We start from the raw sequence: 72,089 nt of genomic DNA, 5'->3' as shown, positions 1-72,089 counted from the left end.
TTGACATGAGTGGGTGACCTAGGAATAACCCTGTGCCAGCAAGGTCACAAGGTTACTGAAAAAGTATGCCAATAGGTGATTTTATGGAAAAATGGATTGCAACAGATCACAATATATTGTCCAAGACAGGAGACACCTGATTGTAATAGCTTTGAATGTCTGTCTTGACCACAGGTTACATGTTATGCATATATGCTAATGAAAATAAGAGGAACTATGAACAGCCTATGAAAAACGGAGTACCCCGATATTCATGGGGTATGGAAGTACAGATAAGGAAAAGAAGGTTCCCTGGTTGGGTAAAAATGGGAAGACCCAAGGAACGACCCCACAAGAAACCCCAACAGGAACCATCCCTCTAATGATGATCATCTATTGAAAGGTCCATTGTACCCTAGAATATCTTTGAGGATGTGATTATGACTACAGTTATAATTATTGCATGTGGGTTTTGTAGGATTTCTATATACATGGGTAATTGTAATTTTACTTATTGCTTTAATAAAACTTGTAGTGCAGATAAGACTTTATACTTGTGATTTGTATCCGTGATCACTAGCCGTAGGCTTTGTGTGTTCCTAAAGTCTCCAAATTTGAGAAAAGCATCAGAGGCAATTTCAGTCTCTTGGGCTTGGAAATCCACATTGGTTTATTACAAACTCACTAAATTCACTCTAAACAAAATAAAAGCCTATAAAGTACATTTTTCCTAAGTTTCATGGGTGACAGGTTCCACATGTCACCCTTTACAAATTGTATGACACAAGTTTGGGATCCTTCACAGCCTTGAATCGTTTGATATACAACTCATAAATCATACTGTACTTGCTCTCACACAATTTAAAAAATAGAATACTCAGCTTACTTATGCATGCAAGAGGAGATGCAATAGAATATTTAAATCATCTGTTGAATAACATTTCCACTTATTTTACATGTACATGCCTGCAAAGTGCCATTATGACATTGATATTGGACAGCCCTGGACTGAATGTTGTCCATGCTTAGCCGCAGGAAGGTGAAAATATTTGGGAGGGGGAAAATTTCACATTTGGGTGCAGGAAAAAACATTTATCTGATTTTTTTTAAAAATGCATCTGTTTGTAGCTGCTCAGAGTAGCAGAATAATAGATTACATCTTGGGAAGGTAGATTAATGGGCAGAAGGCAGGAGATAAGTTCAAAGACGAGCATTAAATACATTTATCACGTCTTATTCAATATATCACATATATATATATATATATATATATATATATATATAGTTGATCTCCATGAGATAAGTTGCACAGAGTATGTGTGCATGTGTGTTTATAAACATGTATTATTCCCTATGTGTGTATATGGCTGTATTCCCACAGATAAACATACAAGTTCTATGACAGTAACTAAACATGACCTATAATGGAATTTAAATAAATGGTATTTTTATATTTTATAGCCAAATAGCAGTAGTAAAAGCAATGATTATGATTTTCACAGTTCATTTCACTTTTTTGCCCTGCAGACCTCATATAAAAGGAAAATGAGATCCAAAATGAAGTCTACAAAGTCACTGACTCTGAAGGACTTGGAGATCCATTGGTGTTTAATGATCCTCATTGTCCTGTATGATAGGAACTGTAATGTTCTACTAAAGTAGACATGTAGTCCCTTAGAAATATATCCTTTTAAATCATATTCTATATTATTGTGTTAGCCATGTATTCTAATGTACAAGCTACTCTTAAACTGTCAACTTTTTAGAGAGGCAAAAAAATCACCTTGTAGCAAAAAATCACTAAGATTTACATATCAAATCCTGAACATTTATTTTAACTTATTACAGTTTACTCAATCTCCTTCTCCACAAAACTCAGGTGCATAAACAATTCAATTATATAAACAAGTTCTTACAAAAGCAACACTGATACAATATCAGAACTAAAGGAGTCTCTGGCCTGCACAAGCTAAATCCTTCCCCATTTGTACCACACCCCCAATTCCATGCTAAAAACCTGGATAAATAAAACAGAATTTGCAACATGTTTGGAAGGTCAACAAATATTGGGTCTGATGGACCACTCAGAAATCCATTACCCTACCTTTGAGAGAAACACTAACTGGTGTTTTCTGGCTGATTTCAGCTACTTGCATAAAGCAAGAAGAGAAAGACAGTCTCTAATGGTAGGTCTACATGGCAAAAAATAAACATGGCAGTGAGTGTCAGAACTTGGGTCAACAGACTGGGGCTCATGCTACAGTGCTAAAAATAGCTATTTAGCCTTCAGGTTCAGGCTGGAGCTCAGGCACAGAGGGCCCAAATCATAAAGGGCTTTTTCTCTTTCTTAGTCAATGATATTATTTCAGGTCCTCTGGATGCCAAGGAGGTTGTAACCAATTAGTTCTTGTGGAGGATTGACCACTTAAAAGTGGTGGGATATATAGATTCATATGTGGCATTTATCTCTGGAAACAAACTCCTTAGGATAAAACAAGGATTAACACCACATTTTTACCAAAAGCTAGAGCCAAACCCCTGTAGAGATTAGTAAAGTTTGGAGATTACTTTTCACCATTGTTTTGTATTTTTTTTCATAATTCTGAAATTTCTGGGTTCTGTCTTTGAGTGGAAGCCAGTACAAATACTATGAGATTTTTATAATATTTCTGACTTAACTGGAAGCCTTCTGAACACTACTAGAGATTTAGCAAGACCTCTTCTTTTGAGAGTTATAGCTTTATTTTTCTGATCCAAGACTTTTGGAGTAGCTTTGGCTATGAATCCAATCTCTGTCCACCACTTGGACATTTACACTGAATTTATCTGCCTTTCTCCATTGAACAATTTAAAAATCTGTAATCCCAAAAATAGCACTAAGCACAGGAAATATTACATTAAATGCAGATCTTTGTGGACTTTTTATGCATTCAGGACCTTTTACCCTTGTTTCCAACTCTGCTATTTTGGGGGGGATCCTAGAAGCAGAGATGGAAAATTAACTTCCTTGTAGGAAAATGGAATTATGAAATCCATTATCAAATGTAAAGATTATCCTAACAAAAAAGTATAAGTGAAGTTCAATCAGTTTCATTGTCTAAATGTTATGCATAGCTGCCAAAGAATAACCAGAAAAAGCTATCAACTTTTTGTCACTTTCTGCATTGACTGACAGTCACAAAACCCTTTGTGTATGATGGCTTTATTTTTCACACTCCATTGTTTATTCAGTTGTGAAGGGATCATCAAGCTTTAAACCCCTTCAGTTTCATAAGCAAAAAAATGCATGCATGTTCAGCCACTTGATATCAAATTCAAGGAATGTTGTAAGACTCTAGGGGAATGTCTTGAAGGGCACAAAGGGTGTGTTTCTCAAACATGTTAGCTTAATATGATTGAAGGTCTTTGGTTTCATCCTGGACAGCTAACATATCTTCAAATGTGTTAGTGTGTATCTTAATGGGGCTTTTCAATCATGCCACACCCTTCCCCCCACACACACACACACCCTCCACAAGACAGGGCCTAGGAGTCATCAAGCAAGTCATTGTGATCATGTTTAGTCAGTTTTGTTTTGAAACATAACACCTGCTTTCAGACTGCTTGTAAGCTCTTCCCAATACTCATTAAATCCTGGAAAGCTCAAACCACTACTTTGTGGTTTTTAAAGTCATGTTAACTAGATATTATTTCTGATCAATAACCTACCATTTGTTGTTATACCCATGTGCCCTGTTACAGACATGGGTATTTTCTCCTATCCACTCACCTTGTTTTCAGTATGTGTAGAACAGATAAAGTGGGATGAGATCATCCTTTGTTTGCCATTTGTGACTTCATGAAATTGTATTTCAGTTAAACAGATTTGGTATTATTTCTTCGGACAACCATTAGTCATTTTATGCCAAGAAAAAATAGAAACAAACAAACAAAAGATTTCGAACAGAAATTTCTCTTAAGTGAGTTCAGTAGGAGTCGCTACTATCAAAAATTTGTCAGTAGATTTTCAACAATTATGATTTTACGAGGCAATTTTTAGAACAAAAAATGCCATAATGAAGGCTAGCTTGCTGCTTTGAGGTGATACTATATACTATTATCTACCTGTTCTTTTTGTGAATGAAAGAAGTTAATTTGATTTATTTATATGATTATATATTTTAAGTTTTCTCAAAAAAGATTAGAAATCTTCCATATTTGTTATTTATCCATTTTCTACATGTAATATTTCCAGTGTCAATTTATCCATAAGTACAGTACTTCACAAAAGACAGTGTACAGGAATCACTTTCACAAACCACTAAAATACAACCACCTCCGGAGGCAAAAATGGCAACAGTGCACCATAAAAGTTCACAATAATCTCAAAGATGGACTACCTTATCCAAATTTAACCACAGAGGTTTTTTTAGCTAGGAAGAACAACTAATTACCCAAATTAGAATTCAGCCAAGACACTGAAATTACCACTTCTATTGTTAAGACAAATGTCAAGGAAACTTTCAAAAACGGAGAAGTCAGGACCTGAGTTTTACACCTTATATGAAGGCTGTCACTATCAGCAGCAAGATGTCACACCCAACACCATGCTGGGACATTAGTTCAGCATTGTCTTTGACAGAATTGGGTCACCTGTCAAATCATCAAAGCTGTAGTAATTCATCTGCTTTGCAGCTTCTGCCCAAATTCAAATTTTGAAGATTTGGTAAACTAAGTCTTTGGGTATGTCTACATATCAATTAAGCACCCATGACTAGTCTGGGTCAGCTGACTTGAGCTTACAGGGCTCAAGCTGTGGGGCTGTAAAATTGCAGTGTGGACATTCAGGATCTGTCTGGAACCCAAGCTCTGGAACCTCAAGAGATTGCAGGGTTCCCGAGCCCAGGCTCCACCCCAAGCCCAAACTGCTACTCCACAATTTTATAGCCCAAGTCCTGCAAGCTCGAGTGAACTGACATGGGTGTTTAATTGCTGAATAGGCATACCCTTTGTTCCTGTTCAGGACCTAATATATTGTTACATTTCTTCAATTACATTTTTAGTGTCTGTGTGTGAAATGGGAGTTTTGAAATAGATCAGGATATTAGGTATGCTAATTTGCAGGCTCATATACAGAATGTTTTCTCCCTCTCTCTATATTATACTACAAACAACAACATGACATAAAAAGAACATTATTATGGTTGCCAAGTCAAGCACTCAAAAGGTAGGAAATGCCAGAATTAAGGTTGCCATCCACCATGTGAACTGAATGAGGCAGAGGTCCTATGGAAAAAATAGTATATATAACGAGCTAATGAAGGACTTTATCCTAATTCATACACACAAGGTAGGGACGGGGAGGAATTAAGATTCACAGGCAACATTAATTCTGACCTTTCCTCATTTTTGTGTGTGTGATTTGGCAACCTTAATAATGTTCTTTTAACATCATTGTGCATGTGTGTAATTTCCTAGATTTTTTTTTAAAGTAACCTGAAAAAGACAGAAATTCCATAATGTGAAGTATATCAACATTTACATGGGGCATCAGCAGATCTCAAACATTTAAATCCACCACACAGATCTCTGCCACTTCAACTAATTGAATTTCTGATACCAATAGTAGGTTGTCATCCTCTTTATCAGTGGCTCACGCAATGTCAGCGTAAACAAACTGTGTTGCAACCCCCAGCGGATTACCCTGATGGGCCGCGTGTGGCCCACGGGCTGCAGGTTGCCCACCGCTGCTCTATATGATCCAAAACTAGAGGGGAATGAGCACAACACTTTGACCATGAGGAGTGGTTAGATTCAGGAATCTTGAATTCCGTTCCAGGCTCTGGAGGGAAGTGTGCCTTAGTGAGCACAAACTTCTCTCCACTCATCTTAAGCTTGAACCTTTCTGCCCTGTCTCTTCCAACCTGTTTCTGTTCCAGTTCTGTCTCTTCCCCACACCTGGCTCCTTGTCCAAATCTCATTCACCTTATCTAGCCAGTCCCAGTCTCCATAGCTTCTCATCCCAACCCTCAATCTTCTTGCCTAGCATATCCCAGTCACACCATCCAGATTCCCAGTCCATGTCTCTCCACACTCTCAGTCCCACTGTCCTTGCGTCATTCCACATTTCCTGCCAAGCCATTCTCATTAATTCACAACTGATTAACTCCTTCCCCATTTATCTTTGTCCAGCCAGTGACAGTTCTACCGCATAATTGTGTTCTTCATCTGATCTCAGTCTCCCCTCTTGCTGGTTCCCCATCATTGCCTCATCAGCTTCCAGTTCCAGTCTCCTTGACCATCCAGTCCCATACTCCCCTCCACAGTTCCCAGTCCCAGGACCCTTGTCCAGCCAATCCCATTCTCCCCCAACTCCTAGGAGATTTCTATATCCATGCTGCCTGAGCCCAGCAAGGGATCCCTGAGACCAAAGGAGATCTCCTCGCTCTCATCTGCAGTGTCTGGCCCTGATCTGGCCTGAAGTAGCCCAGAGCTGTAATTTCAGGGATAGTCTGCTCAGCCCTGGACTTCAGGATGACTGGTGAGGACAAAATCTTCAGGGAATTCAGCTGAGAAACTCTACCAAGTCTCCACCGATCACATGTGAACTGCAATTTGTGAAAGATTATAACTTGGCCAAATTTGGATGGATTTTCACAGGGATGATAAAAGGCAGATCTCTGGCATAAAGACCAACCCAAATTTGCCAAATTTCAAGTCTATGCTCCAAAGCAAGGGGGCACTAGAGCTTGTCAAAAGGAAAAGGTTGCCAATTTTCTTTTTAAAATAGTAAAACAGCATATTGTTATGAACTGTGTGAAACCTTGTTATGGGATTGAAGTTGACTGGTGTGAACTCACCCTTCAGTTAACATAAATGTAAGCATAAGCCCCAGCTAAAACAAAAGGAGTATGTGACCCTGCCCAGGAGCATTTGGCTGAGTATTATTTTGGGTAGGTGTGTGAATGTGTGGAAGGCAGAACATAAAGAAACTGAGAACAGACAAGAAAGACAGAGAGAGAGAGAGCATGAAGGAGCAGCTGAAAACCTGGTGACTGAGTGTGGAAGAAACTTGAGTAGCGTTTTTGGGTCAGTGTGCAGACTAAAAAGAGTGTTCTTCGGGCTGTGAGCAAAAGAAGCTGTTCCCTGGTATTTGATTCCTTCTGCATTCAGAAATATCTGACTACCACTAATTTCTACTCCCAACTGCAACATCCACAGGGCCCCAAATTTTGACTAGCTATTCATGTCAAAAGGGACAACAATAGTTTACCCTAGCGTTAGAGCAGATGCCCCAATGTGGACAATTTCAGCCCAAACAGTTAAAGTTTTGTAAAATTATAAGCAATTGAAACCAGAGCCTTATAATGGAAAGTGTTTGACAACCTTAATCATACGTGGTGCAACCAGCCCTGCTTTATATATACAAACATAGAACCAACTAGTAAGCGTACATTACAGACCTGTGTCCAATCTGCAGAGGATACATTGTTACAGTCTGTTGTGATAAGTGGACATACAAATGTACCCTAATTGTGAACTCAACTGTAAAAAGATTATGAAAGATCTCAATAACCTATAATAAAAATGTTGATGGGGAAAGGTATGAAAAGGAGATGATTAATACAAACAAAAAAGTTCAGTGATATAATTCAAGGATTGTGTTAAGATCGTGCTTGGTAAACAAATGCGGAATCAGAAATCAGTGAACCAAAATTAGTGTGTTAGAACAAGGCCTAACTGATGGACAAAATAATGAGGGGATGGGATATTCCACCCACCATTCGCTTTGTGGATCCTAAAAGAAAGAGACTTGGTGGGAGAGGGGAGAAATTGGGTATTGGAGTGAGCTTCGCCATCATGGCGCTACCCCCACCATCTCCGGGGACCCCAGACCTTCTTCATTGAAATCCTGAAAGATGTCCTGACCAGACCAGAGAGAGGACCAAGATGGCAATCACCTCTACGGGCTCCATCTGAATCCCAAACCACCTGGGATGAAATGAGATCAAACTTTAACAGCAACAACAACCGCTCAAGCCCACCTCAGCTATCTTAGCTTTTACCAAAAAGGACAGTTATTACTATCTGGAATACCATCTAAGAGACTGTCAAACACAAGGGAGTTTTTCCTTCAAAACCTGTCTTTCTCTAAAGGGAAGAGAACAAAGGATACTGCTAAAATGACAGTCTCATACAATACTTTACATTTCAAATGCTTTAACTGTTTTTCCTTCTTTTCTAGATCTTTAATAAAAGGTTAAAAGGACGTTTAATGGTGTTTGCCATGGTGCTAAGCAGGCTGAGATCTTTGTATATCAAATCCCAGACCTTGTTTAACACTGTTTAATGTTGGACAGTGATGCTTTTAGCTCTGAAAGTTCTCAGTTCAAGACAGCGGCCATCAGATATACACAGACAGACACACACTGTCTGTATAAATCATAAACAACATTTAATATTATTAAACCCACCTTCATTTATTGAGCTCCACAGGTGTCTGTTCCACAGTTATAGAAATCCATTCCATGAGATTACAATGACCAGAAGCCTGTAGGTTAAAAAAATGCAAGCCTGCTGTGGCTGCCCAGTCATGCACGTGTCCCTCCATGCCTGCTCCCAGAGAGTCAGCAGCAGGGGTGATCGCAGCCACTGAGCCATGGGGGACTGTAGCAGGGTGGAACCCTGCTCCTGCCCTGAAGGGGTTAAAAATAGCCCATGGAAGGGGCTGTGGCTGGAGAAAGCAGCCTTTAGGCTGGGCTGATTGGGGAAGTGGCTGCAGCTGGGGCTACGCCCCAAACTGAGCCACAGGGCCTTATAAGAAGGCCAGGGAAGCCAGAGCAGACAGTCTCTCTCTCTGTTTCTAGAGGGAGATGGGCCTGGCTGCAGGAAGTTAAACAAGGCACCTGAGTGAAGCAGGGCTGGGGAAAAGGCAGAGAAGCTGGGGAGCTCCTGCCTGGAAAGCCCCAGACTGCAGCCTAGTTTTAGGCCAAAAGGTACTGGGGGTTGCAGAGGGCAGTAGCCAACACTGAGGCAAAGTGGGGATAGTGGAGTGGGGGATTCCCCTGGGAGGGGGAGACCCAGTTAAAGGCGCACCGGGGTCCAGGGAGGGACACGGGGGGCCAGTAGCTGGAAGGCAGATCACCGGCCTGGAGAGGGCGCTCCAGAGCTGGAATGGAGCTAATTCCCAGGAGTCACCAGCAGGAGGCGCCGCAGGAGTGAGTCCGCCCATCTACAGGGAACCTAACTGGGAAGCCGAAGCCACTGGACAAATTTCTTACCCACACCAGCTCTCCCTTCAGAGATGGAATTTACAGAGCAGCTTCCTGCTCTGGCTGTGAGCTCCAGGTCCAGACTTGGCCAGCAGGGGATGGGTAGGTGGGTGCTGTCTGCTGCAGGCAGTCCAGGGCTGGGGTGGATACAGGGAGCACTGCAGACCAGAGCATGCTCATCCCCCAGACAGGGTGGGGAGTGCTCCAGCAGGGCCCCGTATTGCTGTCTCCCCCTCAGTTGGCCCCGGCCCTGCCCCTGCCAGGACCCAGGAGTGAGGCAATCCGCACAGCAGTCTTTACATTTTTTTAGCAAGATGGCACATAGGCCGCACCTATGTGTTGATTGGGCTGCAAGTGGCCTGCAAGCCGTGGGATGGGAACTACTGATATAGATAGATTTACTGTACTTTTATTCAACTAAATATTTAACTGTTTTGAAAACAGAATACTAAGTGTCATATTTTTCAGCAGCAATATTCTCTTTATTTTGGTGTGTGCAATTAGCTGCATGCACATTTTGTTACCCCATTTAATTCCAGGCACAGCTTAACAATTAGATCGCTACACTTGAAAATTATTTTGCATTAACATAGAGTGAGAATTTAAAATGTTATGGCTATTCTGGAATACTTCTCCATATAGGCATTCTTATTCCAGAATACCGTTTTTTAAATCCATTTTCAATGGATTAGGCTAAATCAGAAAAAGGCTGTCCAGATGGGGATCTATTCTGAAATAGTTATTCTGGTTAATTTTCCTGTGTAGACAACCCCTTAAAGTGACTTCTTTACAGGTACACTTGATACTTAGATACCTAAATAATATGACTGGTGCTTGTCACATTAAAAAAAAAAGTTTGTATCAAGGCCTCTTTAAAAATCAAGCTTTGAGCATGAAAGAAAGGATCTATATACATTTTTTTATTTATTCAACATAGTACCAATCCTACTCACAGCTTTTGTATGCCACAATATTGTTCCAACAATGTTTGCTCTGGATACGTGCTGATCCCTTCAACAACAATTAGAAACCTCTTTTTGAGACTGTCACCTTCTTTACAAAATGTATCGTCAGAATGTTCAATTAGCTGTTGGCAGCCTGAACAATATCCTTTGTCTGACCAGCTGCTAAAGCATCCAGTTGCTGGGTATACTTCATTCCTAAAGTACAGGACACATGCCAATAGCATCACAGTTTGTCTGCTGCTGATGTGTTTCTATCACTGGCCAGCTGTTGCAACTATAGTTAGCAGTTTGCCAAAGCAAAGACTATAGAAAACAGCAAATCAGAGTCTCAGCTGGTGTAAACTGGGTGACTGAAGTCAGTGAAGCTATCCTGGTTTATGCCAGCTGAGGATCTGGTCTGACGGCTTGTCATTTTTGAAACACTTTCATTGTGTCCATACTTTATCAGTCATGTCACATGTCTCTGAACCATAGCCAATCTACTTCAGAGCTCCAGCAAATTCTTCAAAGAGTTTTTATTTTACACACACATACATGCACACACACAATGGACTCCCTAATAACCACATAACTGAAGCAATACATGTGCTTTTAGCGCTTGTCCATCAACTGTGATATTAGGTGAAAGATAACTGATACTTTTTTGTTATGAATTTGGTTTCTGGGTGTTCAGATACAGTCTGAAAATTATTATTATCTCTTTAAGATATAGGTAATAATTGGAGATATACCAGTCTCCCAGAACTAGAAGGGACCTTGAAAGGTCATTGAGTCCAGCCCCCTGCCTTCACTAGCAGGACCAATTTTTGCCCCAGATCCTTAAGTGGCCCCTTTAAGGATTGAACTCATAACCCTGGGTTTAGCAGGCCAATGCTCAAACCACTGAGCTATCTATCTATCCCTTTCCTTGTAGGTTCTTTCTCTCCACTCCAGACACACTTCACTTTACTTTTCAGTGTTAGACATTTGCACCTAATCTTTGTATTTCATTCTGAAACTCACCTACAGTTATCATCTCAGCAAAGAAGCATCAATGCACTCATAACGAGCTTGCTCTTTCTTATGCCAAAATTTGAAATCACACTAATGACTTGCTGTTTTTCTTTTTTGGTTATTGAAGCTTCTGTCTAATTGAATTATACATCAGTCCAAGTCAACATTTCTTCACACAACACGTAGTCAACCTTTGGATCTCTTTGCCAGAGGATATTGTGAAGGCCAAGACTATAACAGGGTTAAAAAAGAACTAGATAAATTCATGGAGGATAAGTCCATCAATGGCTATTAGCCAGGATGGGCTGGGATGGTGTCCTTAGCCTCTGGTTGCCAGAAGCTGGTAATGGGTGATGGGATGGATCACATGATGATTACCTGGTTCTGTTCATTCCCTTTGGGGCACCTGGCATTGGCCAATCTTTTAAGGGACTAGAGAAGATTTTTGCCACATCACAAACTGTTAGCTAGTGGTGTGGGTGCCTTTCTTAGAGCATATGGGAAATTTGGCTACTAAGAGGGTATTTTGATAGTTATTTGTTGCAACTGTATGGCACCTGTCTAGTGCAGATGTATTTAGACAGTGTGGGATTGGGGGTGGGGGCAGTGTTGACACTACTGTCCAGACAGCAACTGGCTGTGCCCTTGATGTGCATTACAGGGCAGAAGGAGGATTCTTTGCCTCATGGAGAAAGAAGCGCCCGACCTTTGAATCAACATTCTTCACATGGCAAAAGGGTAAAGAGAGAACTATGAGTCCCTGTTTGGATTTCACAGGAGGGGGCTAGAGAGAAACCTTCTCTTCAGGATTGCTATGTGTTTGTAGTTATTTGTTTGAGAACTTCTGAGGACTTATCCTGCCAGATAGTGTGTGGGGGAGCAGTGTAGCCAGCTATTTTGTTATAGCTATATGGACATAAAATACAGCTACAGATTAAGGCAGTAACATGAAAGCCTACAGGCCTCAAGCCTATAAAACTATAGCTTAGCCAAACTAACTAAGACATAAAAGATTTGACATAAGCAGCTAACCAGTAAATAACCTTGTAACACAAGATGTCACAAAGCAGACTGCTGTTATAAGCAAGTGCTGCTAAATTGCTGGTAAGTAACCACAAGATGCCAATTTATACCAGCGTTAGATATTTTAAATTCAAAACATCAACAGATGCCAAACGCAGAAATGCCATGTGATTAATTAATGTATGTGTTAATAAGCTTGAAGTAAAAGGCCTAGCAACCTTTGGGAGAAGGGCACCCCAAGATTAGTAGGGTGAGAAAAGGGCCAAGGAGCAATCTTGGTCCATCTTGTCTACTACAGGGCTCCCCAGCATAGGCTGGTGTGATTATGCACGTTTAATATTCTGCATTATCTCTAGCTACCTTGTTTTATTGTAGTGTTTGTGATATAACTAATTCTGCTAATGAAACTATTCAAAATTCAGAAAGTCTTTCCTAAATGCGAGCGTCTCCCCAGGGGCCCTCACTCGCAATAGATGCAATACATTGGCTGATCTAGAGGCAGCTGAACCATGCCAAACCACAGAATGTAAAATTGGGAAATCTAACTAACATCTAACCAATAGCTCAGGCATCAGCAACTGCCTGGCTCTTCCTGCCATTACTGTGTTATGCCATAGTTAATAAAAGTTGTGGCCTTCACTTTAACCAAACCTGAGTGTGGTATCGCAGTCACTTTGGAATCTGGGCAAACTGCTGTCCAATTTGCTCCCTCACTATGGTTTTAATTCTACTTTTCTGAAACATCCACAATTAATTCACTACTTCCAGCAATCCCAATCTCCCTCTCTATTGTATAATTTTCTCACGTTCTGCAAAAATCTGCTCTCCAGCCTTCTGTCCAACTGTCATGACTCCTACCCCCACAAAACTTCTTCTCACATGCACTTGGTCCTCTGTCTCCTCTCATCCAGTGCTGGCCCTGACTTATTGTTTCTGTCTTGTCATGAACTTTAGACAGGAAACAACAACACAGATGCCAGTCTGTGTTAGCTATTTTTTTTCAATGTTTATTTTATGGTTCACTATTTAGAATGGAATATTGGTATTTACTAGCTATAGGGTTCTCTCTTCAATGATCAAAAACTTCATTTTTATTATAATTTTTAGGCCATGCATTAAATACTACGGGATATGAGTTTTTCATCTAAAAGGAGACTCGATATGATAGCTTTCTTAAAAAAACCAAAATGACCTAAACTAGAAAATGAATTATAGGGAAGAATCCTGTCCTGGCAAATAGATAGAGCAGATCATAGAAAAGGTTTTTCTTAGGTCTACACAGATTTTTGTTTTGTCAAGTCTCATATGCCACCTATTACTCGATTTAAAGGTAAATAAATAAAAATCTATGATACAGTTTACATTTATCTTCTCTTATCTGCTGCCCACTACGGGCTCCACCAAAGTCGCTCCTGGCTTATACCTGTGTACATAACTGGAAAATACATTGTTTTTTATGAAAATGATGTGAGTCCTAAAGATGGGTAAATAGGATTTTAAACTTCTTTATTCAGTTTCTGCTAACATGCATATCAGTGATTTTTTTTTTTGATCACAAGAATATTCATAGAAATCAGAACTCTCCCAAATACTCATGGGTCTGTGGTTGTGCTGTAAATGTTTATGAAGCCCTTATGAAATTTTTGTTTTCTTCCTGTTTAGAAAAGTTTTGGTCATCCAAGCAGGAAGCAAGAATAATACCACTGGACTATCACACAAAACAAATAATGAATAGTCTAAACTGCAGTCAAAATGGACAACTTGCAAGCAATCCAAAGGCTGAACTATGTTAAAGTGTACCTCAAGCAAGTGAACAGGGAATAGATTTGTAAAAATCAAAATCTCTTTATAGATAGTTTTAAAAAACTCCAGTTGTTGAATAATGTAATGTGTTTCAAATAATTTGTCCAGCTTTAATCATCATTAGCAATCAAACATGTGGCTCACAGCTGGCTGCCAATTGCATAAGTGGTCAGAGTACAGTATTAGTTGTGTCTGATTTGCATGGTAATTGTAATGCACCTCAAAGTATAAAACTACCAAGTTTATACTGACAGTAGATACATTCCAATCAAGTTTACTGAAAAATTCTTTAAATGCATTTTTAGACATTATGTTCCTCCTAATTGTCCTGCAGTTTGAATGGGAGGTATTGACCAATAGAATTGGGAATGCCCAAATTAATACTGCAACATTTGTGAATTCCTGTGTTTTTTAGAGTTTGTTCTGTAAACAGTTCCTTAATTATTTCTCTATTGGCAAATTGATTGATTGTGTGTTTTTTAAATAAACATTTTTATAAAAATTTAAATGCCTTAATATTCCTAAAAGAGGCTCCCAATATACCTCAACTGTAGTTCTTCCATACAAACCACCCTTGTGGGGAAAGCCTAAACAATACCGCATGCCTTAAACGTCGACAAAGTCAGGTTCTGTTGGGGAGAGTGTGTAATAAATTTCAGAAGAGCAGACTCTTCACTGAAAGCAACCCGCCTCTTGTTTAAATTAGAAGGCTGTTTTCTTTAGTATCCTTGCAGCTGCCACCACATCATAGGAAGAGGGCGCACTGTTGAGGCCATGAATCCTGCTTCTCATACTATTCTTCCCAATGACTTCTGCTATTTTCAGGTCTCTACGTAGGTTTTTCTTCATTCCTGTCATTTCACTGCAAGAAGAGAGATTTTTAGTTAGTTCCTTAACAATGGGGAGAACAGCAGCTCACCAATTCCACTATTCTAATATCCACATTTTCTCAGTAGATTACAGTAGTGTATTTCCCTTTCATATTCAGCCACTCCCTCTTCCCCCCCCCCACAGGTTCATCTTCATTTTATCAGGCTTTTAATCTTCTCTTACATTTATCTGTGACCTGCAACTTTTTCATATTGTTTCTTTATCCCAGCCCTATCACTTCACTATTTATTATTTTCAGACACTATCAGTTACTGCACAGTAGACCCTCATTAGATTTTGTTTTTAATCTGAACAAGCTAATTACAATTCAGAATGCTTGTTAACTTTTTAAATAGTTTGTATTGATTCTTATCAGAGTCAATTTTCATATGCAGATTTACTCTTCTGCTTGATATTTCAGTCAGCGACAAAAAAAATGACCGTTAGAAGCTGATATTTCCTACTGAAATTTGCCCCTGGTAAAATGTTTGATTTACTGTAGATGAAGATCAGAATGATTAGAATATTTTGAAGAATAAAATCGACCTTAAAGAGTTATGTTTTATAGCTTCACTTATCTTTAAACTTGCACACTCAGCACATTTTAAAGAGAATTGGCAGTTTTGATGCACATGAAATATCATCAGACCTCTCCTTGATACTGTTTTTTTTTCAAAGTGAATATTAATTACCAGCTTCAAGCCAAAACAGTTTTCACATTTCTATGCCTGGTGTGTTTTGAATCACAAAACTTTTTGGGGGGCGGGGGTTAAAAATAGAACTCTTGGCTACAGGAACACACAGAAGAGTTGTAAATGTCCTAAAAAAAAATCAGGAGCAACCTAAATCTAAAGCAGTCAAACTTCAGTCTCAGCTCTGCTTTCTACTCTGTTGTATCTTTTTTGGCATTTACAATTTCACTGCACAGAGAGAATGATTTATTCTTAATATTTAGTGATAATGATTATTGTGATTTTCCAGACTTCTGTTAGGAAGGCAAAGTTAACAATATGATTTTTGAATAATACATAATAAAGCTATTTGGCTATTTTGATTCTGAAGAGGGGAGAGGAAAGGATTTTTTAGTATTTTTAAAATATTTTTTACAAGCAAATAAAAACAGAAACAATCAGGCTCTAGACTAAAGCTAAATCTCTGATTATAATCTTCTGATTTTTTTTAATGCAGTAGTTTATTCTCTGGCCTCTTTCCCATTAAAGGTAATATTCACTAATACAGCATACTAAAATTAACAGCATTAGAAGGAAAATATCTAAGAAAGGCAATTTGATCCACTGATCTTAGTACTGTAATTTACTTTCCAGTAAGAACCATATTAACCTTGTTTTAATTTAATCCCCAGCCAGTGGTCCTTTTGAGACAGGGACAATGATAGACAGAAATCAATGTTCTAAGAACAAAACAGATTTCTCACATAGATAGATTATAAAGAGATAATATTTTGGAAGTTTTCCATTGTTTATCCAGGATTCTTATACTTTCCAACAAGCTCTTGGGAAGAGAATATCCACTGAAAAATATGCCTATCAATTTAAGTAAGCAGCAGCAGATGATGATGGCTATAATGTAGCTGTGTTGTCACATAGCTGGGGCTTGCATCTTAAATGGTCCTTTACAAGTCTTCTTCCTTTGTCAACAGTTGGTATGGGAGGATTTAGTTTTTAAATCCCTCAAAATTACAATTTTTAAAATCATTTGTAGCTGACCTCATGCTCTCCTTCCTTCAACCTCAGCTCTGTAAACCTGTAAATATGTTCTAAAAGTTGAGTAGATATCAGGGTGGATCGATTTAAATCAAAGCAATTTAAATCACTGATCTTAACCATGATTTAAAGCGCTCATCTAAGCAGTTTGTGGCTGTTTCTATTCCTAAAGGAACATTGCAAATAAAAAATGGTCATTAAAGCTGAAAGTTTGTCATGATTGTTTTCCCTAAACACCAATAATTTTTACATGCTCCTCCCCCAAGGCGAGAGATGTCTAACTGATGTAAAATATACCTAACGTTAACTACTGCACTAGAGGTATCTTTGCTGGGAATAAAAATGTTGATGTAAAATTCAGAGGCAGCAGTTATGGACCTTAGAGTCAATGACTCGCAAGTTGTCAAAGCTGTTGCAATACTTTTGATAAATAAACCTGTATATCCCATTAATAAATTTCTGACCCTAAAAGGTGCTGTCATTGAGGGGTGCTCAGCAGTTGTACTCTAATGGATACAGGTTTATAGCTATGGTTCTTTATGTAAATTTAACTCCAAAACTCTTGGATTTTAAACACTTCTTTTTTTTTTTTAATAATCTTCTAATAATACTTTAAATAAATTGATATGTATTTTTAGGCTTGATTCTATTTAGCAATGTTCTTATCATGAAAATGTAATCATGAAGTGATGTTTCTCTATTAACTCCTATTTTTATGGCCTTCAGTACAATATATACTCATCCATATTAGCATTCTGGTTGTGTGATTCATCCCACCATGTTGCAGTAATTGCTATTTTTGCATACTTTTCCTCCAGCATTATTAATTCAAATTCATCCTGTTTATTACTCATGCTGTTGGACAATAGCAAACTATACGCGAAGAAAATCTGCTAAATCAGAGGATTTAGAGCCTACCAATGGACTTCCTGCAGATTTTGTTGTATTCACCAGACTCTAAGCTTTCATTTAAAAAAAAGATCCCAAAACTTCATGTTTTAGAAAGAGCCTTCACAATACAAACTGATGTTCTGTCATCTTTCAGTGTGTGCAGAGTGAAACAATAGCTCTAATAGAAGACTAAACTATTTGATTGTTAATGCTGAAGCCTAAATATAACAACTTAATTACTTACATCTTAACCATTTCATTGCTGATGGTCACACCGGAACCAATGAGCTAAGGCATTTATCCACTGTGACTAATTCTATCAGCCCCTTCTAATGTCCCATTCATTTGAAAATCCATTTCATAGTAACAGAGCTGAAGTTTTGAATATACAAAGGATCCAATATTGTACTTTTGATTTAGAAAATTAAGATGTTTGCTATTTTCTTTACAAAATTACAGCAAGAGAGGAGTTCAGAGTGCAGTCTGATAAAAACTGTTAGACTCCAATAGAGCATCTTGTTGTTGGTCTTGGTCCAACAGCAGAGAAAGTAGTTCAGATTAGTCAGCAAATACACAGTTTGGATGAACCACCTTGTATCTCAATATGATCTGGTCTGGTAAAGAAATACAGGAATGAACTAAGGAAAATGAACTGAAAAATTCTCACAGAAATTCTAACTATTTTGGAGGAAAAGCTCTCCTAATTTTCCCAAAATTCACCCACCAAAGCACCTGGCATTTGTATGGAGGCACCAAAGGACTTTTACCCACTCCCACATTTGATCTCTATGCTCCAGACTTTTCTCTACATGCTCCTCTTTTGCATGGTCAGAAATTGCGAGCAAAACTTAAAGCTCAATCTACAGCTGGCATGCAGTGGGGGTTTAGTGAGAAAGACAATAAAAGGGAGGGAAAGAAGATAATCTAGGCATGGCCCAATATCTAAACAAATACTTTGCCGCAGTCTTTAATGAGGCTAATGAGGAGTTTAGGGACAATGGTAGGATGACAAATGGGAATGAGGATATGGAGGTAGATATTACCAGATCCGAGGTAGAAATCAAACATAAACAGCTTAATGGGACAAAATCAAAGGGTCCAGATAATCTTCATCCAAGAATATTAAAGGAACTGGCACATGAAATTGCAAGCCCATTAGCAAGAATTTTTAATGAATCAGTAAACTCAGGAGTTGTACCGTACGACTGCAGAATTGCTAACATAGTTTCTATTTTTAAGAAAGGGAAAAAAGGGTGATCTGAGTAACTATAGGCCTGTTAGTTTGACATCTGTAGTATGCAAGGTCTTGGAAAAAAATTTGAAGGAGAAAGTAGTTGAGGTCAATGGTAATTGGGACAAAATACAACATGGTTTTACAAAAGATAGATCGTGCCAAACCAACCTGATCTCCTTCTTTGAGAAGGTAACAGATTTTTTAGACAAAGGAAACGCAGTGGATCTAATTTACCTCGATTTCAGTAAGGCATTTGATACGGTTCCACATGGGGAATTATTAGTTAAATTGGAAAAGATGGAGATCAATATGAAAATTGAAAGGTGGATAAGGAACTGGTTAAAGGGGAGACTACAATGGTTCGTACTGAAAGGTGAACTGTCAGGCTGGAAGGAGGTTACTAGTGGAGTTCCTCAGGGATCGGTTTGGGGACCAATCTTATTTAATCTTTTTATTACTGACCTTGGCACAAAAAGTGGGAATGTGCTAATAAAGTGTGTGGATGACACAAAGCTGGGAGGTATTGCTAAAACAGAGAAGGACTGGGATATCATACAAGAAGATCTGGATGACCTTGTAAACTGGAGTAATAGTAATAGGATGAAATTTAATAGTGAAAAGTGCAAGGTCATGCATTTAGGGATTAATAACAAGAATTTTGTTTATAAATTGGGGACGCATCAGTTGGAAGTAACAGAGGAGGAGAAGGACCTCGAAGTATTGGTTGATCACAGGATGACTATGAGCTGCCCATGTGATATGGCCATTAAAAAAGCTAATGTGGTTTTAGGATGCATCAGGTGAGGTATTTCCAATAAAGATAAGGAGGTATTAGTACTGTTATACAAGGCACTGGTGAGACCTCATCTGGAATACTGTGTGCAGTTCTGGTCTCCCATGTTTAAGAAGGATGAATTCAAACTGGGACAGGTACAGAGAAGGGCTACTAGGATGATCCGAGGAATGGAAAACCTGTCATATGAAAGGAGACTCAAAGAGCTTGGCTTGTTTAGCCTAACCAAAGAAGGCTTAAGGGAGATATGATTGCTCTTTATAAATATATCAGAGGGATAAATATCAGGGAGGGAGAGCAATTATTTAAGCTTAGCATCAAGGTGGACACAAGAACAAATGGATATAAACTGGACACTAGGAAGTTTAGACTTGAAATTAGACGAAAGTTTCTAACCATTAGAGGAGTGAAGTTCTGGAACAGCCTTCGAAGGGGAGTAGTGGGGGCAAAAGACATATCTGGCTTCAAGACTATGCTTGATACGTTTATGGAGGGTATGGTATGATGGGATAGCCTAATTTTGGCAATTAATTGATCTTTGATTATTAGCAGGTAAATATGCCCAATGGTCTGTGATGGGATGTTAGATGGGGTGGGAGCTGAGTTACTACAAAGAATTTTTTCCTGGGTGCTGGCTGGTGAGTCTTGCCCACAAGCTCAGGGTTTAACTGGTTGCCATATTTAGTGTTGGGAAGGAATTTTCCTCCAGGGAAGATTGGTAGAGGCCCTGGAGGTTTTTCGCCTTCCTCTGCAGCATGGGGCACTGAAGACTTCAATAACTCAGGCATAGGTTAGGAGTTTGTTACAGGAGTGAGTGGGTGAGATTCTGTAGCCTGCATTGTGCAGGTCAGACTAGATGACCATAATGGTCCCTTCTGACCTTAAGTCTATGAGTCTATAAGTGGAGATTCTGAAGTTTCCCTGAAATGACAAAGGCTCAACCTGCAGAGATTAAAGGAAGGACGAGCTGCACCAAATTATTCTTTTTTCTGAGAAAATCTGTGAGCAGAATCTATCTATGGCCAGCCACAACCCTCCCACTTTACTCTTTCCTCATCTCCACACCCACCACCTCCAAAATCTAGTAGAACATGATTTCAGCAGCTCCTCGGTGGAAATAATACACAAACCCAATCTCCCCTCACTACACCTAACACATTGTTGTAATATGATTTATCTAGAACAGGGATCTGCAAACTTTGGCACACAGGTTCGGCTTATCGTGGCTCCCACTTGCTGCAGTTTGCCGCTCCAGGACCTGGGCCAAAGGTTGCCGATCCCTGATCTAGAAAAGGTGTCTTGTAAGGTATCAAATGAAAGCTGGTAACACACTGGTCATTAATATAATTGTGAAATGTTTGTATTAACACTATGTACAAAATTATGGAAACTTACTGATACCATGCTTTAAAGTGTGTAATGAAACAAAGGCAGAAACAGGTTTTCTTCTAGATAGGAGGGAAGGTAGTTATCTGCCATTAGTGTAAATTAAACATTGTGAAATCAATACAAAAGGAAGGCAAGTCAACAGGAAAAGCCAGATCTAGTGGGATATGTGAAATCAGCAACCCTTACTCAGAGACTGAAGCCTCAAGAGGTAGTTTTTTGTCTCTGAGATCAAACCAGTGAGTTTTGGGGCAATACAAGGGGAAGCAAAAAGACATTTTGTTATCTGTTTACTGGGGAGACCCCAGGCAGGTTATGGGGGGAAATCATAAATATCTGTTTTTGACTGAAAAATCAGCAAGTTCTATAGACAATCTTTGAAGATACAAAAATTGCTTTAGCCCAGGAACTGTAGCTTGTTAAAGTTGTGTTTAGTCTCTTAGAAGCATGTTATAGTTTTGTTTCATTTTTAACCATTTCTGTTTCTGAAACCGTTACTCAGTATCACTTGAATCTTTATCTTTGTTAATAAACTTCTCTTTGTTTTATCACAAGTAAATCTGGGTGCTATAATATTGAGCAAAGTATGAATTCTTAGTTGAATAAAGCAAGCTGGAGGCAGTGAACTTGGTAATTACTGTGAGAGTGTTCAGTGATAGGTGATGGATACCACATAGGAATGCTCTTCAAGTCGGCTTAGGAACTGGGGTATACTAAATGTTACCTGCAAGGCAAAAAAAGGGACACTGTTATGGTATGTCTTGAGACCAGAGTGGCTGAACTAGAGGAGCTAAGGAAGACAGAGAGGTACATAGATGAGACTTTCCAGGACACCGTGGAGTGGTCCCACTCCCAGTCTAACAGCCTCTGTCCTGTTGAGGAGAATGAAAGTCTCAGGGAAGGAGAACATCAAACTAGATTGGAGGGAAACAATCCCACAGTTGGGACCCTCCTTCCAGATGATGTCATGGTATCCTTTCATATTGAGGATACTTCCTGGGGAGGGAATCCCTGTCATTAGGGAGAAACCGGTAATAGTAATGGGGGAGTCAATAATTAGAAATATAGATAGTTGGGTTTCTGATGACTGGGAGAACCACATGGTGAATTGCTTGTTGGGTGTGAAGGTTGTGGATCTCTTGAAACATCTAGACAGCATTATGAGCAGTGCTGGGGAGGAGCTGGTGGTCATGGTACATGTAGGTACTAATGATATAGGAAAAAGTAGGAGAAAGATCCTGGAGGAAAAGTTTAGGCTGGCAGGTAAGAGATTAAAGTCCAGGACATCCCAAGGTAGCATTTTCTGAAGTGCTTCCACTTCCATGTGCAGGGCAAGTTAGACAGGTAGAACTGCAAGGTCTCAATGTGTGAATGAGATAATGGTGTTTGGAAGAGGGATTTAGGTTTATTGGGAACTGGAGAACCTCTTGAGAAAGGAGAATGGGCTGCATCTAAACCAAAATGGAATAATATTGCTGCATGTAAAATTAAAAAGGTCATAGAGGAGTTTTTAAGCTAAGGGTTGGGAGAAAGTTGGCAGGTGTGGAGTAGCATATGGTTTGGACAGACACATCTCTTAGGGGAGGATATATTAATGGAGATTCTCTATGTCTTAGTAAGGAGGAAAGAATGGAAAATGATGAAATACGGGTAGGAACTGAAGACAAACTGTCAAATGAAAGAGAGTCCCTTTTAATTACATCATATGAAGGTAGACAACTAAAATGTTACACATTTTATAAGTGCTTGTATAAACATGCTGGAAGTCTAAATACTAAGATGGATGAACTAGAGTGCCTGGTATTAAATAAGGATATTGATATAATAGGCATCACAGAAACTTGGTGGAACAATGATAATCAATGTGACAGGGTAATACCAGGGTACAAAATATATAGGCATGACAGGGTAGGTCATGCTAGTGGAGTGAGAGGCTTTCTTCTGTGGAAGAAAGCATACAGTCAAAATATAGTAAAAATCAAACTGTACCACAGAATCTCTATAGATAAAAATTCAGCGCTTGAATATTAAGAGTATAGCAGTAGGAACATACTACCGACCATCCGACCAGGATGGTGGTGATGACTGTGAAATGCTCAGGGAAATGAGAGAGGCTATAAAACCAGAAAACACAGTAATAATGGGGAATTTCAACTATCCCTATATTGACGGGGTACGTCACCTCAGGATGGGCTGTAGAGATAAAAAGTTTATAGACATGGTTAATGACTGCTTCTTGGAGCAACTAGTCCTGGAGCTCACAAGGGGAGAGGCAATTCTTGATTGAGTCCTAAGTGGAGCACAGTATCTGGTTCAAGAAGTGAATATAACTGAACCATTTTAGTAACATCAACTATAATATAATTAAATTTAACATCCTGTGTGTGGGAGGGGGGAGGGGAGAATACCAATGCAGGGGTGGCTCTAGACATTTCGCCACCCCAAGCACAGCGGCATGCCGGGGAAGGCGCTCTGCCGGTCGCCGGTCCTGTGGCTCTGGTGGACCTCCCGCAGGCGTCCCTGCGGAGGGTCCGCTGGTCCCGCGGCTTCGGTGGAGCCGTGGGACCAGCGGACCCTCCGCATGCACGCCTGCAGGCGGTCCACCGGAGCTACGGGACCAGCGGACCCTCCGCAGGCACGCCTGTGGGAGGTCCACCGGAGCTGCAGGACCAGCGGACACACCGCAGGCAAGCCGCCAATACATTAATGCAATGGGCTTCATTGGTCAGGGGCGGCTCCAGGCCCCCTGCTGCATGCCGTCCCAAGCACACGCTTGGTGTGCTGGGGCCTGGAGCCGCCCCTGACCAATGAAGCCCATTGCATTAATGTATTTCTTCAGAAAGAGGAACTACAGAAAAATGAGTAAGCTAATTAAGCAGAAATGAAAAGGAATGGTCAGAAAAGCAAAATACCTGCAAGCTGCATGGGAACTTTAAAAACACCATAATAGAGGCTCAAAGTAAATGTATACCCTAAATTAAAAAAAATAGTAAGAGAACCGAAAAAATGCCATCATCGCTAACCAGCAAAGTAGAAGCAAAACCACATCCTTTAAAAATTGGAAGTCAAATCCCAGTGAGGAGTGGAGAAAGGAGCATAAACTCTGACAAGTCAAGTGTAAAAGTATAATAGGGAGGACAGCCCAAGAAAGAATTTGAAAAGCAACAAGCACATCAGAATCAAGTACCCTGCCAAACAGTCAGTGGGGCCACTGCATGATGGAGGTGCTAAATGAGCACTCAAGGAAAACATGTTTATTGTGGAGAAGCTAAATGAATTCTTTCCATCAGTCTTCACTGTAGAGGATGTGAGGGAGATTCCCACACCTGAGCCATTCATTTTTGGTGACAAATCTGAGGCACTGTCCCAGATTGAGGTGTCAATTGAGGTTTGGGAAAAAAAATGGTAAATTAAGGAGTAATAAGTCACTAGGACCAAATGGTATCAGCCAGGAGTTCTGAAGGAACTCAAGTATGAAACTGCAGAATTATTAACTTTGGTAAGTAGCCTCTCACTTAAATCAGCTTCTGTGCCAGATGACTGGAGAATAGCTAATGTGACACCAGTTTTTCAAAAGGTTCCAGAGGTGATGCTGGCAATTACAGGCTGGTAAGCCAAACTTCAGTGCTCGGCAAAATAGTTGAAAGTATAGTAAAAAATACAGAATGATCAGACACATGGATAAACATGATTTGTTGGTGACAAGTCAAGACAGCTTTTGTAAAGGGACATCATGCCTCACCAATTTATTAGAATTCATTGAAGGGGCCAACAAACGTGGACAAGAGTGATCCAGCGTATACAGTGTAATTGGACTTTCAGGCCCACCTTAGCCTGTGGTCTTCTGAGAATCCCTGTCTACATACAATTCATGGGGAGTCTGGGTGTCTAACTTGGGGCTGTGAATTCCAATGGAATTCCCAGTTGGGCTGAAGCCCGGGCTCAGAGACCCATCCATTTCCAGGGTTTCAGAGCCCAGGCTCCAGCCCAACTGGGAACATCTACATGGCTATTTTAGTCCCATAGTATGAGCCCGAGTCAGTTGACAAAGACTCTGAGTCAGACTGGGGCAGACAAATGGTCCATCTAGCCCAATGTCTTCCCCTCCGAGAGTGGCCAATGCCAGATGCTTCAAAGGAAATGAACAGAACAGCGTGATTATCAAGTGATCCATCTTCTGTCATCCATTCCCAGCATCTTCCTGTCAGAGACTATGGACACCAAGAGCATGGGATTGCATCCCTGATCATCTTGGCTAATAGCCATTGTTAGACCTATCCTCCATTTACTTATCTAATTCTTTTTTTAATCCACTTATACTTCCGGACTTCACAACATCACTTGGAAACAAATTCAACAGTTGACTGTGTTGTGTGAAAAGTACTTCCTTTTGTTTGTTTTAAAACTGCTGACTATTAATTTCATTGAGTGATCCCTGGTGCTTGTGTTATGTGGAGGGGTAAATAACACTTCCTTCTTCACTTTCTCCACACCATTGATAACTGTATAGCCCTCTATCATATCCGCTCTTTGTTGTCTCTTCTCTAAGATGAACAGTCCCAGTCTTTTAAATCTCTCCTCATATGGAACCTATTCTATAACCTTAGTCACTTTTATTGCCCCTCTGTAGCTTTTCTATTTCTAATATATCGTTTTTTGAGATTGGGTGACCAGAACTGCATGAAGTATTCAAGGTGTGGGAGTACCATGCATTTATTGTCTTATTATCTATTCCTTCCCAATGATGCCTAACATTGTTAGCTTTTTTGACTGCTACTACACATTCAGCAGATGTTTTAGAGAACAATCCTCAATGACTCCAAGATCCCTTTCTTGTGTGGTAATAGCTAATTTAGAACCCATTATTTTGTATGTATAGTTGGGGTTATGTTTTCCGATATGCATTACTTTGAAATTATCAACATTGAATTTCATTGGCCATTTTGTTGCCCAGGCACCCAGTTTTTGTAAGATCCCTTTGTAACTCTTAGCAGTCTTTTTATTTATTTATTTAATTATTTTCGGTAATTTTGTGTCATCTGCAAACTTTGCCACCTCACTGTTTACCTCCTTTTTTCTATATCATTTAGAAATATATTGAATAGCACTGGTCTCAGTACAGATCCTTGGGGCACCCTACTATTTACCTCTCTCCATTTATTTCTACCTTTTGTTTCCTCTCTTTTATGAGAGATTTAAGATGAGACTTTCAGAAAGTCTTTGACAAGATCCCTCACCAACAGCTCTTAAGCAGGTGAGCAGTCATGGGATAAGAGGGAAGGTCCTCTCATGGATCAGATGATGTCACCCAATTTATCACCAGCAAAGCTTTCTCTTGCTGGGATGGGGGGCTGCAAGGTAACCCACAGTCCTGTGTACTCCTAGAAGAAGTCAAGCGACCTTTATAATCAGAAATTAGGCAGCTTCCTTCTGTCTGAATTCTCATTGGTTTCACCAGCAGTGAAAAGTCACTTTTAGCAATTATCTGCTGCATAGTCATTCTCTTGTTCCAAAGAAGTTAATGGGGGTTTTGCCATTGAGTTTGATAGCAGGAACAATCTTTATAGGCTAGATTCACAAGCTGGACGTAGGCATTGCAATATCTAACTTCTAACCCTGCCATCCAGAAGAATTCACAGCCCCAAATTAGGCACCTGGCCTCCCCATGAACCGTGTGGGGAGAGTTAGGGATTCTCAGAAGATCACAAGCTAAAGGAGGCCTATGGTAACCAGGAGTGATATGCAAAGGAAAGAGGTGGGACTTAAGGTCCAGATCACCGGAGGTATTTATTCACCAAATTGATGGGCCAGAGGAAGGCATCTAGCTCCACTTGGGGATCTCTCTCCTGGAGTTAGGCACCAAAGCCAGATCCAGCCTGAGGGAGACAGAAATAGAAAGATACTATAGGCCAGTGATTAAGGAACTCATGTGGGAGAGTCAGGTTCAAATCCCTGCGCTGATAATTATTCATACAAAGTGGAACAGCTCCAATAGAATGGATTGGAAGAGACACCCCTCCCCACATACCAAATAGCCTGGTGATTAGGGTATTCATGGGAGACTTGCATCCAAGTTCCTGCTCCAAGTCAGACAGAGCAGTCATTAGAAAACAGGTCTCTCACATCCAAGGTGAGTACCCTGGCTACTGCATATTGTGGACACATACACAAGTCAGGCAGCCCCCAAAATCCCTGACCTGCTCATGCCTGAGTATTTTTGGTGTGGAGATCTAGAAGCCTACAGGGGAAGACATCAGCTCAGTGGTATTATTGTGAGTGGCAATGGTGCCTAAATGTTGGACTTGGGCACCTAAAGAGGTAAGTGGGTGTCTAAGTCTCTTTGTGAATCTAGTCCTGGATGTTTAGTTATTTCATCCAGTTAAGCCACCTTAAAATCTGGAGATTTTAAACTGATGTGCATACAACTTTCTGTTTTTACCTACAAGCCATCACTCCATCGTTTATGTATTATTAATTGCTGTTATTCAGTGTAACAATGTGGGCAGCTAAGTGGCAAAATACAAGCTTCCTGCTGAAACACTGAAATGGTATAAGTCTACTTTCAGCTGACTACATGCAGTTCATACAGGATCTCATCTACCTGAAGTAATGTAGCAATGCAGAAGGTGGAAAATAGAATAAGTTTGAAAATGTATCCAGTTCACTAGTATATAAATTTTGAGCCCAGCAGTCAAATATCCTCTAGCTACAAATCAAGAAAGAGACTCCAAAATTGAAATATTTCAAAACATGAGTATAAACATTCATATTTATCTTTTCAGTTTAATATTTATATGCACATTATTTAAAATAAATCAGTGATGTTAATTATTTATATGTGATTGCCCCTAGAGCAGCGGTCACCAACTGGTCGATCGCAATCGACTGAACGATCCTAGAGGACCTCCCAGTTGATCATGATCTCCAGGGGCACAATGTGGCTGCCACTAAGGCAGACTCCCTGCCTTCCCTGGCCCCACACCACTCCCAGAAGGGGCCAGCGCAGCCCCATGGCCGGGGGGTCAGGGGTCTCCCTCCACACACTGCTCCTGCCTGCAAGCACTGCCCCCGCAGCTCCCATTGTCCAGGAGAGTTGTGGGGGTGGTGCTTGCACAAAGGGGCAGCGCGTGGAGCCACGTGCCCCCCTTCCCTCCCCATGGGCTGCAGGGCATGTTGGCCCCTTCCGGGAGCAGTGTGGGGCCAGGGTATGCAGGGAGCTTGCCTTAGCCTCGCTGTGCCGCCAGAGGTAAGTGCTGCCCGTCAGGAGGCTGCATCCTAACCCACATCCCTGAGCCAGCACCCCAAACCCCGTCCTGTACCCCAACCCCCATTCTTGAGCCCCCTCCTGGAGCCAGCACCTCATATCCCCTCCTGCACCATGAACCCCATCCTGAACCCCATCCCCCACTCCAGCTCTCACTGCCTCCCAAAGCCAGCACCCTGTACCCTCTCCTGCACCCCAACCCTCTGCCCCAGGATCAGCCCAGAGCCTCCTCCCACACTGTGAACCCCTTGGCCCCAGCCCAGAGCCCGCACCCCCTCCCAAACCCCAACCCTTTGCCCCAGCCCAGTGAAAGTGAGTGAGGGTGGGGGAGAGTGAGCAACTAGCAGGGGAGGTAGGGAGCCGGGCTTTGGGGAAGGGCTGGGGCCTCAGTGAAGGGGCGGGGTAGATCCTGGGTTGCCTTTAGATTCAAAAAGTGATCTTGGCCAAAAAATGATTAGAGAGCACTGCCATAGAGACTTCTGCCAGGCTCAGGGTCCCATTGTGCTAGGTGCTGTACAAACACACAAAAAGATGCTCCCTTCACAAAGAGTTTACAATCTAAGCATGAAATGAGATGAAGTAATCACTGACAGAGACAAGGTACTGACAAAGTTCTATCTTGCTATTTCAAATTACCCAATTCCTGTATCTTTCATTAAAATTTCACTTTGCCTAGTCATAATAACGTGCTTACTGGGTCAGACCAATGGTCCACCTAGCTCATGTAGCATATATCTGACAGTGGCTAGTACCAGATGCTTAAGAGGGAATGAACAGAACAGGGCAATTTCACATGAACCATCCCCAGTCATCTAGTCCCAGCTTCTGGCAGTTGCAGGGTTAGGGTCACCCAGAACACATGGGTGCATCCTGACCATGTTTGCTAATAGCCACTGAGGGACCTACCCTCCATGAACTGTTCTTTACTATTGATTTAACCAATTTGCCCAATACTGAGGCTTATCAGGATTGCCTCTGGAGTCTTTTTTAAAAATTGGTGTCAGATTAGCTACCCTCCAGTCATCTGCTACAGAGGCTGATTTAAGTGATAGGCTATTTACCACAGTTAGTAGTTCTACAATTTCATAACTGAGTTCCTTCAGAACTCTTGGGTGAATACCATCTGGTCCTGGTGACTTATTACTTTTTAATTTATCAATTTGTTCCAATACCTCCTCTACTGACAGCTCAGTATAGGACAGTTCCTCAGATTTCTCACAAAAAAAAAATGGTTCAGATGTGGGGATCTCCCCCATATTCTCTGCAGTGAAGATCAATGCAAAGAATTTCATTTAGCTTTTCTTCCTTGAGTGCTCCTTTAGTATCTTAGTCATGCAGTGGCCACGCTGACTGGTAGGCTTCTGGTTTCTGATGTACTTTAAAAAAAAATAAAAAGTTAGTTTTCATGTCTTTTGCACATTGCTCTTCAAAATTCTTTCTTGACCTGATGTATTATACTTTTACACTTGACTTGCCAGAGTTTATTATGTTCCTTCCCCTTTTCCTCTCTGGGATTTGACTTCCAGTTTTTAAAGGATGTGTTTTTGCAGTTTTACTTCGTTGTTTAGCCATGGTGGCATTTTTTTAAAATTTCTTCTCTTACTGTGTTTTTAATAGGGGGTATCTATTTAGTTTGAGCCTCTATGATTGTGTTTTAAAATATTCTCCATGCAGTTGGCAGGCTTTTCACACTTGTGACTGTGCCTTTTAATTTCCATTTAACTAGCTGCCTCATTTTGATATATTTCCCCTTTTTGAAGTTAAATGCTACTGTGATGGGTTTGTTTAGCATTTTCCCCCCTACAAGGATGTTAAATGTAATTACATTATGGTCGCTATTACTGAGCGGTTCAGTTATATTCACCTCTTGGACCACATCCTTAGTTCCATTTAGGATTAAATCAAGAGTTGCCTCTCCCCTTGTGGGTTCCACGACACACTGCCCAAGAAACAGTCATTTATGATGTCTAGGAATTTTATTTCTGCATTCTCTCCTGAGGTGACATATATCCAGTCAATATAAGGAATGTTGAAATCCCTCATTATTATTTTTTCTGCCTTTGTATCCTTTCTAATCTCCCTAAATTTTCACAGTGACCTGATAATTGATACAAAACCTAGTGTCTTAGAAGGTTATGCAGAATGTCATGTAGTGTTTCACATATTGCTACACTGTAGCATGTCTGATAAAAGTATTTTAAGAGACAACAGCTATGTACTGGGGGGCCAGGGTGCTGGTGAGTGTTTGTAGAAGCTCCATCACTTGAAAAGAATGAAAACTTGGCATTTAGATAATCAGAAAACTGTATTGAAGTGAGGCTTATTTCTCCAAGCATCATATACTTACAGGAATCTGCTTCATATATATTTCCCGATTTTATAGTGATCAGTATTGACAAATGTTTATTCTCTTATAAAGTAGCGACGTGAACTTTATTATGTTATAATAGTGATAAAACATGCATTCAGTCCTGATCAATAGTATAAGGTTTTACAGAGTATCCAAGTTCCCTCACTCAAATCTGTTTGGTCAAAAAGCAAATGTATTATTAAAACTGTATTTGTAACTAAGGGCCGATACAGAAAAGTGGGAGGCAGCCCAGGAATTCAGTCATTGTATTCCTGTGTTTTGCATACAAAATTGCAAGCTTTTCATTTTGGAAAATAGCAAAATTCAGGAGACTGAGTTCAATTCTTGACTCTGTGGCAATAAATTGTATAGTCATTCGCTTGACCACACTTTGGTTTGTTATGAAATATATTCAAGAGACCAAATAACCAATAGCAGTCAGGTTTATTGCTCTAAGCCAATAATAATAATATAGTATAAGAAAAAGGTTCTGTACACTACCAGTCTCTGGGAAGCCATCTTGGGCAGTGTTACATTCACCTTACATAGAAGCTGTGCTCTGAAAGCTACACCCGAAAGCTATCTTTTTACACCCTGCCTATTTACAAATAAAAAAGTACTGTGTACATCATCTGAAACTAGATTTTTCTGGTACCATGGTGTATCCCTTATCTCTTTGTTCTGAAAATCTAAACCCACGCATTCCAGGTACCAAGCCTCGTGACGGAACCTTAGATTTGTACCAGAGTAGAACATTCACATATCTTGTCCTTTTCCTTCGAGACATTCCAGTATTAACCTGAAAGTAACTCCCTAACCATCATAAAACACTCACACATTCTGATCCTGACAGTTTTCCTATGTACTTAAGTCAAAGCTTACTTCAGTTTAATGCAAGGTATTATGGGATACTTAACATGGGTAGACAGAATTGTGGGGAGACTATAATGCATTCAATTAATTTAACTTCCCAACACTTATATGTTAGGCATAGCTTTGATATAAGTATTGGCTAACACTCTGCAGTGAACCTGCTATGGAACTTGCATAAGTCACTTCCTCACTCTGTGCATCTATTGCACCTCCCATCTTTGTGGATCTTGTCTATTTAAACTGTACAATTATTTGGACAGGGACAGTCTCTTATTATGTGGATATTCACTGCATATAAAAATGAGGTCCTCATCATGGTTTCAGGCCTCTAGTTGCTGGTGAAATACAAATCTTAATAATAATATCTTTTCTGTCTAAGCAATGAACAGCATGAGTCATATAGCATATGTTTTTACTAGTTTCAGTGGAAAACTCAATGCAACCTTAACTAGGGAGCTCCGTGAGTGCCTTACTAAACATACATTAAATCTACATAGATATATTATTTTATATTTTTATTTGGTTTGGCATGGTGCAATGGTTCTTTGCTTTTATTATGTTGTTTTACTTTTGGATACTTGTAAAAATAATTTAACTTGCTGTGTATCTTTGTTCACTTTCCACTGCATTCTTTCTTCTGTTTTTGTTCTTCTCACATGATTATTTCTTTAGTGAATGCAATAAGTATTTGGATAATTCCAAATAGCTCTACACATCTTTAGTTTATTCATTATCCTCCTGTTTAGGGTTTTTGTTTTTAAGCACAATTAATTACCCTAGCCAGTCCAAAATATATGCACTGTTTAACTGCTCATAAGCACCCCGGTACAGTAAAATCAATAAATCATGCTCTCACCGTACATTATGCTGGTACATAATATTTTATATTATTTAATAATCTTCACAAAGCCCTTCCACATTAGAAAGAAATGTATAAAACTGTTTAATCAATAATATATTTCCCATTTGATATCATCATAACTCCCCTGCTTTTATCAGGTTTTGAAATGTTTATGGTTAAACAAAGTTCCCTGGGTTTTTGTCTCATTGATGAGCTTTGCACAGGTGTAACCGTTGATTTCAGTGCATTACTTTAGATTAGCTCTGACCCAGTCAAACACTTATGCAGATACTTAACATTGAACACACAAGTAATCCCCTTAAAGTCAGTGGCACTACTCACATGCTTAACATTAAGCACATATTTTATTACTTGGCTGGATCAGAGCCTTACACCAGTGTATCTGAAGTCAGAGTGCTGCTCTGTCTTTCTGCTTTGCTTCTTCTTTACTAAAGAAATTAAAATACTCTTAATTGTCACATGGTATTAAATTCCACCCAGGGGTGCAAAAGTTGGCCAGTTCACAATAGGAACTTCACAGACACCTATAAACTTCATCTTTGGTTCACTACACACCAGCTTGTCACCATTTTTCAATAGCTACTTTACCTTGTAAATGACATGGTAAGCGAGGGCCTAAATCACCATCTCCCTGCTGATGAAGTAATCAACACACACCTGTTTTCTGCTGGGAACGCTGCAGCAGTTGATGGGGTGGCTTTTTAACCAGCAAGATGGTAATAAACTAGCATGCTGTAAGGATTTGAATTTGACAAACTTTCTCTCTTACTGTTTGCAAATTGAACATGAACAGCAGGCATATGTACCTCTTTGTGTGATGACTGATTATAATGCCACTGATAAAAAATTATAATCATGCGTGGTAAAGACAGAGAAACCTAACTGTGAGCATTCATTTAACTACAGATAGCTTCAAAAATTATCTCAAATGTTAAAGGAAATAATCAAAATATATATTTAACATTATGTTTTCCATTTTAGGAAGAATGAAATGAGGAGGGTAGAACGGACTTGGTAAGAATTTTGTATACAGGCTCCCTCTGTGTGCTCCTGCTTTTTCAACCAGAATTATTTTCAAATTTGAAACTTAAATTCTCTGGGGTGGGGACCATCTTTTTGGTCTGTGTTTGTACAGCATCTAGCACAGTGGAGTCCATATGCTATGGGACTTTAGGTGCTATTGCAATGTTATTATAATATTAATAGAAGATGTGGGTGTAAACCTCAAAATTCAGATTCTGATTGCGATTCCTCCAAAGTTTGGGTGTGTTTGGGACCATTTCAACTGTATTTTGATAACTGTAAAGTGTTCTGTGAACTGATCCATACAGATTTCTATCTGGGCTTGTTGCTGCCCTACTGAAGAGTATCTAGATACTCTTGCCCTTGGCCCAAGCAATTAGTCAACATGCAGAACTCTGCTGGCCTGTTTCTCTTAGAAGGCAAAACAGATGATGAAGTCAGCTATATTTTGTGGTGCAATCCTGTTTATTTATGAAGTCCTGTTTTCCCTGTACACTGTCAGAACAAACAACAGCAGGCAGTTTCCTTGCTTGCAATTTCCAAGCCTGCCACATCCACAGGTTTGGCCGATCGCGGCTCCCACTGGCCACAGTTCACTGCTCCAGGCCAATGGGGGCTGCGGGAAGTGGCGTGGGCCAAGAGATGTGCATTGGCCTGGAGTGGTGAACTGCAGCCAGTGGGAGCCATGATTGGCCGAACCTGCAGACACGGCAAGTAAACAAACCGGCCCGGCCTGCCAGGGTGCTTACTCTGGCGAGCCACGTGCCAAAGGTTGCCAATCCCTGCTCTAGACTTTAAGGTTGCTTTTTGACTCTGACTCTGACTCACACACAGACGAACACAGGTGCAGCCAATCTATGACCCACCCCCTAATTAGCCCCAGGGACACCCCTAAACACACATGGTCTAGCTTTTGCTCAGGACCTGCAATGCTGGCCAGTGCCTTGGGCAATGACTTCTGTTGTTTCAGCTATCACTAAAGGAAGGGCAGAGGCACTGACTTCCTAAATTCCCAAGGGGTGCTCAATCCCTGCTCTGTCCCAGGCCCCACCCTCACTCTACCCCTTCCCCCACCCCACCACTTCCCACCCCCTTCCCCTGCCTCTTCCTGCCTCCACGCCTTCCCCACCCTCCAGCACCTCCTACACCCTGCTGAACAGATGATCTCTGGTGGGTGGGAGGGGTTGGGGGGAAGGGAGGGGAAGGAGCTGATCCGTGGGGCTGCTGAGCACCCACTATTTTTTTTCTGTGGGTGCTCCAGGGCTAGAGCACCCATGGAGTTGGCACTTATGACAAAGGGTCATTTAATAGCTCCCTCATTTAGCCTGAATGAAGGGTGTTTAGTACATCCCTGGGCTATTCCCAAGTCTTTGACTGATGGTTGCCATTAATGCATTCCAGTATAACAATACTAAATAATTAAATATTGTATTGCTCACTTGCAGCCTGATGTGGGCTCCCTTCTGTAAACTCTTACACATGTGAGTAACTTGATGTACAAGAGTGGAGTTGCATTTAGTACATGTTTTTCATGTTTAAAGTTACTCAGGGTACAAATGTTTCTAGATGGGAGCTGTGGAGACAGGCTTTCTCCCTGAGGGCTTGGATACACTTGCAAGTTAGAGTGCATTAAAGCAGCCACAGGTGCCCTAACTCATGACCAGTCCACACTGGCAAGGCACTTAGAGCGCCTGGACTCTGCAGTTGGAGCGCTCCTGGTAATCCACATCCAGAAGCATAACACTTGCTACACCTCAGCTGAAATGCCCCAGTGTCAGTGTGAATGAGGTGTTGCATTACTGAACTTTGATCGGCCTCCGGAAATGTCCCATAATCCCCTTAAGTCAAGTGGCCAATCTTGTCATGGTTTTGAACTCGGCTGTAGGAATGCAGATATGCCCTTTCAAAGCTCCGTTTCTGACAACCAGCACGCTTATCTGCTCCGGGACAAAGCAAGCCATTAGTGTGGAATGCTACTGTTGTGAGTGAAAGAGAGAGAAAGATGAGGAGGAGGAAGGTCTGCTGCTGTACGAATTTACAAGACAGCATGCTGACATGCTCTCAGCCCCCCAAAACCCCACTCTCTCTCCCCCCAAATACATACAGCACACTCCCTGTCACACTCCACCCCCCTCCCCATTTGAAAAGCACGTTGCAGCCACTTGCATGCAGGGATAGCTACCACAATGTACTGCTCTCTGTGGCGTTGCAACAGCTGCTTATGCTTGAAATCTGACAGTGTGAACACACTGGAGCGCTTTCCCTACTGCGCTCTCCGAGGGCTGGTTTAACTCACCGCGCTCTTCATCTGCAAGTGTAGTCATGCCCTGACATAGACTTTGTGGACTACAGATGAAAATAAAGAAATCACTTGAAGCAAGTATCTGTCATAGGGCTTGTCTTCATGTACAGCACTATAGAAGCTCAGCTGAACAGGTGCAGCCGTGTCGCTGTAGCACTTTAGCAAAGATGCTCCTATGTGGACAGTAGAGCTTCTCCTGTTAGCATAGTTAATCCACCTCCCCAAGAGGCAGCAGCTATGTCAGAAGGAGAAGTTCTCCTCCCAACATAGAGCTGTCTATGTGGGGGGTTAGGTCGGTTTAACTATGTCACTCAGAGGTGTAGATGTAGTGTTACTGATATAGGTCTGTAGTGTAGACCTGGCCTGTGTGTGTCCAGTCATTCCTGACTTATGAAATAATATTATGGTAATTAAAAACCCTGTATTAAAATAAGAATATTAAGACTGAAAAATGAAGCAATCAAAAGTTAGGAAATGCCAAAATTAAGGTTTCCAGTGCAGCTTTACTTTTGCTCCCTGCGTGTATGCATTATGATATAGTCTTTAATTACATGATCACACACTATTTTTTCCACAGGACCCCTGCCTCTTTCAGTGCACAGGATGGTGCTCATTTAAATGAGCAGCGGTTCAATAATTTGTTTTATCCTTGCTGTTCAATGTGTGGCCCCAGGTGTTCTCTACTCTACACTATTCAAACCCTGCTTTGAAGGCAGTATTGTTATTTTTTTCCCATCGGCTTTTCTAGGGTGATCATCTCTACAGCATCTGATTGATTCACAATTATTAATGACCTTATCTTCACAACAGCCTTGTGAGATAGGGGGTGTTTATCTTTCGCACCTTACAGATGGGGAACTGAAGCAACATAGATCAAAAAACAAAACATTCCTCTGATTCTGAGTGCCTGATGAGAGACACCTTGGACCTGATTTTTCAAAGTACTTAGCATTATAGAGAACTTTCTATGGTCAAAGCACAGCTCCCATTGACTTCAGTTGCAACTGTGAGTGCTCATCACTTCTGAAAATCAGACCCCAGCATCTCACATCAGGCACCCGGAAAAAGAGAAACACACAATTGCTGACCACCTTGAAAAGTTTGGTTTAGTATTCCCATGGCAGAGGCAAGAATAACATTAAATTATCTAGGAAAACCATTCAACTGCTTTAACCATGAGACCATGCTTTTTCTTCCTCCGATCCCCTGCCTCATTCACTACATGCCTTCCAAGACTCCTTAGACACCGTTGAGGAGCAGTAGGCACTGCCAGGGGATCTCTGCTCAGTGTCCCCCTCTGGATCCCTATTTTTAACCTTTAACCTTCACTCCCATCTCTGTATTTTGATTTGTTGTCTTCAGTACTCACTTATGATCTGGGTTCAGTGGCGCTTCACTCTTGGTACAGGGGGGTGGGAATTTATCTTTGGGTGGGTCGAGACCTGCCTGTCCCAGTACCCACAGATAGCACTTACCTTCCGACTTCTATGACAAATGTGCGTCAGAGGTCGTACAGACAACAGGATCCTTCACTACACAATGGTGATTCATTCCAGATCAGGTCCACCTAGACTCTGAAGGGGAGTGTGCTTTAATAAACACAGACTCTTCTGCCCATTCTCCCCAAGCATGACCCTTTCTTTCCCGATCCCTTCCAACTCTCCTTGTGCCAGTCATATCTCTTCCCCACCCGAGATCCTCATACTAGTCTCATTTCCCTCACCCAGACAGTCCCAGTCTCCACTATTTAGGTTTCTGATCCCAGTCTCCTTGCCCAGTAATCCTAGTCTCATCCCTCTGGACTCCCCATCACAGTCTCCACCACCATTCCAAGTCTCAGTTTCTTTGTCCACCCAGGCTTTCTTCCCCACCTCAACTCTGAGACCTAGCTTCCCTTTTCTTCCCCCCTAGCTTTCAGTCCAAATCCTCCCCTTACAGCTCCTTGTCCCAATCGATTCCCGTACCACCAGGTCGAGCTCTTGCTCCTCTGCACTGAAATCAGACAGCTTCCTCATCTATGCAGCCTGGGTCTAGCAGGCGTTCATTAGGAACACAGGCACTCTCATTTACAATTTACCTCTTCAGAGATGTGGTAGTTCAAGCAAACAGACTCAGGCTTTCTAAAGGATTTCTAAGAAAACATATTTTTACTTAAGACAGTACAAGAAATATACAGGTCTATGCAAAATAAGAAACACCTAAATGCCATTCCCTGCCTCAATTTCCTCACCATTCTTGAACTTTCTTTGGGATTTGGGACCTTGTCTTTTCAGGAGTCCTGGATCCTTCCTCTCCTGAAGATGGCTTTTTTTCTTAATCAAGCAGTCTCAGTGATCTCTGCAGTCAACTTCGTCCCCCTCTGGCTAGTCCATTAGTTCCTGTCTCCTTCCGCAAGCTTCCTTTGCCAGTCCAACCTACCCAGTCTCTGGTTTTGTAGGTATGTTCCCACACCTCATCTCTTTGTTCCCATTCACATGGATATTCTACTCCTTTGCACCCTAGCCCTCTGCAGAGAAGTTGGAGACAATTGAATTTATCTAGGATGCAGTAACTCTAGGTTTGCCACCTTTCTAATTGCTGGTTACCAGAACCATGAGGCCCCTCCCCTGATCAGCTTCTTTCCCACGGCTCTGCACCCTTCTCTGCCTCTCCACTGAAAGCCTCAACCCAGTTGATCACTCCTTTCCCTCCCTCCCTACATTGCTCACTCGGTCATCTCAAGGAGCCTAGCTGCAGGTAGAAGGCAGCTCCGTCTGAGCAGGGCCTGGTGCGGATTAATGACCCGGCACTTCCCCTTGCCCCATGGTAAACAGACTTTTGGTTCAGGTGCCATTTAGGGTTGCCAGGTCCCCCCAAACCAGGCAATCCTTAATGGTATCCAGACACAAAAACCAAAAACCAGACTGTCCAGTAAAACCTTTGTTCCATTCAGGCAAGGTCTTGACAGACTTCTGGACACCACTCTCTGCTCTTTAGCACAAGGAGTATGGCATAAGAGTACAGTGAAAGACGGCCACAAAACAAAAGGATACAGACAGTTCATTAGACTCAAACTGGATTTCATAAATCATCAGAGTAGGTAAACTAATTTACAGTGTTTTTTGACTCCCTTGGTCCCTCTATAATCATAAGTCCCAAAGCAGTGAAGGTACTGTTCAGCATTCTTGTACCACAATGGAATCATTGTCAGTGTTGGTACCAACCACTGTCAAAGACAGGACACTGGGTATGATTCAATATGGCAATTCCTGTATTCCTGACAGTGGCTAGTATCAATATGCTTTAGAGGAAGGTGTAAGAAACCTACAATAAAAGACTGCATGTGTGAATCAGCTTGCAGGATCAGGGTCTAAATTTAGGTGCAACTCTAAAGGGGATAGCAGAAATTAAGGGTTAGAGGGATGGGAGAACAAGAGTTGAGATCATGAAATCATGGAGCGAATAACAGAATCAAGGTCTCCTAGCAGAAAACATTCTGCCATGATTTCTTTCCCATTAAAAGCAGAAGGCTTTAATTAGTTTGGTGTCCCTGCCAATTGTTGTTATACCAGTATTATTCACGCAGAGAAAGTGGTCCTTCAGTTAGCCAAGCTTTCATAACTTAAAACCAACACTTTAAATGTCACCCAGAAACTACATGGAATCCCACACAAAAGTTTGAACTACCTTAAGTTTCTGAGTGTCACTAAGGGGTAGAAGTGACAACAGTATAACTGAGTTGATAAAGGCATAGATAAGTAGCAAGGCCTGCAACTGCTACCCACCTAGCCAGTAACTGCCAAGAATCTAGCACAAACCCCAAATAGTGAAATTGAGTAAAGAATGATGGGTACACTCCCCATGTCAAATAAGCTAATATCACATGTCTAATTTCCTCTGGTTGCTTTCCCCAACCTAAAAGCATTAGCACTGTCTTATCCAGATCAATCATTAGCAATCTAGCTCTTGTGCAAACCCCAGTCTTAAGCAGACTCTGAATAAAACTGATCAACTGCACCAGTCAAAGGAAAGGAATAGAGAAATACTGCTAAGTGCCATCAGAATCCTGGAGGATTTGTAGCCCACACACCCCAATAATTCTCCCAACAACCTCACCCTGAGCAGAAGGTTAAGATCTGATAGACCCTTATCCATGGAAGAAATGCTTTACAGCTGGCTGGTTAGGGTACTAGCCTATACTGTAGGAGGTCCAGGTTGAAGTCTTTACTCTGCTAACTCTGCTCTGAACAAGACAGAGGAGGAACTTAAATCTGGTTCTCCCTCTTTGTAAGCCAGTATCCTAACCAGGCAGACATTCAATCTTCTGTATGCCCTACAAATGTTTTTTCCTACCTACTTTTCCCCTGCTCACCATGAAAGACAATTCTGCAAATACATGTGCATTTAACTTGACTTCAGTGGAACTATTCACATGGTTAAGCATATGATCGGGGCCTTAATCAGTTATTTCCCATTTGCTCATCTTTACTTTGAATTTCACTATTATAATACACATTTTGGAAATTATTTAGCAATGGCTGCTGCAAAAGATACATAATAAATATTTCTGGGAACTCTCTCAGTACAGATAAACTACCTAATGTAAGTAATCAAAATAATATTAAGTCTAGAGATATTCAAGGCCAAATGCTCCCCTCTGCTGTGTGATGCATAAGGAGGCAAAGAAAAGAAAAAGGAACAAAAAAATGCTAAAAACAACAAACTCATCAGAAAATAAAGCCTATAAAGTCCAACTACAACCTATCTGGAGCTCTTTTGGGAGACTGTTCCATCACCTGAAGACTAAGACAAAGGATAAAAATGAAGCTACCACTACTTACCAGTGGGCAAAGAATGCAGCCTGCAGTTAGATGCAAAATGGCCACCTGAAGGCTGTGGCTGGTTTTCTCTCTCGGATTTAAAGGGCCAGCTACAAATAGTTCATTTGAGAAAGATTCCTGTAAAAGTAAGCCCACAGTGAGGAATTCAGAGTTGACCAGTCAATTGCAAAGGGTTTGATTTCACCACTCTTACTCCAGTCCTACTTTTTCTACCCTACTCCAGTCCCGGTCTCACCAGGCTCCTTGTTCCAATCTATTCCTCTCCTTCCCTTCTGGTCTGCCTTTTCTCTCCTCAGCATTTGAATCAGATGGTTTTCTCCTTCAGGCTGCCTGGATGCCAGACAGGAGATCACTGGGATCATAGAAGAAACAAGCTCTCTGCTCTCAGTATCTGGCCCAGAGCAGCCATTACAAAGTAACTACAGCTTTGTGGATGTAGACTAGGCTGGAGGGAGCATGCTCAGTTGCTCTTTGGGTATGGTACATGAACAGTCGGGTCAGCACTAGCTGCTGTGAATTGATGGCGCATACTCAGTAAGGATGTAATCTTTGAAGATTTTATTTGCTAAAATGAATTCTCTACTGAATATGTGTGAACAGGGATTTTTCACACACTTATAACTTGACCATCTTGTAGCATATTTTCTTGGGGATGGCAAATGGCTCATTCCTGACAGAAAGGCCACCCTCTGCCAAACTCCAAGTCCCTGCTCCAAAGCATGGGGGCACTAGAACTGTGGTGGATATGTTTTCCTCATTTAGAAAAAACCCACTAAGACAGATGATGTATCTGATGTTGCTTTTTCCCCAAATGATATGGAGAAACCCAGGTGAGAAACAACTGAAAGGGAATGTTCACTCTTTTCAGTTTCTCTATTTAGGCAGAGATGGACTGAATGTTTCCCTTTCCCCCCCACCAAACCCATGGAGAACCTACTCTGAAGCCATAGATACATAGACACAGCATTCAAGGGCAAGGACTAGGAGTGAAGGACATGTTCTACACATTTGTTCACTTGTGTCTCTTATCCAGCAATGACAACAGTACACCTCACAGAAACATCTTGATCCTGCTACTAGACCATTGCCCCAGAGATCATTGCCAGACTGAACAAAGGCACATCATAATCCTAGTCTTGTTGACTGCCCTTCTCTCAGGTCTCAACTGCCACCTAGTTTGGGGTGGAATCTCACAATGCTCCCCTCTCACTCAGACCAGGCCTTGGATTGCAGTCCCTTGGTACTAATCACGACTGTGTCAGCAGGTCTGACTTAGGCTCAGACCCTGTGATTCTGTTCCCTCAAGAGAAATGAGAGTGGTAATCAGTGAGCAAACAGCCTTCTTAAAGCAAAGTATCATTTATTTAGAACAAAAATGTTTCAGGGAAACATCTTAAAAACACCAAACCAGCCTCTAAACATGCCTGCTTATCAGGTGTCTAACCATCTGCCACATGGGGACCCTGGAAGGATTAATTCCTCATTGAGGCTTACACAGAGCCTGTCTCTGTCTCTGTCCTGGTCTGAGCTCACTGAGCAACATCTTGGCGCCCCCACCCCCTTTCTTTTCTTCAGGAGGCTTTTTAACTGTTTAGTATTCTTTTGATTGCTAGCCTCCCAGCCTGCCAAAACAGCACTGTCGCTAGGGATGAGTGCCTGGAAGCATGCAATTGTCTTGTAATTGCACCCAATGTTTGCTGGGAGGTTGCTTATCTGGGACCATTGTGATGCCTTCTTGTTTATTCTTTCCACAGCCCCCTATTAAGTTAGATCAGTGCATTCATACAGAAAAGTCTTATAATCCCAATAATGTTCCCTCGCTGATCACGTCACATAGAGTATTAATAAAATAGTTACATCCCAGTATTCATAACATTGCTACATATCAGCTCCATGTCTGCCACAAGGAGCATACCTGTATTTGCAGGAGGGTAAGGAAGGAATGGAATTTGGCTCCAATGCCTACTGAGTTTGTGGGATTTCCAACTCCTCTGCTTTGTTCATTGGTTTGTGGCTGATCTAACCATTTATCTCTAGCTGCCCTAAATTTTCTTTGATTTAATGTGACCAAAAAAGCCCTGGCTCTTAATATATAAAAAATAATAAATCCCCAAAATTCTCAGTCAGAGGTATCAAATAAAAGTTTAGCTCTAGGGTAGATGGACAATCAATTGCTGCTTAATTAGGTTTATAATTGCTAGTTGACTGTCTCATTATAAATAGCAGATGGTATTGATGTGCCACTTGAACTTATCTCTGTAGCATGAGTGTGCAACAGTAAACATCAGCAATACAAGCTCTACAACAGTGTGAATGCTGTTTGCTTAGACCCAGAAAGTGACTCAAAAAGTTATTATTGAACAAACTTTGGATTAACCAAGGCAGCACCATTACACTACCATTCAGGGAGCTAACATCAAACTCCTAGATTTTAAGTCTAGAAGAAACCCTTACATTGTCTAGTCTGACCTGAATATCACAGAGCATTCAATTTCACCCAGTCACCCTTGCCAAATAACTTGGGTTTTACTAAATCAAAAGTTGTGTTCAGCAAAAGCATCTTTCAGAAAGGCATCTGGTCTTTATCTGAAGACATTAATAGATGGAAAATCTACCACTGAGTCAATTCTGTTCCCAGCAAGTCACCCACTTAGTGTTCCACATAAAGTCTGATGGCTCTGACTTTGTACAGGAGAGTGAATTTCCTCCTTAATGATTAATATAAATTAAAAGACTCCTTAAGTGAACTTTAGCATGCTAAATGGTAATGGCTTTACAAAAGACATTAAAGCTGTTATGTTATGATTTATATGGTCTGCTATGATCATGTTATCTTGTCTGCAGATAATGCAAAAAAAATGTATCAAAAGGATCCCAGAACCTATCCTTAGATTTAAAACAATTCAGCTTTCAAAATGTCTTCATATATGTTCCGCTATTTTAAAAAAATATTTTTAATGAGAAAGTAGAAATTGATCTAAATTCTCAATTTAATTATGTTAACTTTTAAAATAAAGCACAGTGTGAGTGGTAGCATTGTAAAGCCCAGTGGGCAGTATACAGCTCTAAGAAAGTCTCTGCATGATTTCATATAACATCTTGCTGCCTTAGTGCACATAAAGAGATTGCAATCATCATCTATTTAGAATAAAAAAATTGTCTGGTCAGATCCTGGACTCCAATGTGGCAGCTTTTCATTGGCGCAAATCTGGTTGAACTGGCTATCGGGTACTCCCTTGTATGGGGAATCCCTAGGTGGATTTGAGCCAGCATAGCAGCTCCTATGTTGCCCATCCTGTGGATGCTCTAAATTGCCTCTCATGACTGAAACTACACATGGCATTCTGAGGATTGGGGTTGTGTGTTAAGGTTAAGGTCAACTTTGCGTCCTCTGAGTGCTGTTTGGACAGTTTTGAGGATCTGATCTACCACATGGGACCTTTCCGTTGTGACACAGAAGACTTACCAGAAAAGCCTGATCAAAAAATGGGATACAATTTTCAAAGCATTTTCATGAATGCAACATAGCACCTTGAAGTCAAACCAGTAACAATACAAGCATATCTTCTAAGGCTAAAAACTTGCTTGCTTGCTTGCTAACAAAAAAACCCAACAACTTGTGAATAGAGAGAGGGAATTTTTTTCCATGTACCTGGTTCATCCACTGGAACAATGGGAAGAGGCTTGCAGGCATTAAATGCAGAGCAACTAAAAATTTCCCAACAAGAGAATCCCTATATCAGGATTGAGTGCAATTGGAAAATCAAGTGGCAAACTTGACCACCCTGGAGCATATTTCCTCTCATAACACCACAGTTAACAGCTTTCTAGTCACAGTGGGAAAACTTGGAGTTTAAAAATGAAATATTGCATAAGAGATGGGAGAAACCAGCTCGTTGAACTGAGTGCATTGAAAAAGGAGGCTCTGAGGCTATGCCATGATCTTAAAACTGCTGGACACTTTGGGGTTACAAAACCTTAGACAAGCTACGGGAGAATTTGGGTAAAATGCAGGCAGGATGTAGGAAATTGATGCAGGAAATGTGTTGTGTTGCAAAGAGGCCCCTTACCCTAAAACTTTGAGAGCCCCCTTTGCAGCAGTATCTCATGGGTAAGGCTAAGATTGTGTCACGGATATTGTTAGAGGGCTTTCCCTTTACCCCCTCCACTGGTTCTTGTCATGCAGAAAGAAAGCAGAAGACTGGAAGTCTGAAGTGCAGTCAATGCAATGTTTATTGGGGTTAGTTTCAAGCAAGCATATCCATAGCTCTACACACTGGCAGAGTCTGGGTGCCTCAGTGTCTCATTCTCAGCTTTGATGCCTGGGTCCTCGTCTTTGCCTGGGTCCCTGTTCCCCATTCCCACTTCCTCCTTCTTAGCAGGCCCAAATGTACCAGCAGTGCATGCCCCTAGTCCCACCCCTTACAACTTATAGTCATGTTCTGTTTTGGGGGAGTCGTGAGTCTGGGGTCTTCGTCCCACTTCTTTTCTGTCCCATGAGAGTGTAGGGAGTGAGGCTGTCTACTGGCAACAGCCAGGCTTTTCTTTGACTTTTAGTATTTCTTCTCCACATCCCTTCTTGCTCCTCCCAACTAGTTGCTTCACTGACCTTGCCTTGAGACAGCCTTCCAGTTTATGCTCATATATTACACTCCCACCATACCCTGTAATACTTAACTCCATCTCTTATCTTTTCTCATTGTACCAAAAGCCTCATCTAGTTGTAGGAAATGCAACACAGAGTCTCTTTGTTCATTGTTCTTCACACATATTAGTAAGGATATAAGAGTATCAAAAGTCAAACCCAAAATTCTATCACAGGCTAACAAACAGGCCTATATATTAACAGATATAGTTAGTAAAAGTCATGGACAAGTCATGGCCAATAAAGAAAAATTCACAGAAACCTGTGACCTGTCTGACTTTTATTAAAAATATACATGACAAAATGGCAAGCTCAGATGCAGGGTCCTCATACTGCCCACAGCTGCGGGGCCCACTCTGAGCTCTGGGGACCCCCGCAGCCTGTGGGCAGAGCCGGCTTTAGGCCTATTCCACCAATTCCCCCGAATCGGGCCCCGCGCCTAAGAGGGCCCCGCTCCCAGTGAGAATCCCTTCCCTGGCTAGAGGCGCCTTTTTAATTTTTACTCACCTGGTGGAGCTTTGGGTCTTCAGCAGCAGTTCAGCAGCGTGTCCTTCACTGTCTCCGGGTGTTCGACGGCACTTCAGCAGCTGGTCCTTCGCTTCCTCTGGGTCTTTGGCGACACTTTGACAGCAGGTCCTTCTGTGCCGCTGAAGACTGGAGCGAGTGAAGGACCCACCGCCAAAGTGCCGCCAAAGACTCAGAGCTCCGCCCGGTGAATAGAAGCCCCACATGTTTTTTTACATGTGGGTTTTTTTTAAGTCATCCCTGCCAGGTCCCCGTCGAAACTGTTTGAATTGGGTCCCGCACTTCCTAAAGCCGGCCCTGCCTGTGGGGGTTCAAAGCTTCAGGGTTCTATGGTGGCTGGGAGCTCTGGGGTCTCCATGCCGCCCATGGTGGCCAGGAGTTCCAGGGGGCCCATGCTGCCCACAGTGATTGGGAACTCTGGGATACCCCCACCTGTTGGCAGGGGTACCCTACAGGTCCCAGATGCCGTGAGCAGCGGGGAACCCTGCAGCTCCTGGCCGCTGGGGCTGAAGTCACAAAGGTTGCTGGAAATCACGGATTCCTTGACTTCCGTGACTTGAATAAATTGTAGCCATACTCATGGGGGACCAATGAAATGCATTGCCACTGATGTTCTTGGGCCCTTGCTTGATGCAGAGGCTTGCCATAAATATTTGCTGGTAGCAACAAACTACTTCACAAAATGGCCTGAAGTTTATCCAATAAGAGACCAAGAGGCTGTGACTGTAGTAGGGGTCGTAGTGAATTAATTCTTCACTAGATCTGTGGTCCTGGATGAGATACACACAGCTTGAGGGAGAAACTTTGCATCCAAAGTGGTTCAATAGGTTTATGAGATTACAGGGATCCACAAAACTTGTATCACCATATCACACCCACCATAGCAATCTGATGGGATAGTGGAAAGGTTCAATGGGACTCTGGAGTTTCAGCTCACTACCTTTGTAGAACAGTATCAAAGGGCCTGGGACCAGAAAATCCAGTTCCTTTTGATAGCTTATAGAACAGCAGTCAATGAGAGCACAGAGTGTACCCCAGCACTCCTCATGTTTGGGCATGAGCTAAGGGCTCCCAAGAAAACCTCTTGGATGGAGTTCCTGAAGAGGAACAATGGGACATGAACCTTCTGGCCTGTGTAGATAGCCTATAATCCAAAATTGAAAACATTCACACTTTTGCTAGGGAAAATTTGAGGATAGCCTCTGATTAAATGAAAAAGGGTCTATGATGTAATGTCACATGGGGAAACTTAAAAGAGGTCCTGGTCTGGTTCCATAGTCCTAGAAGAAAGAAGGGCAGGAGCTCTAAACTGGATAAACCTCGGGAGAGACCCTATATAGTGCAGGCCCATATAAATGAAGTAGTGAACAGGTCCCAGAACTAACCCTAAAATTATCCATAAGGACCATTTGAGAAGGTACCGGGAGACAGAATTTCAGCTTGGTTGCCCCGAGTCTGAAAATGTAGTTGTGGAGTTGAGAGTGGAAAAGTTGTTACAGAGGTGAATTCCCAATTAAGACAAAATGGGCAGGGTATTCCTCAGCCAGCAAATTCCACAAAAACAACAGGCATGTCTCAGGGGCTGATTGAAAGGAAACCCAGGGAGATAAAAACCCCAAAGAGATTTGGATAGGAATAAAATGTTGGGGTTGGTGATGTGAATACATCTTGAAAGAAGGATACTATACATATGTGAATAATTAACCATGTATCATTTTAAATGTTACATTTTTTTTTCTTTTCTTTGGGTGTCTGTTTTCGTCCTTATCAGGGCAAGAGGTGAAGCTGAGGTGGAGAGTGCTATGAGCTGGGTGAAACCTTGTTATAAGATCGAGACTGACGGGTGTGAATTCACCCTTTAATTAACATAACTGGAAGCATAAGCCCCACCTAAGATAAAAGAAGTGTGTGAACACATCCAAGAGGTTTTGGCCGAGTTGTTTATGGATGGGGGAATGGGAGAGTGACAGAGAGAGACAGCATGAAGGAGCAGTTGAAAGCATGGTGGCTGACCCTGGGAGAGATCTGGGGAGATCTTTTTGGGTCTGGGTGCAGGCTAAAAAGAGTTTTCTTAGTGCTGTGAGAAAAATAAACAGTTCTCTGCTATTTGATTCCTCCTGAGTTCAGAAACACAGGACTTTTAAAATAAATGTCGCAGACATACCTAACTACCACCAATTTCCATTCCCAACTGGAACACCCACAGACCCAAACTTTGACTAGCCACTCAAGTCAAAAGAGGAAATAATTTAGCTTTTAAAATAGAAAAATTTATTCCCTTACTCTGGAACAAGTCTGCTTCATCAAATTGTATATAATTTTAAACTATTAAACCCTTTTACTTGCTCTTCCATTTAAAGGTGCAATTTGAATACCCGGGAAATCAATATCTGCTTTGCTATGTGATTACAACCAAATAATTGAAATATCAGAAGGGCAGCGAGCCACAGAGCCTTTGTATTGAAGCAATAAGGCAAAACGACAGTGCTTTCAGCACAAAAGTAGTTCTAAATGTAATTGAATGAAACTTTTAATGTAACTGTTTTTAGCAAATCCACAAAGATCTTTAAAGTGGAAAAAAAAATCTTCAAAATATCAACACTATTTTGTGTCATCAGTTTTTAAGGAGAGTTCCCCATTGAGGTCAGTGGGGAGCTTTGATAAAAAAAGAGATCAAGTATCAGAGGGGTAGCCGTGTTAGTCTGGTTCTGTAGAAGCAGCAAAGAATCCTGTGGCACCTTATAGACTAACAGACGTTTTGCAGCATGAGCTTTCGTGGGTGAATACCCACTTCTTCAGATGCAACTAGAAAATCTTGCATCTGAAGAAGTGGGTATTCACCCACGAAAGCTCATGCTGCAAAACGTCTGTTAGTCTATAAGGTGCCACAGGATTCTTTGCTGCTTCAAAAAAAGAGATGGCATTTCATAGCCTTACTGTTGTGATGCTGTACTAATATGGTAAATATAATTCACAGCAATACCACACAGAGAAGAACTTTATGCAAATATTTCATACTTAAGGATAAAGTGACCAGACAGATTATGGACAGGTCTGAATGATGGAAACAAGCTATTTCATCTCACGTGGTCGTACTGGAATACATGCTTTATGGAAATGCTAGCTTATGTGAAAAAGAAAAAAAAAGGAAAAGTGTCTGTACAAGGGATATGCTAAATTCATATTACATTTCCAAGAGAAAAAAAAGATCTTCCTTTAAAATATAAAATCAGGAGAATTTGTAGGTGAAGAGCTAGTCAAGGTGAATATAAATTAGGCATTGGCTATTTAGGGGCAAAGCAGAGCAAAGAAAAACACAACCCCTTATCAAAGAATGACTGCAATATTATTTCAAAGGCATTCAGCATGATTGTGTTTTAATAGTTTTAGAACAGAAGTAAACATGAAGGCTGAGTAGCTTACTTAATGAAGAACTAGCCTTTCAGTTCTGGGACTCTAATTTAAATCCATCTTTCACACCCAAGTGAAATGAGAGGCTTCATTCTAGTCCCTGGTGGACAGTAAATAACTACCACATATAATTTGACAAAGTTTAGCACAACCAACAACCTTTTCATTGGTAGAACACTAGACTTTCGCTAGTACAAAGACTGAATTATCTCTCTCTTCTTTTGAGAGGAGTACTTTTCAGAAGTTCTCTTTGTTGTAAGCAAGACTTTTTTGTAGGAGTTCATGCTATAACTAACTGCTCTGTATTATTCCTTTAAACTTCAAACTTTCAATTTTCAGAATTCCACATAATATTCTATATCAAATGTGAGAGAAGAGGAGACATAAAAATGTCTGGGTTGTTAAAGATGTGATTCTGCACTCTACTTCCTCCCACTTTCTCCATTTTTTTGTTCCTGTACAAATTCCAAAGAGCCATCTCTTCTTCTCAGTGCTTCCATCTCTGTTTGTTTTTTATTTGGTTCCAGAGTCATACTGATTCATAGGGCTCTTTTTCTTTTCTCTCAATGTTTCTAGAAAGTCTTCTATCTCTCTTGTTTCCAAAGGCCCACCTTTTTAACCATGTACTCCTACACTCCTTCCTTTGCTCCCTTTCTTTCAAGTTCCACAGCATCTCACTCAGGGCCAATACCGTTATATCCAACCCAGCGTTCTGCTCAGAAGGGATGCAGAATTATCTTATCAGATGCCAAGTTCTATCCCTCAGTTACCAACTATAACTTATCTCACTCTTTACTCCACCCCCACGATCATCTATAGCTTAATATAATCACTTGAAATTATAGACCAGACAATAAAAACTACTTGGATATGACCATTCTATAGTAATGTATAGGAGTTTTCAGGGGAACATACTATAATTCATATAACAGCACAACTAATTTCCATCACTTATTCACTTTTTTAATGTTTTCTTAGACTGAAATGTCCATGCTGGTTTACAGCCCTAAAGTGTAGAGTTATTGCTTTAAATCTGAAAGTTTGGTGAAGTTCTCTCAGCTGTTTTTCAATTATCTCAGCAGAAAAAATACATACTTGTTGCTGTTTAAAAATGTAAGACTTTTTGTATAGTAACAATTTAAGTTGCTGAACTTTAAAATCTCAGGTTTTACATGTTGCTAGAGATCAGTGTGATAATAAGAAATATGTTTTCCATGTTGTTGTTGTATTTTAAAGGTGTATCTACTCTAAAAAGCAACACTATAAAATTGCATTTTAGGATACCATGACTAAATCTGCTAAGTTTACATGTTAAAACATGTATTTTATTTACCCTAACAGTCAGCTCTGCAAACTCAGTCTGGACCTTAGAAGTCAACCTGGGTTCTTTTCTCTTGTGCATTGTTACCGATAATGAGGGTTCAGAAGGCCAAAGCAGGTTTTCGGTTACACCTGTGAAACCAGATTATTTCATTGGAACTAAACAAACATTGTGAATACATATTTAGCAAACAGTTCTATTAGCAGTTTGTAAAATGGAACAAACTCCTGCTTGTTCAGTGTGAACCAATTGGTTCCCCAGTGCTAAGATGCATAAAGAGCAGCAAAAACTAGTTTGAGGATAACATTTTCAGTCATCCTTAAGACTATGTCTACACAGACTGTGGAAGTGAGCTTCCCAGACTAGGTCAACAGACTTGGGTTGTGCTAGCACTCTAAAATTAGCCATGTAGACTGCGCTTCAAAGTTCTGGCTTGGGTTTGAGCTCAGACTCTGAAGCCCATCCTTTCCTTAAGCTTCATAGCCCAAGTTCAAACTTCATCACAGCTCTTTATAGAATGCCAACACGAGCCCTGCAAACCCAAGCCTGTCGACCCAGGCTGGGAGGCTCACCTCCAAGGTCTGTGTAAAATAGCTCCTAAATCACTTAAGGTATGTCTTATTTTCAAAAGTGGTTTAGACACCTATCTGGACCTAACTGCCTCTTTAGATATTTAAGTCACACATTTAGGATCCACTGATATCCACAAAACCACTGCTCAGTTGTCACCTAACCCTGTAGGCAGCAGCTGCCTAAAATTCCCAGGTTGCCAAAGTTTCTGCCAGAAGACACATGCAAAACCAGCTACATCCTGAGGCTACCCCACAGATAACAAGTTACTCAGGGTCCTAGTGCAAGCCAAAGCCCTTGTGGGATTTCCAAACCGGACATTTCCTGGCCTATCTCGCCTGCAGAGACAAGTCCTTTAGGTGAGCTCAGAGCATGCCTACAAATGAGGCCCTGCACAAAAGACAGCCAGTAAATTCTGGGGCTGATTGACTTGCGTGCATTCCCTCAAAATACCAATAGCCAAGTGATTAGGGCACTCACTTGGGACAAGGGAGATCCAAATCTCTGCCTCACTTGACTTGAACCTGGCTCTCCAGGGGACACTGGTGCAGTCCTGAATGGGCAACTACCGGAACACCCCTGCCAGTCTGACCGCGCACACATGCTCTGCAGAGGAGGCCATTTAGCTCCATGTGATGTGACTAATGCTGCTCAGAGGATGCAATTTTGTTCTCAGAGTGGTTAATTTTAGAACATATGGGAGTTGCCCAAAAGTAGTGCCATATGGCTCCAACTAATGCTTACTTTTTTTTTTTTACTTTTATTCTTTTATTCTTCTTTTCCACTTTTGTATTTTTTTAATTAGAATATAAAATTAAATACAAAAGAGAATGAATTGTTAAAGTTATTAATTTAGGCCCTGCTCCCATGTGGGATTATGGAATAAATACAAAAAAAGCCAGGAAATGACAAAGTTGGTGTTCTCATAGAAATACTAATTGACCTTCATTGCTGAATACTGAATATAGCATTTTAAATTACTAGTTACTGGATACTCTTAAATGTATACCCTATTACACCCACAGTGCGCCCTGAATCATACCAACTGCAACCCCATTGACTTGGATAAGGATGTGCAATATGCATAATATTGCATATGAGAATCTTAACTTCTTAATTTCCAGACTTTTTTTTTGTGTGGAAGAGGACATCCTGATCCCATTAATGACTTCAATTGGCTCAAGACAGTGGGGTCCCTCAGGGCTTGGTTCTTGGCTCAATATACCATTTTTACCAATGACCTGGAAGAAAACATAAAATCATCACTGATACATTTTGCACATGACACGAAAACTCAGGGAGCAGTACATAATGAAGATGATAGGTCACGGATTCAGAGCAATCTGGATCACTTGATAAACTGGGCACAAGCAAACAAGATTCATTTTAATATGACTAAATGTGCACATCTAGTAAGAAAGAATCTAGGCCATACTTACAGGATGAGAGGCCCTATCCTAGGAAGCAGTGATCCTGAAAAATACTTGCGGGTGGATAATCAGCTGAACATGAACTCTCAGTGTGACACTATGGCCAAAAAAGCTGATGCTTTCCTGGGATGCATAAACACAGGAATCCTAAAAAGGAGTAGAGAGATTATTTTACTTTTGTATTTGGTACGGGTATGACCACTGCTGGAACACTGTCCTGTGCCTACAATTCAAAAAGGATGTTGATGAATTGGAGAGGGTTCAGAAAAGAGCCATGAAAATGATTAGAAAACATGCCTTATGGCAATTGAGCTCTTTGAGTTTATCTATTTAGCTTACCAAAGAGAAAGTTAAGTGGAGGCTTGATTTTGATTACAGTGTCTAAGAATCTATATGGGGAACAAATATCTTGAATCTAGCAGAAAAAAAAGAGATAACATGATCCAATGGCTGGACGTTGAAGCTAGACATATTCAGGCATATATTTTTTAATATTTTTTAATGGTGAGAGTAATTAACTATTAGAATAATTTACCAAGAGTCATGGTAGATTCTCCATTACTGGCAATTTTTAAATCAAGACAAGGTGTTTTTCTAAAAGTTCTGCTCTGGGAATTATTTTGGGTAAGTTCTATGGCCTGTGTTATACAGCAGGTCAGATGATCACAGTTGTCCCTTCTGGACTTGGAACATATGAACCTATAAGAGTCAACTTTACATTTGTAAAAAGCTACAAAGAGTCCTGTGGCACCTTATAGACTAACAGACGTATTGGAGTATAAGCTTTCGTGGGTGAATACCCACTTCGTCAGACTCATGTGGTGGTCTTGTAATGTAACGTAATGACTTTACATTTGCAACTATACAACTAACCACATCTGTACAGCTCTTTGCACAAAATGCAGACTGCACCACACTTTCAGACATGCCGAACACTTACAGATCTTAACCGTTGATTTCAGTGGGGATTGTGAATGTGCTCAGCACTATCCTAATGAAAATGGCTGCAACAACCACTGAAATAAGGACTGCAGGACTGTGCCCTTATATTAGTAACAACTCTATTTATATTTTTTCCCGCACACAGCAATATGTAACATTAACCAGATTAGCCAGATCTAAATGTATTTAATAAAGCCTTTAACCTCTTTAAAGATTTCCATTTATTTTAATTTAAAGAACAATATTCAGATTTTTGGTTTCACGGAAAGTTCTTTGCAATACTGACATTTTGCTGACTCCTGGATAGGTCACCCTCTGTTTGATGTGAAAGCACGACCAAAAGGTAATTTAACCATCTTTGTGAAAATGATAGGTAGTGGTACGGTACTGAAAACAAGAAAGTGGTTTCATCTCCTGCTCATGCACAGTACAGTGCATTTATTTGATTCATAATTGAAAAATATTACTAAAAGTAAATCAGTAAACTGCAAAAGGAGAATATTCTTCTTTTCTTCTCTAGAATTATAGTCTATCGATCTCTTGTGCTCATAAACTGAAGATTTTCCATTAACCAATAGGATGTAAGTCTTTTTGTCTTATGTCAATCTACTTTAGCTGCTGTTATTTTCAAATATCCAATGAGTTTTGAAGGAAAATAAACAAACAAATAAATGAGAGTTGAAACATTACTGCCCGTTTATGGCACAAATGTTTCATAACCCAGATCATCGAAGTAGGGCTTCAAGATTTATCCTTTCCAACTTGATTTATTCTATGTCTCATGAGTGAAATTCAGATATTTACTGTTTTAGGTCACATTTAATTATTAAACATCATATTTGATCCTGACTATATATCATGGATGAGTTTTGACAGAGAAAAACCTATTTAAATCCACTGATTAGCAGTTTAATATTTGTCTTGTATGATAAATGGCCGAACTTCACTGTTTATTACCATGGAATCAGGATTTTTTTCTAAAAAGACACATTGCTCAGTAAACCTCGAGGAAAATATGCTAGGGCTTCCACTACTTGTTATCTATTTGTCTGGAGTGTACTGATCTGTAACAGTATTACAAAAGGAAAATCAATATGATAGTACCAAATTAAAAATGGCACCTACCTCATCATCATCATGAAGGAAAAACAGAAGAGGCCAAGGAAGCAAGTATCTCATTATCATGTGTGACAAAGCTTTAATTAAGGTAATTTTTCAAGTATGCATGCCTGTTGGGCTGCAGCTATCACATATCACTGCTTCCTCAAATATTTAAGATCAATTTAGCTCCTTTCCTATTGACAAAGCATCTCTATTCAAAATGAGTAATAGATTCAGCAAAGTTCTTACGGAACCCTTCAGGGATGCACAGTACAAATGTGGTAAGGAAATAGTGCAAGCTCTCTGAAGGAAAAGGTGGTATTTCGTTTTATGTTTGTACACTGCCTAGCACAATGGGACCCTGGACCACAACCGGGGCTTCTAGGCACTACCACAAAACAAAAAAGATGAACAATGAGAAAGAGAAGTGGTCCTGGAATCTCCACCTGAATATTCTCTTTGGCACATTCCTGGTCATTAGATTTTCAACAATTGCAATCTTGGTTTCTGTTAAATGCCATGTCAGAGAAACCTGACATTGGTACAGAAATATGACAAATTGATAACACTCTGCTGCTGAAGTTGTCCACTGTAGTACTTGACTGGTTCAGGTGCCACATGCAAGTGTATTTTATCAAGCTGCATATTGCCAAATAAAACCTCCAAAATCCCCACCCCAGCACACCTCTTTACTGAGATGAGTATACAAGGAGTATCAGGGATTCCTGTTACATCCACCAGGACTGATGTTATGAACAGGCCCCAAACCTGCATGGAAATCCACAAGTAAGCATCTCCTCACCCATGCGGAATCCCACAGACTGCAGGAAGAGTCCCCATGAGGCCCACGCAATGCTTTTCACTAGCTGCCCCCTTTCAAGAATGGAAGTACAATGTAAGGGAATTCTTGACTAGATACAATGCCCCCAATTAAAAACATTTTTTTAAAGTCTTGTTGTTTCTCAGTCTATAAATAAGTACAAGATTAGTTTCCTGGCTTCTGGAAAACAAGCAGGGCCTCTGACACCTGTCACGCAGATTTTACTCAACCCTTTAATAACTGAATCTGCTTTAAGGTAAATTTATTCAACTATTTCTTACCATACTGTTTCTAGAGAAGCAAAAATCTCTTGTCTTGACTTAATATCAGTGCTAGAACGTTCCATTTTGTCACTTGCACAAAGCTGTCCAAATCCCTGGTGTCCTTCCTATGTCTAGGAATTTAGAAACTAGTGCAGATAAAATAAGAAACAACTTGAGCTTTTGTCCAAATCTCAAAGACCTGTTCTGACCATTGAAGTGTGAGCAAATTAATGAGATTGGTTCAGAGAAGGCCAGAAAATACCCTTTCTAAAAGTACTTTGTGATGATAGTAGATTTTGTTGTGGCAGGGAAATTGCGCCCAGATTTCAGTCACTGAACCAGGATACCCTTAGCATGGAACTGATGGCTTGAATCAAAGGGATGGGTTCTCCACCCTGTTAATGCCCCCTCTATTACTTTTGCAGCACACCAGTATTAAACCAGAAATTCACAGGAGAAGTATCTCTGCTGATATAGAGCTGGTGGGATATACTATCTTCTATGTCATTTCTCTGCCCCAGTGCAGAGGAGGAGGAGGAGGAAGGTGATTGTCAGGGATTCAAGGGGATGTCTTAGAGCTCAGCTCCACAATGCTCACTGACCCTCAGTTGGCATAAGTACCTTATGTCAGAACAATAAATTCAAGCAGCAACCCTCTTGCTCCAATTTATGGTAGCACTAGACAATGCTGAATCGGGGGGCTCCAATTGAATCCCTGCAGCTGCCCCTCTCCATTACATCCAAGAAGTGTTGGGAAATCAGGGCTAGAATATACAGGAAATCTTGGAGACAAAGAAACTATTCTTTTGAGATGAAATTTCTAGCCTAAGAGGCCAAAAAAGCCACAGTTGCACAATCAAGAAAATACATTTGGCTCAGAGCCCATCCTGTTCAGTGGCAAAGGGAAGTCACAAATTAGAAATAAAAAAGCAACATATAACAAATAGAAAAAGGGGAAATAGCAATCAATATAAATTAGAAGTTATAAAGTGTAGAAAATTGCTACGGGCAGCTAAATTACTCAAGACTATAACAGGGTTCAAAAAAGAGCTAGATAAATTCATGGAGGATAGGTCCATCAAAGGCTATTAGCCAGTATGGGCAGGAATGGTGTCCCTAGCCTCTGTTTGCCAGAACCTAGGAATAGGCAACAGGGGAATTGGCCAGTTGATGATTACCTGTTCTGTTCATCCCCTCTGAGCCACCTGGCATTGGACACTGTCAGAAGACAGGATACTGGCTAGATGGACCTTTTGATCTGACCTAGTATGGCTGTTCTTATGTTCTTAAAGACATAAGGGAACAATCCATGGCTGAAAAGGCTAAGGATAAGAAGAATGAGGGTTTTTAAAAGCATACTAGGAACAAAAGAAACCCTAGCAATGGTATAGGTCCATTTCTAGATGGAGATGGTAAAATTGTTAGTAATTATGCAGAAAAGGCAGAAGTGTTCACTAAATAATTATCTTCTGTATTTGGAAAGAAGTACAATGAAGTTTTCATATTATATGAGTGCTGAAGTGTTTTGTAGTCCATTAGTAAATTGGGAAGATGTTAGACAACATCTGCTAGGTATAAACGTTTTCGAAACAGCAAGCCTGGATAACCTGGAACCAAGAGTCCTAAAAGAGTTGATGGAAGAGATCTTTAGTGCACTGATGTTAATGGTCCCATCTCACGTTAAACTCTATTAATCTAATATCTAGACCAAAGAATTTAGAAAATTTCAATCAAGCACATGGATGTCTGGGTGCTTCTCTAAACTGAACTTTTGAGGTTTGTCCATCATTGTGACAATGTCATAAGCAATTCCTGCCATACAGTACACATACAAAAAACACTTATAAGAGTGATTTTATTCCTGAATTTTTGCTTCTGCACTCACTATGGATGTGCTGAATGACTGAAAAAGGAGACTAAAACCATGCAGCCCATGGACATACACTTGCATGCGTAATGTTTACCTTAAAACTAACCCTATTGAAAATGGAGTGTACTGGGAAGAAATACAAAGCTGTTTACCGCAATTATAGTTTTCAGTACACCACAATTATTAATTATGTGTGCTATCTGAGTGAGGAGACATGATACTGAGAACAGCAAGAGTACATAAAACATTAAGCGTCTCTTCTTCACACCAGGATCTTTCTCCACAATAACACCCGGAGTGGAAAGCCACTTACCAGAATGCTTGAATGACACATTGTTAAATGGGCCTGCAATCATATCCTGTATTTTCTGTGTTCAACATCTTCTTAGAAATGCTGGATCATCATTCAAGCTATATATTTGAAAATCATGTTATAAATAGAGAATCACCATTTCTAGCATACAACCCATATCTAATATTTGAAATATTTTTTAAGAACTTGGAAATGATTCAAGCTATGAGGGTTGTGACCCTAGGAACCCCCACAATACTCACACCCTACGTACAGCTGCAATAATATGTGTACAAAATATGCTTTGTGAGGTATCATATAAAAACGAACAACATGCTGGTCATTAATATCATTGTAAAATGCATGTGTTTCCCTTCTATGTGAAGTTATGAATTCCCTTGTTATAATGTTACTAAGACACATTTAAGACCAATTTCAGAGCCTAAGTAAAGGTGATAAAGAGGTCTGTTCTAGATAAAGGAATGTAGGTTTACCTCAATTTACATGTTAGCAATAAACAAAACTATCAGGTAAAACCAGCAGAGGTTAGTTCATTTGCTATGTGTCTTCAGTTGCTTATACAATGATAAGCAGATTAAAATAATGTTTTGAAAAAGATGATAATCAAATGTGTTACAATAAATACTCAATATTAAAAACTCTCCATAGACAGGACTACACACAGAAGGCCTAGTTGAAGGAATCCGATGTGGTCTGGCTAGAGCAGTCCTACTTGAGTGGTCAGTAAGGGAGAGAGGGGATAATACACCGTCTTTTGATTGGATGGGATCTAAAAGAGGACCTGGCTCTAGTGGACATTGTCTGAGTTTACTTTGTGTTGCAAAGCAGCTGCATAAAAGGAGAGTTAACCACAGGTCCGCCTCGATTAAGTTTTGTAACACAGGCTCTATGTGGTCAAAGGCTAATGGGGAAACTTAAGGCATTTCCCAGGTGAAAAGTAAAGAACACAGTCAGCGTGCTAATAAAGCAAAAAGAGAGACTTCAAGAGTGACAGGGAAGGCAGCTATTTATTGACCGCAATGCTTGACCCAATGGCATCAACTGTGGGATTTCTGCAGATGGAGTTACCCAGGGAGTTGTTTTGGTGATCTTTGTTCAAGGTAAACAGGACTTGTGAATGTTTTATGAATAAATTACTCTAGAAAGGACTCTGTGACAAAGAGTTGCTGTCACTATTTCTTTTTTGTTCCCCCACAATGGGAAATTGAGTTAAAGCACCCCCCAACCCCTACCTCCACCCCCATTGCAAAGCCCCCATATCTCTTACAGCTCAGCAAAGTGGCAAAAATAACAACAGCATGGAGACTGATAGTCCCAGTGCTCTGACCTTTAGTATAAATATCAAACATTCTTAATGTGGGAGGAAGAAATTGCCTAATTATGTGTCAAAAGGATACTGCTCTGTGTCAGAGTAATAAATACAAAATAAGATGCAAACTCCATATGATGTAAATTCACTTTAATAAACCATGCAAATTGATTATTAAAGTATCTCTTTCAATGTGGGTTTGAGAAAGTTTAAAGATCAATAGGTTACTACTATATTCCAGCAGTTAGCTGTGCCAATTGCTTCAAATAAATGACATTGCTTAACCCTATGCTTAGTAAATTATGTAACCATATCAGCCAGTTACACACAAAATCAACTAAAATATATCCAGCATGATCTATAAAGAACTAAATAGCTGAAATATTTTTCTCAAAACAGCACAAATGAAGTATATAGCATGCTCAATGACTAACTAGCTAGATCAGTAACAGATAGGGATGGGCTCCACTGCTTCAAACTGATTAAGTTCAGTTCAATCTATATCCAAGCTTTATGATTCAAGGCTACTGTTAGTAGTGCTATTATTTAAAAACTACCTCCCCTTCCTGCCAAGCTTCTCCAGGCACTGCATCAGCACATTCAGAATAAATCACATCAGACCAAAAGAGAAGGAAAACTTTCTCAGTGGTTAATAGTTCACAATTATAAGATGCAATGAGACCAGCCTCAACTTTCTTGGTATTGTCCATTGTCAGTAATCAACTGAGATAGTTACAACAGGGCGAAATAGTCTGGATGAATCACACTGTACACCATCTGATGGTCACGACCATCTGACAGGCCGGATAAATACTATGGCCAAGGAGCAATATACTATTTTTGCTTTAGGTCATAAGAACAGCCATACTGGGTCAGACCAGTGGCCCATCTAATGCAGTATCCTATCTTATGACAGTGGCCAATGCCAGATACTTCTGAGGGAACGAACAGAACAGGGATATTATCAAGTGATTCATCCCCTGCCCAGTCCCAGCTTCTGGCAGCCAGAGGTTTAGGGACACCCAGAGCATGGGATTGCATCCCTGACCATCTTGGCTAATAGCTATTGAGGGACTTACCCTCCAGGAATTTATTTAATTCTTTTATGGACCTAGTTATACTTTTGGCCTTCAGAACATCACCTGGCAATGAGTTCCACAGGTTGACTATGAGTTGTGTGAAGAAGTACATCTTTACATTTATTTTAAACCAGCTGCCTATTAATTGCATTGTGCGATTCCAGGTTCTTGTGGCATAGCTCTTCAGTGTGCCAACATATATTCCTGGTTCAGATGATTGGACTCCAGGCAGCTCACCTGGTAACATATCTGCTAGCTAGTCTAGAATCCAGTTGCTTTGTTAAAGTATGGTACAGTGTATGAAAATGAATAGCTAAAACTCCAGAATGAAAAGTCTTGCAGGTTGATCCATGTGAGTTAAATAGGATCAGCAAAGTATTGTAGGTTGATGGATACATATACAATACAGAGCAAGGCCATTTGTCTGCCCATTTTAGTGTAATATAACCAGTACTGTCCACAAAGTGCTTGGTAAATGAAAAAATCAAGGCCCTATTTACCAATATGCTCCAGATGTTTTGTGTTGCTCTGGCAATGCAGAGCATCCATAAAACTAGTTTAACTGTCCAAGTGAATCTGGCTTGGGTCACCAGAAAGATTTTTGTTAAGTACTGCAGGTGGCAAACGCTTGTTCATTGTACAGGTCATGAGACATAAAACTATTATATGAGTTCAAGTCCTGTCTGTGTCTTGAGTTGCACCATCTCAGCTACAACATGCTCTCCCTCCATTCTGAAAGCTATATCAATGAAACTACCAGTGGCATGTGCTATATTTCTGGTGTGTTCTCTTTTGCATAGCAAGCAGCAACAATAGTGCTTAGTAGCAATGCCCCCAAAGTACTCCGTCGAAATCCTGGCCCTAATAAAGTCAACGGCAGGACTCCCACTGACTTCAGCAGAGACTGAATTTACCTTGTGTGTAAAGTTTAATGTGGGAAATAACCCACAAATGTTGATGTGATATATCTTGACTTTAGCAAAGCTTTTGATACAGTCTCCCATCATATTCTTTCCAGCAAGTTAAAAAAGTTTGTATTGGATAAATGGATTATAAGGTGGATTGAAAGCTGGCTAGATTGTGGTGCTCAACAAGTTGTGATCAATGGCTCAATATCTAGTTAGTAGCCGGTATCAAACAGAGTCCTCCGGGGGCTGGTCCTGGGGCTGGTTTTGTTCAACATCTTTATTAATGATCTGGATGATGGGATAGATTGCACCCTCAGCAAATTCACAGATGACACTAAGCTGGGGGGAGAGGTAGCTATGCAGGAGGGTAGGGTTAGGGTCCAGAGTGACCTAGACAAATTGAAGGATTGGGCCAAAAGAAATCTGATGAGGTTCAACAAAGACAAGTGCAGAGTCCCATGCACTGCTACAGGCTGGGGACCAAATTGCTAAGCAGCAGTTCTGCAGAAAAGGTCCTGGGGATTAGGGTGGATGAGAAGCTGGATATGAGTCAATAGTGTGCGCTTGTTGCCAAGAAGGCTAATGGCATATTGGGCTGCATTAGTAGGAGAATTGCCAGCAGATCGAGGGAAGTGATTATTCCCCTATATTCAGCACTGGTGAGCCCGCATCTGGAGTATTGCGTCCAGTTTTGCCCCCGCCGCCCGCACTAGAGAAAGGAAGTGGACAAATTGGAGAGAGTCCAGTAGAGGGCAACAAAAATGATTAGGGGGCAGGTAAGTTGAACACGTGTGGCCTGCCATTGATTTTTTTCAGTGTGTCAATGGCCCCTGACACAAAAAAGCTTCCCCACTCTTGCATTAGATGATCACAGTGGTCCTTTTGGGCTTTAAGTCCCAGAATCTTTGAAACATCAAATGGCGCACCAGAATTCTGAAGCGATGCACACAGAGTAATACAGAATTTCCATTTGGAAGCTTATTTTGTAAATGACACAATTTTTTTTCCAAAAGATCTAATTGAAAACAATCTAGCTGCGTTGTTTTTAAATTTGATGCCCCAGACTATAAACAGCTGGAGCTATGCAAAATGTTTTCCATTTCACATTCAATCCAGCACAGTTTTGCTTTGTGCCAGTAACACAGATGAGGAAAAATTCCCCTCCCCTCCTCAAAAATCTTGCAGCATTTGACTGGATACAAATAAAACATTTGCATCGATTAATGCACTGAAGACGTTTTTTTCCCTCAAAATTGGTGCCTAAAGTTAGGTACCTTGACCAACAGAAAGAAGGCACCTAAATAAGAACCTGGGTTGTAATCATGGCCTCACTGCAATCAGTGGCAAAACGTATATTGACTTCATTGGGCCAAGAATTTCATCACTGGTTTCTGAGAGCTGACCACCTAGCAATGATATAAGTGGGAGCTAACTTGAGGTATGCTCTTCTGATCTTTGGAAATCTTGATCCTAATCCAACAATTATAGGCACTTACATTTGAAATATTAGCCAACATTTAGAACGTGAGATAGGGGGCATTCCGCAGTATATTTATGATGCCTCTATTTTTGAAAGCTTTCCTAATGATGCATTCAGATTAAAGTGGAATGAAAAGGAATTAAAATTTCTTTCAAGGTAAAGGTACTTTTCTTTTTCTAGCAACAGCATTTCTCTTGAATCATGTTTTTTGTGAACTACTTTTTTCGTAGATTCTGGATGCTGTGGTGTAAGGAATTGGACTGGATTGAATTACCCATCTAGAACGTGTTATGCATAAAACAGTCTCTGCTCTACACATAGTGGATTTTACACATGTACTTCCCATTAGCACTACGGTGGTAAACATATACCTCACCATTGCAGCAAATTCATAATATATTGTATCCCAGTATCTGACAATTTATCTTGGCACATCCCACATCAACAGAACAGTGTGGCGTGAGAAAAAAAATGAATAACCCATTATCCTATAAGATTTTGGCATCTTGTTTTGATACTAGACTGCTAGGGGAGGTTAAAATATATTGCTACAGTACCTGTGAGCAGGCTGATGGTTCCTTATGTTCAGAAATGCCATAGACAAAATTAATTTCTAACAAAGCACTTGCCATATTTTCAGATTAAATCTAAAGCTTGAATAGAGATTTATCTGTTTGAAAGTGCTCTGTTTGTGTGGCCTTGTAATGCTGATTATATTTTTCATCTAAGGCTGAAAATGATAAAGGAGAGAAATAACCTCTCTGTGTGAAAAGACACGCATTCTGCAGAACGAGGAATCCATTCTCTGGGTGAGAGCCACCCACATTCTATGCACACAGTATTGTTGCTGCTATATTGCCCAACATTTTCAAACCTGACTTTATAGACTTGAATCAGGAAACAAATAAATATCTTGGTGGAGCCAAATCCTAGTAGATAGTGCTGAGAAAAAGATTCCAGGGAACATTTTAGATATTACTTTAATCTGAAAAAAGATATTTGCTTGATTGAAAATCTCTCTTTAGGGAAAATTACATCTCAATTGCCTATATTCTGATTGCAAGTTTAAGCTGTAACCATATAGAGCAGTGGTGTCACGGTAATCCACTGGTGGACCATGAGACAGATTGTTTACATTGACCGTCTGCAGGCACAGCCGCCCGCAGCTCCCAGTGACCAAGTATCACCCACTTGTGACGTTGCACCCCATAATGCTTTATGGGAATATGCTTATGAATGTATATATGACATAACTGGAATATGTTTAATGCTACATATGCCATGTAACATATCTCTGTAAAGGTTATGATCTACTGAATATATTCATCATGTTTGCATGCATGTACCATTTTTGTACTTGAAGTTATTAATATTGGCTGTATGCTTGTTTAATTTTAAATAGCCTCAATGAAGCAGTTGGTCAGCTTCCTGAGAAAAGACTATTCTTGGTAAGTTCCCAATCAAGAAGCCCTTAAACCAACAATTAACTTGGAGATGCCAGTCCACATCTGAGCTTTCCCAGGAATATGGCTTGGCTGGTAAGGAACTCAGTCATGCATGGACATGTGACTTGCCCATGTGACTCCAAAACTCCATCTTGGAGCTGCATTCTACACAGGGGGAGGGAGAGGTGTCCACCCACAAGGGAAAGTCTATTTAAACCCCTGGGAGACCCCTCCATTTTGTCTTCAGCTGGCTCAAGAGATAGCAGCTCCACCCCAAAGGATACCTGAAAGAATCTAGAACAAAGGACAGTAACTACAGGGGGTGTGAGTGATTACTGGACCCAAACTAGAAGGAGACTAGTCTGTAAAGGAAGCTTACTGGAACACTTCTGAGGGTGAGATATTATCTGTATTCAGTTTTCTTACTGTTTTAGACATAGACTTGCGTGTTCTATTTTGTTTTGCTTGGTAAGTCATTTTGTTTGTCGGTTACTATTTGGAACCACTTAAAAGATGGTTTAAGTGGTTCCAAATCCTACTTTCTGTATTTCATAAAATCACTTTTTACTTATAATCTAACCCAGAGTATGTATTAATACCTGGGGGGGGACAAACAGCTGTGCATATCTCTCTATCAGTGTTATAGAGGGTGAACAATTTATGAGTTTACTCTGTATAAACTTTACACTGGGTAAAATGGATTTATTTGGGGTTTGGACCCCATTGGGAGTTGGCCATCTGAGTGTTAGAGACAGGAACATTTCTTAAGCTGCTTTCAGTTAAGCCTGCAGTTTGTGGGACATGGTTCAGACCTGGGTCTGTGTTGGTAGCCGGCAAGCGTGTCTGGCACAACCAGGCAGGGTTTTGGAGTCCCAAACTGGCAGGGAAAGCAGGGCAGAAGTAGACTTGGCACCCAAGGAGGTTTCTGTGATCTAACCCATCACACCATCTTTCTCCCATTGCACTGTTACAAACACACTTGCAAGGATAGTGGTAACATAAACCTGCACATGTCAATCTAGATGGAAAAAAACAGTAGAGAACTTTGTTTAATAACACCCAACCTGCCTTATTAGTTTACAACTATATCAGAAATTACAAATCTGAGGCCCCAACCCTGCAAACAGTTAGGAGTGTGAATAACTTTACACACAAAGTTATGGAAAAAAAACTTATGTATGTGCAGGATTTGGGACTAGGATTGCAATCCAAAACCCATTAAAATCAGTATCTCCAATGAGATTTGGATCATGTGTGAAATGTATGGCAGCACCAATAGTTATTTTATAGCATATTCTGACATGAGAATATATAGAGCAAGGGTTCTCAAACCTTTTATTTTTGCTGGCCCCCCCTTTGAAAATAGCAAATTACTGTACATACTCATAGGGGCACTAAATGAAGAATGTAATCAATATCCCTGCAGTCAAAGGCATTTAAGCCTTTCAAAAAAGTGTAAAGTAGGGTGACCATATTTCAGGTTCCCAAATTGAGGACACTGCTTGGGGGAGGGGGAATTGGAGGAGGGGTGCAGTAATACCATACCATGCCACTCTTACTTCTGCTCTGCTGTGGCAGTGGTGCTGCCTTCAGAGCTGGGTGCCCGGACAGCAGCCACCACGCTCCGGCTGCCCAGCTCTGAAGGCAGTGCCTCCACCAGCAGCAGCTCAGAAGTAATCATACCATCTCGCAAGCAATACCATACCATCTCGCACCCTTCCCTACAATAGTCTTGAGACCCCTTTTTTGGGTCAGGACCCCCAATCTGAGAAACACTAATACAGAATATTTATAATATATTCAGATGTGAAATCCCATATCAGAAAAATAATAAAAATGTTTCAAAATGATTCCTACCCACTACCCGTATGAACCACTTACTTTCTTTTTATAGTTTCTCTGATATGTTTTCTGACATGGCAACAATCCAGTATCTGTTTGCTTTTCATTGTCTCTCTCTATCCCTCCTCTGCCCCCTTTCCCCGTGCAACACTTATAGGGCCATTGAAATTCAGCATCACATCTAGAATCACCACATTTAAAACTGCAGGAATATGACATTAGCAGCTAAAATATAGGAGAATTACCAAAAAAAAAATCCAATGTGTAAGGTGGGAAGGATATAATGGTTGGCCTCCCCCAGTAACATTGGAGAAAGTAACAGTGTAACTTGAAATTGCACTCCCATAGGTAGTGGGATGTGAAGCAATCAGGATGCAGAGCAGAAATGTAATTCACTCCCACAAAGTCAGCATAAAGGCCAGCAAAGGGGACCAGAGAGAAAATCAATCCCCTTCTTGAGAGGCAGCAGGGAGGGGTGCAAGAGCTATAAATCTTCACTCTTTTTTTTTATGGTCAGGGCTTTGGAGCATCATGGAAACCAGTGAGATATTCTCTCCTTTATGCACCCTGTGGTGAAGGGAATGGTGAGAGTCCCTACACAGGAAGAACACTAAGCAGAGGGAGACGATGGGGCTACTAGGGGGAGACAGCCATTAATGAGAGAGAAAGGGAGAGAAAAGAGAGAGATTTGGGATGGGACTGACTAGAAGCATAGGCGGCGGGTGGAGGATAGCCCCTAGCTAGCCCCTTCTGCCCGTGCCCTCCCCAGGGCCAGAGCCCATGACCCCCTGCCATCCCCCACAGCTGGAGCCACAACCCTTCCCTGCCCTGGACCAGCCAAAGCCCCGAGTCCTCCTTCCAGCTGCCCGGAGGAGCCCCAGGCCCGCTGAAGCCCAGAGCAACCTCCTCCCACCCCCCGCACTGGAGGAGCCTGGGGCTGGCCACTGACGCATCGTGCCTTCCCTCCCTGGACCCAACCCACTCAGGGAAGCATCTGTTAGAGGATGCTTTTGATGTGCCCCATGCAGGTTCCTGGGCGGCAGAGGAGGCACTTTGTGCCTCCTCTGCCGCCCAGGAACCTGCATGGGGGATAAGAAAGCAAAAACTTCCCTGCCAAACCCCACAACTGGGGGTCCAGTGGCTACAGCAGCACTGGGAAAGGCAAAGCCTCCCCTGGCCTATTTTACCTACTGCCCATGACTAGAAGACTGGGATGTTGTAGCCGAGTTGGTCCCAGGATATTAGAGAGACAAGGAGGGTAACATAACATTTTTTATTTGACCAACTTTTGTTGGTGAGAGAGAGGGAAGCTGTCAAGCTTAAGAACTCTTTGTCATGTCTGGGACCATTACTCAGACTGTCACAGCTAATTACAAGGTGGAACAGATTATTTAGGACAAGTAGTTAACAAATATTTCAAGGAACCATTCAAGGTGAAGTGACCTGTTAACACCCCTCCAATAACAGGGAGGAAAGGAAGGTGAGGGGGACATAGATGCTGGAACAAGGAGTGCAGGGGGGTGTTGCAATGCCCCCTGGCTTGAAGTCATTTCCATTATATGCAGGGTTTACAGTTTGGTTCTCAGCACCCCCACTATAAAAATTGTTCCAGCACCCGTGGATGGGGAAGCAACTGGGGAGGGGGGTTGTGAGTGGGTTCCAGATTGTTGTAATAAGCCATAAATCCAGTGTCTCTATTAAATCCATGATTTTTAGTGTCCAGCAAAATTGTGAATTTAGTTTCCCAGGCACATCTTTTGAAAATGTTGTGCAGGTTTCCTTTGAGTATGAGTTCTGATAGGTCAGATATAGAGTGATTGCTTCGTGAAAAGTGTTAGCCCACAGAAGATTTTTTTTAAACCTTTTACCATTTATCATTTCCCTGTGTAAGCTCATTCAAAAACATAGTGATTATCTGGTTTCACCCACAAAGTTACCATTGGGGCATTTAATGCACTGGATGAGGTGCACATTTTTTAGCACAATACACATATTATGGTCTTTCACGGTGAATAATGCACATGGTAAAATCATCTGCACTTTTTACTTAATCCAACTATACTACACACAAACCCAAACTATAACAGACAGTCTCATTCTCTTAGCTGGGCGTTGACATAGTTTAGACATTGTTTCCTTTCACCTGACCAATGGCTTAGTGGAATTTACTCAATCAATGACAGTGACTCCCAGTTATATGTAAAACTGTATCCTCCAGTAATCCAATCATTCTATTGATCTTTTTTCAGAATATTCTCTTTAAAAAAAAAAAGAAGAAAAAGTACATGCTTGGAGGCAGGAGGAAGGGAGGGTGGAAAAATCCTTGCTATTGATTTAGTCCCTGATCCTGTAAACATTTATGTATATGCCAAGGTTAAGGGCATACATAACTGTTTCCAAGATCGTATCCATATATTACTTCTAGAATTTTTTTTTCCAGATTGATAAGTATAATATTCACAAGGGAAATATGCTTATCTGCAACTCTTTGATAGTAAAACTACCCTGACACACATTTTTAATTGTAAAAAAAAGCCTGTAATCCATTACACACTAATAAAATATTGATTTTACAAATGCAACAGATTTAAAAAATATGCAACAGCTTTTTTTAAAACAAATTTTGTCATGCTGAATTGCTATTAAAATAAAATGTTCTGCTATGCATCATCATTTTTCAGGAACCAGACAGATATTCAAACAATTATGCTTAATGAACAAATCTGTAAAAATCAAAGTCTGTTCATGAACAATTGGAAAACACAAAAGGGGGGGAATTCATTAAGTAGATGGTTTGCAATGAATAGTTCAACCAGATCTGTTCACAAGCATGACAGTCTATTCATAAAGGCCTATGTGATTTTTTTATCATCTTACCAAAGCAAATAATATAACACTACAAAGACATGTCCAGTACTTCTAATGTTTAGACAATGGCTGCATTACCTGTTTTGACTTACTAAACTATTAAAGAAATCATATATGGTGCAAGACTGACAGGAAGAGGGAGAAAGTGAAAGAAGCAAGTCACCTGCAAACAAACAAACAAACAAAAATAAAATAAGCAGTTCTAGTCCATAACAGTGCTTCAGAGATTGAAGCCAGTTAAGTCAAGACCAGTATTGTGAAAAACAGACATACAAATTACACATGGCAGGCACATTTTGATCAGTTTTTATCGGGAGATATGACACCTTCTTTGGGTGAATCAGATGAAAGCTCAAGAGTATTAAATCCAGCTCCCTTGTGTCAGAATTGTTACACTCTGGAGAAATTTTCCTTATGTCAGCTGATGATACCGTGTCAGTTTCGGTAACTAATTATTACATTTTCATGTATACGTTAGAACTCCATCAATGCTAAAGCAGATTGAAAATTGGTTGCCAGTGTCTTTGGGCTCAATCGGGCAATCTTCAGAGAATGCTCATAGTCTCGCAGCAGGAGTTCAACTCTCACAGAAGTCAGGAGCAGGCACTAACATTAGCTTTGATTATAGAAGAGCAGCATCTCTGCTGCAGCTACGGTTGAGCATTGCTTACTATTGCTTACAGTGCTCTAAAATCCACAGGCTTGCTCTTGATGACAAAACCGTACCTAGATAGTCTTTCCCTACCATGCAGCTTCTCCCTCTCCTTCACAAGTCTTGGGACACCCTTTCTTACTTCATATATTTTGGGGGTCCCAAAACTTGTTTGTCAGGTAAGGGGTGGTAACTGAGCTAGCGGGGTCCGGGCTTAAGTTTTGTCCTGGTTTAAGAACCAATATTTTTAAAAGTGCTCGAAGGTAAAATCAGAGAGTGCATATGGTATTGTTAAAGAATTTAGCAATAATTAAATAGAGGAAAGATGAAGTGGTCAGGATAGTATTCCTCAGCCTTCAGTTAAGAGTATCTTAAAAACTGTAGCCCTTGGTTTTCAGAAGTGTAAAAGTTTGTGCTACCTTATCTCTTCATTTTCTGATTTTCAGATGTTTTAGTATAGCTGATCTCTACATTGCAGAGGCGCGCAAGGCACCCTGGCAACCTTAACTCTGCATTAATGAAGTTTTGGGGTAGTTAATAGTATCAACCAGTAGCTAATGCTGCAGTGATACTATTTCCATAACTATATTGAAAGTTCTACTTGCAATACCACGAACCCAGATGTCATTAGTAAATGTTAGAAGACTTCCCTTTGTCTGGTTTTATAGTTATGACTAGCAATGCTGATGCTTTTGGAAGAAATAATCCCTGTGCTAAATTAGAATTTGATGGAGTTGACTAATTTGGTGTTCAACAGTCATGATAACATACCATTCCAAAAGAGAAGACTATGTTTGTGTAGTTTTGCATAGAAAAATAGTCCACTTAAACAGTTGACTTTAAAATATATGGGATGGAATCTGCTAACAAAAATGCTTTGTTATTCACCTGTAACTGGTATTTATTCACGTAAAAGCCTAGTTTTAAGTTTAAGTTTAAGATGCAAATCTGCTAAAGAAATAAATAAGTTATGGTACCAAATTAGTATAGTAAGTGTCTTTCTTTCCTCTGAAGTAAATGGAAGTTACTTACCAGTAACTGGAGGTTCTTTGAGATGTGTGGTCCCTATCTGTATTCCACCCGTGGGATACGCATACACACTACGTGACTGAGTCTAGAATTTCTTGTAAGCAGTGTTCATTGGCCCACAGTGCATTGTTGCTTTCTTCATACTCCCAAAGAAGGGCATAAAGGGCAGTGTAGGCCAACACCTTTCCCATTTTCCATTCTTACCACACTGTAACCGATATGCAACAGAGGGGCTGGAGGGCGGGTAGTGGAATCCAAATAGGGACAACCCTCCTCAGAGAACCTCCAGATAAAGTTAAGTAACCTCCATTTCTTCTCTGAGTAATGTATTCCACATATGGGAGATTAACAAGCAGAAGTCAAAGAAGTGGTGGGTGCGAGGACTTAGAAGTGATAGCTGATGTAGTACTGCTGTCCCCACAGCTGTCTTCAGAGCTGACAACTGCACCAGGGCATAATGCCTCATGAAGGTATGCAAAGAGCTCCAAGTAGATGCCCTACATATCTCTAGTATGTGTATGTCTCTCAGAGATGCAGTTGAAGTAGCTGGTCCACTGGTAAAATGAGCCTTTACCCCTTTGGGGGGATGGGGGATGCCAATTAGCTGGTAACAAAGGGTAACCTGAGATCTATTTTGAAAGTCTCTGCACCAATATAAAAGTTGATGTCTTGATTGCTCTGCTATGAAAACAAATAGTTTAGATCTCTTTCTAACTTCCTTTGTTCTTTGCAGATAAAAGGCCAAAGCCCTCTGGATGTCCAGAGAATGCAATCCTCTCTTCTCTTCCAAGGCATGTGGTTTAGGAAAAAATACAGGTAAGTGGATGACCTGACTCACATGACACTCAGAAACTCGCTTGGATGAATCTGGGGTGGGGGCATATCAAGACCTTTTCTTTACAGAAGGTAGCATAGGGTGGGCCCACCACAAATGCTACCAGTTCACCAACTCTTCCGGCTGACACTATAGCTATCAGAAAGGCCACTTTCATGGACAGATGCGTCATAGAGCATGTGCCAAGCAGCTCAAAGGGAGTCTTAGTGAGAAACAATTGAACAAAATTGAGGTCTCACTGAGGTATTAGCTCTACTGCCAGTGGAAAAGAATCCCCTTCAGAAATCTAGTTGAGACGGGGTGTAAAGATTGTATGGTTATCCACTGGAGGATGGAAAGCACAGATTGCTGCTAAATACTTCCATAAGCAACTGAACACAAGAACCCAAGACTTAAGGGTAAGTTGATACTCTAAGATATGAGGGATTCCAGCAGAGTCCAAGCTGAAAAATGTTTACATTTAGCTAAGTAATAGCTTCTTGTAGAATCTTTTCTAATTTGGTTAAGGATAGCTTGCATTCTTTTGGAACAGCAGATAGTAGTGGATAGTACAGATATATTATTGCCCTTATATAAATCCATGGTACGTCCACATCTTGAATACTGTGTACAGATGTGCTCTCCTCACCTCAAAAAAATATTCTAGCACTAGAAAAGGTTCAGAAAAGGGCAACTAAAATGATTAGGGGTTTGGAGAGGGTCCCATACAAGGAAAGTTTAAAGAGACTAGGATTCTTCAGCTTGGAAAAGAGAAGACAAAGGGGGGATATGATAGAGGTATATAAAATCATGAGTGATGTCGAGAAAGTGGATAAGGAAAAGTTATTTACTTATTCCCATAATACAAGAACTAGGGGTCACCAAATGAAATTAATAGGCAGCAGGTTTAAGACAAATAAAAGGAAGTTCTTCTTCACACAGCGCACAGTCAACTTGTGGAACTCCTTACCTGAGGAGGTTGTGAAGGCTAGGACTATAACAATGTTTAAAAGGGGACTGGATAAATTCATGGTGGCTAAGTCCAT

General features: G+C 40.8%; 1 long non-coding RNA gene across 2 annotated transcripts; it reads right to left on the bottom strand.

Moving 5' to 3' along the window:
• Nucleotides 1-13,811: 13,811 nt before the first annotated feature.
• LOC120401945 lies at nucleotides 13,812-40,789 on the bottom strand. 2 transcript variants are annotated; one of them, XR_005596861.1, is made up of 5 exons: nucleotides 40,642-40,789; nucleotides 40,407-40,523; nucleotides 37,817-38,092; nucleotides 37,062-37,160; nucleotides 13,812-14,876 (listed from the first exon to the last, which is right to left on the bottom strand). It is a non-coding gene; the product is annotated as an uncharacterized LOC120401945 (long non-coding RNA). The 2 variants fall into 2 exon arrangements; XR_005596860.1 differs by lacking the exon at nucleotides 37,817-38,092.
• Between the last annotated feature and the right edge of the window lie 31,300 nt (nucleotides 40,790-72,089).

This window comes from Mauremys reevesii, linkage group 3 (genome assembly GCF_016161935.1).
Source record: "Mauremys reevesii isolate NIE-2019 linkage group 3, ASM1616193v1, whole genome shotgun sequence".
NCBI lineage: Eukaryota > Metazoa > Chordata > Testudines > Geoemydidae > Mauremys > Mauremys reevesii.
The sequence above is the reverse complement of the archived record's forward strand: the minus strand, read 5'-3'. Positions and strand labels throughout refer to the sequence as shown.